General features: G+C 47.1%; 1 protein-coding gene across 1 annotated transcript; it reads right to left on the minus strand.

Moving 5' to 3' along the window:
* Positions 1-3182: 3182 nt before the first annotated feature.
* Positions 3183-37958, minus strand: LOC137374273 (lysozyme C, milk isozyme-like). Its single transcript, XM_068040069.1, has 4 exons — positions 37829-37958; positions 35194-35376; positions 4623-4698; positions 3183-3249 (listed from the first exon to the last, which is right to left on the minus strand). Exons 1-4 carry the CDS (start codon positions 37956-37958, stop codon positions 3183-3185), a joined length of 456 nt encoding a protein of 151 aa, XP_067896170.1.
* Between the last annotated feature and the right edge of the window lie 33443 nt (positions 37959-71401).

Consider the following 71401-nt stretch of genomic DNA (forward strand, 5'->3'; position numbering starts at 1 on the left):
AAACCGGTGGAGACAAACTACTCAAACCTTGCAAGCTTTGAACTCTGTCTACTGACCGTGACCGCCGAAGCATATCACCTGCTGCAGACTTAGTGTTCAGTGGTTTAATTGATTTGTGTTTAATTGTGTTAGCTTGTTCACCAATTGATGCTCACTGTGCTTAATTACTTAAGCCTGAGGGTGCAGCTAGGGAGTTTTGAAAAGGTTCTGGAAAGAACAGATAGAGACGCCCTTGAGGGAAATCTGCGGCATTTCTGTCTCCTGGAGAACCACCGAATCAGCCATCCACATCTTCAAACCAGAAGCCAAAGAACCACTGAAACAGTCATCCACATCTTCAAATTGGAAGCGTCAGGACCCACCAAAGGAAAGTCGTGTGACCACAAATTGAGACTGAAGCCAGTCAAGTCACCAACCTCCACAGACAGTACATCCCTCTCATTTCTCTGGACTCTAATGCGACCAATCTATCCTTCCCCACTCTGTAACCTATTTGTGTATGTGTGTGTGTGTGTGTGTGTGTATGTATGTTAGAGCATATTTTATAATTTTACTTAGATATGTTTAAATAGAATAAAGCTAACCTGTTCCTTTGTTAAACTGAAGAAAACATGTCCAATTGGTTCTTTTTATGATCACAGTGCATAAACAGTTAAACATTCACTGAATTGGCAAGTATATCCATTTCAAAAAAAACCTGTTGAGGTCAAACAAGGAGAGGGAAAAGTGAGGAGCCCTTTAACCCCTCTTCACTTGATCGTAACAAAAACATTACTTCTCCCAGGTACTGTCAAAAATAAATTAATTCCTTTTTCTGCTCTTTTCTCCTTTGTTGTGGTAAATATTACTGCTCCCTCTATAGTCAATTGATGAATATTGTCCCCGTGGGTCTTTGGCTGGAGCAGTGGGCATAAAAATATTCTAAGAAAATAGGGTTGTCAACCCTGATTGTAGATTTTGTTAAATGACATCCCGTCTCCAACCACCTGCCTGTTTTGTGCCCTTTATCTCCAATATTTTTATAAGTAAGAAATGAAAATAGTTAAAGTGGAAACAAAGCACACACAAAAAAAAAATTCTCAATATTTTTCTAGAATTGCTCGATGCAGTATCCGAGAGATTAATCTTTAATTGCTGGAGACTCTAGGATTATCCTCAAGGATTGGCAACACTACAAGAAATCCATTTGAAGTCTGGGGGAGTTATCCTGATGCCCTGGTCAACGTTGAACAGGCTGGGGCTCGTTTCGGCAGAAAAGAGGAGGCTGAGAGAAGGACCTGATAGAGGTCTTTAAAATATTGAAAGTGTTTGATAGAGAGGATGGAGAGAAAATATTTCCATTTGCAGGGGAGATGAAAACTGGAGGCCAGAGCACAATATAGCCACTAATTAGGGCAATTAGGGATGGGCAATAAATGGGCCGAGCCAGCGACACTGCCCATGAACAAATAAAAAAAAGTCCAAAAGCGTATTTGGGAAAAACATCTTTGCTGAGACAATGATCAGAATTTGGAGCTTGCTATCACAAGGAGTAGTTGAGAAGGCTAGCCTGAATGTACTTAGGAGAAAGTTCAATAAGCACAGGAGGGACAAAGGAATCGAAGGGTTTATTGATGGGGCTAGATGAATAAAGGTGGGAGGAGGCTCATGTGGAGCAAGAATACCCTCAGAGACCAGTTGAGTTGAATGACCTGTTTCATTACTGTAAATACTATGTATGATGTAATACTGTGTAAGTTATCCCTGAACTGACGGCAATAAAATGCGGCCAATTTTCTCATTGATGTTTGTAAGATTATCAGTGACTGGGAGAATAGAATAATTAGGAATGCATGTGAAGTAGGAATGAAAAACTCAAGACCTGATATTTGCTGCCTTTGTTTATTAATTGTGTACGGCTGTAAAATAATTGCCCAGAGGCTGTTGTTTAAATTGCAGCTAGAAGCATTTCAGAGCAGAAATTATTCTTGGATTATCAGCAATGGAAGAAATTAGTACAAGACTGGGGAAAGTTAATGGTTACCATGACAGCTTCTCACTATAACAAGATCCAGAGTTAGTTGTCGCCAAATTGAAGGAGATATGGTGTAGGCCTCAGGCCCTGATAGAGTCACACCGCTCAATGTATATTGTTCACGCCCATGAGCATGTACTATATGCTTCGTTAGATTTTGTTCTCCAACCACTGTTAATTGACAAACTTGAAAACAGTTACTAGCAGCAGACGTCCTTGCCCAATGAGCTGATGTCACCACATCAGGGATGCTCTCGCTGACTCTCTGATCCATGCTCTGTTTTAAGTGTCTTGAGAGGACTGAAGTGCACTTTACTGCATCAGGTGGAGATGGATTTATAATTCATAGCCAATGTGAGGCAGTTTCTCTTCCTCCAACAATTTTATCCTTTCCGCTGAAGGTGGTGACTTGAGCTTGTGTCAATTCCACAGGTTCTGGCTGTTTCCAATCTGAGGGGACAAGTGACCATTCTTCCTGCTTAATCACTGCAATTTGGCAGGATATTCGACTGTGAGAAACCTCATCCAATCCTCAGCTAGGCTAGAAATTCCCAAAGTGTTTCTCTTGGCCTTTGACAGAATATTGCACGACTTTTTGTTTACATAGTTTATCCAGGGTTTCGGCCAAAGAATGGCAGCCAAACCGGTGCACCCAAGGAAATTCCACATGCTAACGTAAACATATCAAGTTTCGTAGAAGTGATCACTGGATGGTGAACAGGGGTGAAAAGTGTGGTTAATTGTCAGACTCTTTAAATCAGCAAGACTGAAGTACTACCACTTACCCACACATGCAAGACAGTTAACACAGCACGTTTGGAAGGACTGAAGCTCAGACTTACTGACCAGAATCTCACATTTTCACGGGCAATACATATCTCCAAACTGACATGGTTCACCTGTAGATCATGTCTACAACAGAGAACAACATTATCTGTTACTGAGCTAAACCAATTTCTTCAAGATAGGTCGTGGGTTCCAATCATTCGCTAATCAAATGCACAGAAAATGATTATATTACTTTCCGTATTTAATATCTCCAGAAAATGCAGGTTAGCCTATCATACCTTTACAGGAACTTTTAGCAATGTCAAGCTAACTACTAAATGCAACACATGCTATGAGTTGGGAACACCGAGCAAGTCCAATAAATGGGCTCTTTCACCCTTTACATATTACAGTCATCCAAAAAATTGCCAAGATTTCTGTTCTTGCATTTTTTCTTCCAGCCATACCTGCAAAGGAAAAGAGCATCAGACATGAGGGAACTACAGCAATGACCAATGCATGTCCCAGAAAACATTCATATTTCTTAATGGGTATCAGGGCTAAGGGCATTTTCCTGTCCAAGTTCTGTCCCTCCTCTCCTGATGGGATTGAACCAGGAATGGGGTACAGTTCTAATGATGCTGCCAAGGTGGAGAGTGCGAAAGGCCATTTCACAATGAGTCGATCACCTGCTCATGCTGGGTATGAGGATATAATACTAAACACTCCAGCAATGACTGGTGAAGAATTCACCATCGACAGACTGGTTTGCACCAGACATTTGAGAGCCGGTAATAAACTGAGAAAGCAAATCGGCTGAGCAACATTGACTGTGCATGGATTACTCCAATGCTCTCCTTCCATCTTGCAGCCCACATAAACTTTATCCCATTCAAAGCTCTGCTGCTAATATCCTGTACCATACCAAGTCCCACTCTCATATCACATCTGTTCTACATTGGCCTCCAGTCCCCCAACACCTCAAATTTAAAATTGTTGTCCAGGATGTCACCCGTCACTATCTCTATATGCATCTTAAGTGCAACATCAGCACTCCATCTGAACTCTCCATTTCAGTGACTGCGCAACCTTCATCCCATTATTGCTGGATGTGCCTTCAACCAATTTGACCAGACATCCAGAATTCCCTATCTATATCCCATCCACCTCGCCATTTTCTATTCCTCCTTGAAGGCTCTGCATCGTAACCATTTCTTTAGCAAACATTGTGGTCACCCCTCCATATATCTCCTTCTTTATTTCAAAGTTCACTTTTTTCTCATGCCTCTGTGGTACGTTGCTCTACATTTAAGATGGTATATTGTTGTTTGTCGTTCACAATGACCGACTAATAATCCAACTTCCTGCGCCCTTTGTGGTGAAATCTTATTGGTCCTACCTCATGAAGAGTCGAATGTGGCGAGCCCCTATTTTGGAATTTTCAGGCAATGCCCATTGATGGCCTATCCAGGTTTCATACTTTTGCATTTATTTTTATTTCTCACATGACATAATTGTTCACTGCAAGAAGTAGAACACTCAAATACCGGCTAAGAACTGAAAGCACTCATAGCAAGCCATGGTGTCACGTTTAGATACCAAGCCATTGATCAGTGAATGAGCCAATCAAGATTGGCTGCACTCCAACAGTGTTTTCAGGATGTCCAATGGAGAAAGGTGGGTGATTGTTCTAATGCATTGTCGCTGTGGCTCTTATTGACATTTTTTAAATCAAGGCTGCAGTTTTTGCAGACACCACCCTACAGGGCTTTATTGCTGCCAAATGCAAATGGTATTTAGAGGCAGCTAGAAGCAAGAAAGTAAATAAGATTTAACATACCAGGCATTCATTCCTTGGGGTGTCACTACCCTTTTCGCACACTGAATGTCATCTGTGATGTTATCGTTGATAAAATCTACAACGAAAAATACAATGTAGTATTTAAAGCAATTAGTTGAATGCTCATGTGTGAAAAGTGTGCTGACGATTGGGCTATGGTTTTTGATTTGGCAAAGATGGTTCTGTCTTTAAAAAAAATGCGGCTGGGCTCCAGATCCCCCAGAGTACACTAAATGCTTAATTTCTGCAAATATTTGTTTTCTCCGCTCTATTTCACAGTTGTGCAACATGATTGCTGAGATATAAAACCGCTCAGACAGAATTAGGTTCAGTTGAGGGAGTCGCTCGCAGTGGCATCAGTATTTACGAGAACCGCTGTGATTCAAGGTAGCTTCGTCCCAAATTGTACGAAACAGGTAAGAGAATCAGAATTTATTTGAACAGTTTTCTTCTTGCGGTTAGAAATTTAATGATATTCCCTCAATATTGTCCATTCTAAATATAAATTGAATGAATAGAATCATGCAGCACGGAAGGCTATCATATTCAGACGATCATGCCTGTGCCAGATAGAACTATCCAATTAATCCCACTTCCCATCTCTTTCCCCATAGCCCAAAAAATGGTTTCCTTTCAAATGTTTATCCAGTTCCTTCTTGAAAGTTACTATTGAACCAACTTCCACCACCCTTTCAGACAGCACATTGCAGATTGTAGCAAACTGCTGCCTCTCCCAAAATTCATTTTTCAATCCTTGTTGTGTTTGTCTTTTTCCCAATATTCTGTTGTAAATAACCAAGTGCAACTATATTACTGGTGTTGGTGATTACTAATTGATATTGAAATTCAGGAGCAGAAGGAGTCAGGAATTGGTACTTGGGAGAAACTGGGCACCGTCACAACCATTCTCCGCTGAAAATGGAGGTTAAAATGACCCATTTTCCAGGGCTACGTCCTGCACATGAGGGAACAGTTAAAACACAATGTCATATTGGAATGCAGTGGTTAAAGAAGAAGGCTCGGCGCTACTTTCTCAAGAATAATTAAGTAAGAGGGCCTTGCCAGCAACGCCCACATCCCGAGAATTAAATTACATTTTATTCCAAGCGGCAATTTCAGGTGACACTGCCTTTACCAAATGGGAGTGACCCATCCCCCATACTAGCTCCATAAAGTACCCTGATCAGAGGCAAAGGCAAACCGCTAGATGAGATGCCCACTTAAGATCCACTGCCACCATGTTAAAGAGGGTACTCCAGGCACAGTAATTCATGGTGGCAACAGATGAACTTGAAAAGAACTGTCTAAAACATTGCTGCCAGCAGACAGTGAGAGAGATGATTTTTGACTGGTACCTGGAAGAGAATTAATTTACATTTCTCTCATGCACTGCGACAGTATTAACCAATCCAGATGTAAATATTGAATCGTTTTCAATTCCCAGCATCCACCTGCAATGCTAAAACATAGGCCCCATGAATTTGGCAGTGGAACCAGTACCTGTGTGTAGAATAGGCACAGGCCAACCCACTGATACATAAGAAACTAGGAAATAAGAGCTGGAGTAGACCTTATAGCTCCTTGTGTCTGTTCATTATTCAAGAGGATTATGGCTGATCTGCTACATTAACTCCACTTGTCCATACTATCCCCATTTGCACTGATTCCCTTAGAGCCCAAAATTCTGACAATCACAATCCTGAATGTGCTCAACAACTGAGCATCAAGAGCCATCTGAGATAGAGCATTCCAAAGATTCACAACCCTCTGAGTGAAGAAATTTCTCCTCACCACAGTCCTCCATTTGACTGCTTTGCACCTGACGTACTTGCTAAGTTTGGGCACAACACCTGTCATTTTCTACAGCGTTATTTACATGATGTTGAGCAGATCAGTCAGTGGTAATCAATGCCACTTTGCCGTATTTTCTTATCACATATTGTTAAATCAATGCAAAGTTTTGTTTTCTCGGCCCCGTCTTACAAAATCGGTTTCTCTTTTTTTGTTCCAGAATTTTATTGCAGGAGCTTTGCCAAAAAGGAGAAACACGAGCCATATTTCCAGATTCGAGCAGACTTGTTTAAAGTCTACTTTGTGTGATTACCAACAAGATGAAGACTTTTATCATTCTCAGTGCCCTGTTCACGGTGCCAATATGTCCGTGGCCAAACACAAAATGCGAAATGGCCTCTATTTTAAAAAAGCTTGGGTTTGAGGGCTATAGGGGCTACTCTCTGTCCGACTGTAAGTCTCATATTCTCTGCACTTGTAGATTATAGCTGAATGTCCTCTCCTCACCAATCTTTAACCACTCTTTCCTTTTGTACTGCTTTCTTTACATCTTATTCAGTTTTAGTGACACAATTTGTAATTTTTCTTGATGATTTTAGTTGTTAAGCATACTGCTTGGTGTAAAGATGAGGCACACTGACCAGAAGGCTTTAGTCTCAGCACAGGGCTGTGCTCAACTGATCTCAGCTAATGGTGCACTAGAATTGGCCTCAGCATGCTGGGCGATAGAGGGAGAAACAGAGTAAGCATGAGCTACCAGTGACCTCTTGCTAGAGCTGCAAACATCCAGAGGGGAAAATGCCCATCCTTCAAATGACCTAGCAATTGCCTTCCTTCTAAAAGCCACTCTTTAATATGCCTAATCTACTTTCCCAAACTAGCTCAGAAAATAGCAGCAAGCACTGTCTTGCAAAGATTTCCCTGAAGGTCCTGCTTTTTAATCTAAGAACAAACTCTTTCACCGCTCTGCTCAAGCCCAATCTTCTTGTGATTGGTTCAAGCATGATCCAGGAATTCGAATTGACTGGGTTGCACACTCTTCCTTTCTAGAAATGTCTCCAATGTGCTGTTGTCACCTCCATCCTTCATTTATGTGTTTTTCAGTTATATTTAAATTGATGCATCCTTCTTTATTTATTCATTCATGGGATGTGGGCATCGCTGGCTCGGCCAGCATTTATTACCCATCCTTAATTGCCCTTGAGAAGGTGGTGGTGAGCTGCCTTCTTGAACTGCTACAGTCCTTAAGGTGTAGGTACATCAAAGTGCAGTTATGAAGGGAGTTCCGGGATCTTGACCCAGCGACAGTGAAGGAACAGCAATATAATTCCATCAGGATGGTGTGTAGCTTGGAGGGGAACTTGCAGGTGGTGATGTTCCCATGCATCTGTTGCTCTTGTCCTTCTAGGTGGTATAGGCTCATAAGGTGCTGTTGAAGGAGCCTTGGTGAATTGCTGCAGTACATCTTGTAGATGGTACACACTGCTGCCACTATGCATTGGTTTGTCATTTTTACACCCGCAGAGAGAATGCAATGGAAGTATACAGAGCAGGCAGAAGGTGACATCAATTAGCATGCAATGCTGCTTTGTCACACTAGTGCTGCCATTTGGAGCTCAAAGCTCCAACTAATACCCTCCTTATCATTCCTATTCCACAAAAGCAACAGCCAGTAATCCATCTGCAAAATCTAGATGAAGAGGAACAAGCCCAAACCGAACAGAATACTACAACCCATAGAAACGGAAAACCAAGCCAACAACCCAGACTTCCTCCGAAGACTACTGATCATCCCAGATAGATTACAACCAGAGCACGGACAGTTGTCGAACGTCTGATGAGTCTGAATCCGTAAAGTCGTAGACTTGCTGAGAGAGAGTGGTAGAGAAGTCATACATGTATATATGTTTGGAAAACTGTTGGATAAAGACTTGGGGGAAGATGTAGTATAAGGATGTAAAGGGTTAATACTGCAGACAGTGAGACGCCCCTCCAACTGTACGAGCAATGATGTAACAGTAACATGAGATCGGCTTGAGAAGAAGAAGGTATAGCAGCATGAAGGATGCTAGCTTAGGTGGCTTGTGGAGAGTGTATATAGTAACTGTAAATAATAGTTGTTAGTTAACCTTTACCCGAGTCTAGACTTTCTCTAGAACACCCTACAATTCTACTAATACAAAAATAACTAAACCCAACAGATTAGGCCATTCAGCCCCTTGATTCTGCTCCCAGCATTCAGTTAAATCATGGGTGATCTGTATCTTCACTTCATTTACTCACCTATCCCTTAATACCCTTACCTAACAAAAATCAATCTCAGTTCCAGAATTTTCCACTGACCTGCAAGCTTTACAGCTTTATGGGGGAGAGAGAGTTTTAGTTTGCATTTTTTGTCAGAACACCCACAACATGCAAGTTTCACCACACACTAGGTTTCATTATTATAATAAACGAACCCTTCTCAAAACCAAGTGGTTTCTGAACTCAGCACTGCCCCTCAATTGCAAATGGCACTGACAGAAATTGAACGGGTCCTCAGCCTAGGAGTGCGTGGGGAGAGTGGCAGAAGAGAAAAAGGGACAGAAAGTGGCTAAGCTACTGCAGACGAACTCCAATGGAGCTTGTCAGGAGGTGCAATGTGAATGGCATTTTCACGATAACACACAAACATGTTTTTGCCTCCCTAGGGGTGTGTACTGTTATGTATTCACCGGAGCATACGAAAAGAGAACTTGGGGGCAAGCTGGGAAGTAAAAGGACTGCGGCTTCACGCTACAGGATTTTTCAGACCATCATAGACTGGTGGAATGGGCGTGAGAGAGGTTGTAATGGTGAGTGATTCAATACATCATTGAACAAAAGATGAAGTTTCACTTCTCTCCTAGGATCCAGTTTATTAACTGTTTTCATGCTGCCAATGTTAGCTTGAAAAGGTGGTGATGGACTTTCTCTTTACATTGCTGTAGTTCTTGGGTGGATGGAAGTCCCACAATAGAGGAAGAGAGACTTTCATTTATACAGCACCATTCACGACCTCAGGTAATCCCAAAGATCTCTGCAGCCAGTAAAATACATGTTGAATTGTGGTCACTGTTGGAATGTAGGAAATTCAGGGAGCTGATTTGCAGACAGGGTATGGTAACATAAGTGGGTATGTTACTGGACTAGTAATCCAGGGACCCAGATTGATGCTTGGGAGTCATGGATTCAAATCTCACCACAGCAACTGGTGAATTAAAGGTTAGTTAATAAATAATTCTCGAATAAAGTGCTGGGGCAGTATCTTACCACCTTAGTTTTTGTCGAAGCCTCAGGACTGTTTTCAGGTCCCAATGAGCAAAGCAAAGAAAACCAATTCAGACCCTGCCTCCAGGCTCCCTGACCAATTAGGGCGAGTGGGCAGGATGACACGCCCATTCTGTCAAAGCAAAGATTTCTTTTAAAGGTACAAGGCATGTTTCAGAAAAGCTCACCAGCACTTGAATTTTTGAGGCTGCTCCCCATGTCTCTCACTCTTACTGGTGGGGTCTGAGGGCTACAGTGAGGTGAGCTCTCCCAAGGATGTGAAGACGAGGACAACCTCTCCAACTAATCAGGCAAGGAAGGAAGTGGATGAGGAAGTCAGTAGCAAAGGTGTGAGCCCTCCAAGCTGGAGAGAGTGCACCAAGAGAATCCAGGACCTCAGGAGGGCATGACAGGTGAATGGCATTACACTATCTGGTGCTAAGCCCCATACTTTGACTTGCCCAGCATTCTCCAGCACAGCACTCTGTGCTTGCTGCTCCACTCATTTCTCTCTCTCTGGGCGCTTCACAGCCCCATCTGACCAGACAACACTCGTACATACCCTCAGCCTATTGCTCTCGCGTACCCATGCCTCACAGTCACCCTCCACAAATGTTGTCCTTCTCACCTCTCCACACAAGCTATTGCAATCACTCACAAATCCTTGAATTCTGTCCTTGCAGGAGGAGACCACACAACTTGGCGAGAGGAAGAGGTGCAGCATGGTGAGAAGGTGGGTGGGGGCTGGCCCTCAGTATCAGGCATCTTGTCAGGCATTGGAAAGGCATGCCCCTGCTCCACTGTTCCAGGAGGACACAGATGTCAGCAATAGACCTGTTGTGAGAGCCTGAGGCGCTGGTGCTCAGACTGGTTCAGAGAGCTGGTCCTCTGCCTATAGACGCTGTGTTGGGGGCATCACCTCCTTCAGGTGTCCATCCCCTCTGCCTTGCGGAGGGGCATGTGAATGAGGAGAAGACAGTTTTTTTGTTCTGGGATGTGAGTGTCACTGGCAAGGCCAGCATTTATTGCCGATCTTTAATTGCCCTTGAGAAGGTGATGGCAAGCCAGCTTCTTGAACTGCTGCAGTCCACATACACTTGCTACACCCACTGTAGCGGTTTCATGCAACTGAGTGGCTTGCTAAGCCATTTCAGAGGGCAGTTGAGAGTCAACCTCATTGCTCTGGGTCTGGAGTCACATGTCGGCCAGACCAGGTAAGGATGGCAGATTTTCTCCCCTATAGACCCCCCAATAGCAGCAGAGACATGGAGGAACAGATTGGGAGGCAGATTTTGGAAAGGTGCAGAAGTAACAGGGTTGTTGTCATGGGTGACTTCAAGTTCCCTACTATTGATTGGAACCTCCTTAGTGCAAATAGTTTGGATGGAGCAGTTTTTGTCAGGTGTGTCCAGGAAGGTTTCCTGACTCAATATGTAGATAGGCCAACGAGAGGGGAGACTATGTCGGACTTGGTGCTTGGCAACGAACCAGGCCAGGTGGCAGATCGCTCGGTGGGAGAGCATTTCGGTGATAGTGATCACAACTCTCTGACCTTTACTATAGTCATGGAGAGGGACAGGAGCAGACGGGATGGGAAAATATTTAATTGGGGGAGGGGGAATTACAATGCTATTCGGCAGGAACTGGGGAGCATAAATTGGGAACAGATGTCACGACAGAAATGTGGAGGTTGTTTAGGGAGCACATGCTGCGACTGCTGGATAGGTTTGTCCCGATGAGGCAAGGAAGGGATGGTAGGGTGAAGGAACCTTGGATGACAAGAAATGTGGAACAGCTAGTCAAGAGGAAGAAGGAAGCTTACTTAAGGTTGAGGAAGCAAGGATCAGACAGGGCTCTAGAGGGTTACAAGGTAGCCAGGAAGGAACTGAAGAATGGACTTAGGAGAGCTAGAAGGGGACATGAAATAGTCTTGGCGGTTAGGATTAAGGAAAATCCCAAGGCGTTCTACACTTCTGTGAGGAACAAGAGGATGGCCAGAGTGAGGGTAGGGCCGATCAGGGATAGTGGAGGGAACTTGTGCCTGGAGTCGGAGGAGGTAGGGGAGGTCCTAAATGAATACTTTGCTTCAGTATTCACTAGTGAGAGGGACCTGGTCGTTTGTGAGGACAGCGTGGAACAGGCTGATATGCTCGAACAGGTTGAGGTTAAGAGGGAGGATGTGCTGGAAATTTTGAATGATATGAGGACAGATAAGTCCCCGGGGCCAGACAGGATATACCCAAGGATATTACAGGAAGCGAGGGAAGAGATTGCTGCGCCTTTGGCGATGATCTTTGTGTCTTCACTGTCCACTGGAATAGTACCGGATGATTGGAGGGTGGCAAATGTTGGTCCCTTGTTCAAGAAAGGGAATAGGGATAACCCTGGGAATTATAGACCAGTCAGTCTTACGTCGGTTCTGGGAAAATTATTGGAGAGGATTCTGAGAGACAGGATTTATGATTATTTGGAAAAGCATGGTTTGATTAGAGACAGTCAGCATGGCTTTGTGAGGGGCAGGTCATGCCTCACAAGCCTTATTGAATTCTTTGAAGATGTGACAAAACACATTGATGAAGGAAGAGCAGTGGATGTGGTGTATATGGATTTTAGCAAGGCGTTTGATAAGGTTCCCCATGGTAGGCTCATTCAGAAACTAAGGAGGCATGGGATACAGAGAAAGTTGGCTGTCTGGATACAAAATTGGCTGGAAGTCAGAGGGTGGTAGTAGATGGAAAGTATTCAGCATGGAGCTCGGTGACCAGTGGTGTTCCACAAGGATCTGTTCTGGGATCTCTGCTCTTTGTGATTTTTATAAATGACTTGGATGAGGAAGTGGAAGGCTGGGTTAGCATGTTTGCCGATGACACGAAGGTTGCTGGAGTTGTGGATAGTGTGGAAGGCTGTTGTAGGTTGCAACGGGACATTGACAGGATGCAGAGCTGGGCTGAGAAGTGGCAGATGGAGTTCAACCTGGAAAAGTGTGAAGTGATTCATTTTGGAAGGTCGAATTTGAATGCAGAATACAGGCTTAAAGACAGGATTCATGGTAGTGTGGAGGAACAGAGGGATCTTGGGGTCCATGTCCATAGATCGCTCAAAGTTGCCACCCAAGTTGATCGGGTTGTTAAGAAGGCGTATGGCGTGTTGGCTTTCATTAACAGGGGGATTGAGTTTAAGAGCCGCGAGGTTATGCTGCAGCTCTATAAGGCCCTGTTCGACCACACTTGGAATATTGTGTTCAGTTCTGGTTGCCTCATTATAGGAAGGATGTGGAAGCTTTAGAGAGGGTGCAGAGGAGATTTACCAGGATGCTGCCTGGACTGGAGGACATGTCTTACGAAGAAAGATTGAGGGAGCTAGGGCTTTTCTCATTGGAGCGAAGAAGGATGAGAGGTGACTTGATAGAGGTGTACAAGATGATGAGAGGCATAGATAGAGTGGATAGTCAGAGACTTTTTCCCAGGGTGGAAAGGGCTATCACCAGGGGGCATAATTTTAAGGTGATTGGAGGAAGGTTTCGGGAGATGTCAGAGGTAGGTTCTTTACACAGAGAGTGGTGGGTGCGTGGAATGCGCTGCCAGCGGTGGTCGTAGAAGCAGATACATTAGGGGCATTTAAGCGACTCCTGGATAGGTACATGGATGATAGTAGAATGAAGGGTAGGTAGTTAGTTTGATCTTGGAGTAGGTTAAATGTTCGGCACAACATCGTGGGCCGAAGGGCCTGTACTGTACTGTTCTATGTTCTATGTTCTATGTTCTATGAAGGACATTAATGAACTAGCTGTGTGTTATGATAATCTGGTGGTTTCATGATCATTAATAACATAACTAGCATTTTATTCCAGATCTATTAATCGAATTTAAAACTAGCCCAGCAGGAACTGAACTTACTCACCACAGTATTAGTCCAGACCTCTGGATTACTAGACCAGTAAATCTACCACTCTGTTACCATTCCCCTGTTGCTGCTGTTTGGTGTTCCTGCTGCTACTGGTGCATTTATCAGTGATAAGCCCTCTGCACTTTAGGGAAGGAAACCTGTCGTCCTTACCTGGTCTGGCCGATATGCAACTCCAGACCCAGAACAATGTGGTCGACTCTTAACTGTCCTTTGAAATGGCCAGCAAGCCACTCAATTTATCAAAACTGCTATAAGAGCAATTAGGACTGGCCAACCAATACTGACCTTGCCAGCAACAAACACATCTTGTGAATGATTGAAAATAATCCCACGAACAGCAATGTGATAATGACCACATAATCTGTATTTTGTGCTGATAGGTTAAAGGACCGGGACATGGGGGAGCTCTTTGTCAAAATAGTGCCGTGAGATCTTTTACATCCACCTGAGAAGGAAGATACAGCTTTGGTTTAACCTTTCATTTGCAAAACACCTCCCTCAGTATTGCACTACAGTGTTCTCCTGGATTATGGGTTCAAGCTCCCTAACAACGAATCTTGTGACTCAGAGCTGACAGTGCGACTACTGAGCTACAGTTGACACCTATGATGTTCAAAAAGAAACAGGAGAGTATATAATTAAACCCAACCCCGACAAAGACATGTTTTTAGTGCATCCAATGGCACATCATCTGGGATTACTATCCTAGGACTTTCTAACTGTATCAGAATACATCTCAAATGTGGACATCCAATATTTGAGGACTGCTTCAAGTATAAACATTGTTGAGCCCCTCGCTCCCATACTGTGAAGGTCTCCTGGAAGTGGAATGGAACAGTCAATAATTAAAGACTACCTCTTTAAATAAATTAGTGTTGCACAGCCAGTGAGTGACCACTTGGCCTTATTATCTTAGGGCTTTCTAACTCCATCAGCATACGTTTTATCCACATGCATTCAACTGATTGACTTTAATATCACATTGCATCTTTCTTTGTAGATTTTATCTGTAAGGATATTGGAGATACCATTCTGCGATCGAAAAGGGCGATGGCATCCCAAGATATGTATTCCAAGTACGTTTAACATTTTTTACATTTCTGCCTTTAGTTGTCTCTAAATATAATTTGCATTTTGGGGGTAACGGAGCCCAATTGGTCAGTGTCTGCAAACACTCCAACTTTGCAGAAAGAACCACAGATCTATAGAAAAATTACAGCACAGAAAGAGGCCATGCAGCCCATCGTGTCTGTGCTGGCCGAAGAAAATAGCCGCCCAATCTAATTCCACCTTCCAGCACCTGGTCCATGGCCTTGCAGGTTACAACACTTCAGGTGCATATCCAGGCACTTTTTAAAAGAATTGAGGGTTTCTGCCTCCACCAATATTCCTGGCAGTGAATTCCAGACACCCATCACCCTCTGGGTGAAAACATTTCTCCTCATGTCCCCTCTAATCCTTCTACCAATCACCTTAAATCTGTGCCCCCTGGTAATTGACCTCACTGCTAGGGGAAACAGGTCCTTCCTATCTACTCTTTCTAGGCCCTTCATAATTTTGTACACCTGAATTAAGACACCCCTCAGCTTCCTCTGTTCTAAGGAAAACAACCCTAGCCTATCCAATCTTTCCTCATAGCTGAAACTTTCCAGCCTGGCAACATTCTTGTAAATCTCCTCTGTACTCTTTCCAGAGCAACCACGTCCTTCCTGTAATGTGGCGACCAGAACTGTAAGCAATACTCCAACTGTGGCCGAACCAGCGTTTTATACAGATCCCTGCTTTTGAATTCTATACCTCGGCCAATAAAGGAAAACATTCCATATGCCGTCTTCACCACTTTATCTACCTGTCCTGCCACCTTTAGGGACCTGTGGACATGCACTGCAAGTTCGCTCACTTCTTCTACCCCTCTCAATATCCTCCCGTTTGTTGTGTATTCCCTCACTTTATTTGTTCTCCCCAAATGCATTACCTCACACTTCTCCAGATTGAATTCCATTTGCCACTTTTACGCCCATTCAACCAAACCAGTGATATCATTCTGGAGTCTACAGCTATCCTCTTCACTATCAGCTACAAGGCCAATTTTTGTGTCATCAGCAAATTTCCCAATCATGCCTCCCACGTTTAAGTCCAAATCATTAATATATACCACAAAAAGCAGGGGACCCCACACTGAGCCCTGTGGATCGCCACTGGAAACAGCTTTCCATTTTACAAAAACATCCATTGACTACTACCCTTTGCTTCCTGTCACTGAGCCAATTTTGGATCCAACCTGCCACATTCCCCTGTATCCCATGGACTTTCATTTTACTGACCAGTCTGCCATGCAGGACCTTGTCAAATGCCTTACTAAAATCCATGTAGACAACATCCACTGCACTACCCTCATCAATCCTCCTTGTTACTTCCTCAAAGAATTCAAGCAAGTTAGTAAGACATGACCTTCCCTTAACAAATCCAAGCTGACTGTCCCTGATCAATTCGTGTCTTTCTAAGTGGCAGTTTATCCTGTCCCTCAGAATTGATTCTAATAATTTACCCACCACCAAGGTCAGGCTGTCTGGCCTATAATTATTTGGCCTATCCCTTGCACCCGTTTTAAACAATGGTATAACTTTTGCAGACCTCCAATCCTCTGATACCTCACCTGTATCCAGTAAGGATTTGAAGATGATCCTCAGAGCATCTGCTATTTCCTCCCTGGCTTCCTTTAGCAGCCTGGGATGCAATCCATCTGGCCCTGGTGATTTATCCACTTTCAAGGATGTCAGACCCTCGAGTACTTCCTCTCTCCTTATGCTAATCGTATCTAATATTTCACACTCCTCTTTAACTACAATGTCTGCATCATCCCTTTCATTTGTGAAGACAGAGGCAAAAAACTTATTAAGAACCCTGCCCACATCATCTGCATCCATGTGTAAGTTCCCTTGTATGTCTCTGATCTTAGTAATCCTCTTGCTCTTAATGTAATGATAAAACATCTTTGGATTTTCCTTGATTTTACCTGCAAATATTTTTTCACGTCCTCGCTTTGCCTTTCTAATTTTGTTTTTTACTTCACCGCTGCACTTTCTATACTCCTCTGGGCTTTCTAAAGTATTAAGTTTTTTGTGATCGTCATAAGATTTCTTTTTCAGCTTCAACTTACCCTGTAAGCCTCTAGATAACCAAGGGGCTCTAGATTTGGCAGTATCACCCATTATCTTTGTGGGGACATGGCTACACTGTGCCTGTAGAATCTCACGTTTGAATGCCTCCCACTGGTTTGCACTGATTTTCCTTCCAGTAACTGTATCCAGTCCACTTTCACCAGATCGCCTCTCCGTTTCGTAAAATTTGCTTTCCCCCAATTTAGAACTTTAACTCCTGTTTTATCTTTGTCCTTTTCCATGATTATGCTAAAACTAACTGTATTATGATTGCTATCTCCAAAATGGTCACCCACTGCTACTTGTCCAGCTTCATTACTAAAGACTAATTCTAGAATTGTGTCCCCTCTCGTTGGCCTTGTCATGTACTGGCTAAAAAAGTTCTCTTGAATGCAGTTCAAGAATTTTGTGTCCTCTGTGCCCTTCATACTGTTTGTTTCCCAGTTGATATTCGGGTAGTTGAAATCTCCAACTATTATTGCCCTTTTTTTTACACTCAGAAATTTGCCTACATATTTGTTCCTCTATCTCCCTCCCACTATTTGGGAGTCTATAGTACACTCCTGGTAGTGTGGCTGCCCCTTTTTTATTTCTGATCTCCACCCATATGGCCTCATTTGATGATTCATTTAACATATTATCCCTCCTCAAAGCTGTTATTGATTCCTTAACTAATAATGCTACACCCCCTACTTTTTTATCCCCCTCTCTAATCCGCCTGAAAACTCTATATCCAGCTTCTCTGTATTTACCCTGTCCCTTTATCCTTTTAAATTCCTTGATTAAACCGCCCCTCAACTTTCTAAACTCAGGGGAATACAAGCCAAGCTTGTGCAAGGAAATGGAGAGGCAAAAAGATTTCCAGATGTGATACCAAGATGGTGAAGTGTATGTCCACCAATAGTTGAAACTGGGGTAATAGTAATGGATTAGATTAGACAGATAGAAAGGGCCATACAAATCGCAGAATTTAAATACAAGGATAAGAATCTTAAATTTGAGGCATTGACAAACTGGAAGCCAGTGTAGGTCAACAATGATGGGTGTTATGGGTGAGTGGGACAGGCTTGGTATGTTATAAGGTGTTGGCAGCAAAGTTTTGGATGAGATAAAGTTTATCTCAGGTAGAAGATGAGAGGAAAGCATTGTGCTAATCCTTGTTGCTCAGCCTATTTGCTTTCCCAGTCCAGCGCTGGCTGTCAAATGTCTGATGCAAACCAGTCTGTTGATGGTGAACTCTTCACCAGTAGCTACTGGAGTGTTTCGCGTTGTATCCGCACACCCAGCATGAGCAAGTGATCGACTCATTGTGAAATGACCTTTCACACTCGCTGTCTTGGTTCACACATGGTGAACGACTGCTTCAATGAACTGCTGGTCACCTGACAGCATCATTAGAACTGTACCCAATTCCTGGTTCGATCCCACCAGGAGGGACAAAACTTGGACAACAAAATGCCCTTATCCCCCAGTACCCATAAAGAAATATGAATGTTTGCCGGGACACATGTTGATCATTGCTACAGTTCCTTCATATCTGATGCTCTTTTCCTTTTCAGGCGTGGCTGGGTGTTTGAGTGTGAGACGCTGGATCTGACCCATTTTCTCGATGAGTGTAATATGCAAGAAGGTTGACCCGCGGTTCGATAGATCTTTCCAAGTTTCTCGATGAGTGTCAGTTCAATGACGAAAACATTTGATTGGACCCGCTTGCTGCACCCAACTCATTGCATGTGTTGCATTTACTGGTTTGCTTGATATTGCCAATTGTTCAGTAAAGGTGTGATAAGCTAAGCTGCATTTCTGAACATATTAAATATATAAAATTATATAATCACTTTCTGTGCATTTGAATATTGAATAATTGGATCCCACTGTCATCTATTCACCGTCGTGAAGGATCTGATTTATTTCATTAAGAGAAACGCTGTTCTCTGTTGTGGATGTCATGCAGGGCCCCACCCACCAAGAATGAGGCACATTAATTTTGCCACATAAACATTGATTTTTAAACTGTTACTGGAGTAAAGAAATAAGTTGCTTTTTAAAAGAAAGCAACACAAGACCCTTGACTGGAAAGACATTTTCATATTTACAGACAGTGTTTAAAAGGGACAAAAGACCATTACCTGATACATTCAATCTACAAAGGACTTTTGATTACCAGACGTTGAAGGTGGGCAAGCTAGCATTCCAAGTTGACTGCCAAGATGGCCGAATACACAAACAGACGTGGTCAGACCAGTTTAGTCACATGACTAACTGGCTGTTGGAGGTTTTTTTAAAACTTGCCACAGAGAATTTGAACTCAGAAAGCTGTTTGCTCCTGGACAGAAAATACCTCTCATGGCTGGCTTGCCACAGCCTCTCCTCTCTGCTTTCATCTCATTCTCACCAGCTTTGGAATCCATTGAAGACATATGAACCCCGAGAGAGAAAGGTCTCCGACAGTGAACAACGTTTAAGAAGAATACTGGGCCCCAATGGAAAGCAAGAATTACCTTCAAGTAAGAACTGCCTACAAAAGGACTACAGCGAGCTCAAAGTCCAGTAACAAAAAACCCTCTTCAGAGATTGCCTCAAATCTCTCCACTATTTTTCTTCTGCTCTTTTCTGTCTCTATTTGCATGCGCGTATCGCGTAAGCATGCTAGCGTGGGGCGCGACGTGTATCCATAGGCATTAACCAAATTAGAGTTTAAGTTTAAGTTTTAATAAATTTCACTTTTACTTGTCCATAGATCACTGAAGGCAGCAGCATAGGTAGATAAGGTGGTTGGGAAGGCATATGGAATACTTGCCTTTATTAGCTAAGGCATGGAATATAAGAGCAGGGAGGTTGTGATGGAGCTGTATAAAATGCTAGTTAGGCCACAGCTGGAGTACTGTATACAGTTCTGGGCACCACACTATAGGAAGGATGTGATTGTACTGGAGAGGGTGCAGAGGAGATTCACCAGGATGTTGCCTGGGCTGGAGCATTTCAGCTATGAAGACAGACTGAAAAGGCTAGGGTTATTTTCCTTAGAACAGAGAAGGCTGAGGGGGGACCTGATAGAGGTATACAAAATTATGATGGGCATTGATAGGTTAGATAGGAAGAGACCTTTTCCCTTAGCGGAGGGGTCAATAACCAGGGGACTAGGGTAAGGGGCAGGAGGTTTGGAGGGGATTTGAGGAAAAAAAATTTCACCCAGAGGGTGATTGGAATCTGGAATACACTGCCTGAAGAGGTGGTCGAGGCAGGAACCCTCACATCCTTAAAGAAGTATTTAGATGAGCACTTGAAACGCCATAGCATACAAGCCTATGGGCCAAGTGCTGAAAAATGGGATTAGAATAGTTAGGGCTTGATGGCCGGCACAGACACGATGGGCCGAAGGGCCTGTTTCTGTGCTGTATGACTCTATGACTCTATGACTTTTCTTCTTTAAAACTAAGAAGGCCTGTTTGTACTCATTTCTTTGCCTTATATTTGGAAAGCGATGAACAAGTATTCACCAAGGGAGAGCTCAAAACACAGTGTGTTTAAAAATTAAATCCTGTTACAATAATACCAGGTGAAGGCTGAGAAAGACCCCTAGACACCTTTCTCACCTGGTCGTAACATAGACATAATATACCCATGATACCATGTCAGTGTGGAGATGTAGTCTCAGATTTTATCTGGGCGATGGGTGTCTAGACCTGTGGCAAAAGCACCAGTGAGAACCCTGTGTTGCCCCTCCTGTGTGAGGCCCGCCAAATCAAATGCTAAGTAGGCACTTACTTGGACAGTGGTGGGCCTTCCACATTTTTAACTGAACAGCACTGGTGGAGCATCTGCTCCAGCCCTAGGAGCAGCACTGGATCCAGGCCACAGGTAAATCAGGGCGGGGGAGGTTTCGCATGGGTTGGGGTCATGGGGGAGGGGGTGTAAGGGTGTCAGCAGCAAAGGTGTTAGTTCTCAGCGCGCCCCCTCTTCCTGTTGCTGGGACCCTCGTTCAGGCACTGTGTCTTTTAACGAGGGACCCCCCCCCGCACTCCCCTGTGTAGCCCTCAAGCAAACCCCCACGGTTTTTCATTTCGTGCTCCCCATGCGGCAACAGGCCCGTCTGCTGCTCTGCTAATTGTGGTGGCGGCAAGATGAGGCGCTTAATTGGGCATTAATTGTCCATTTAATGGCCTGAATTGGTGGCAGGGCACGACGGTCATTCAGAGGCCTTCCCGCCCCAGAATTGATTTCGGCGGAGGTGGGAAGATGGCGGGGTCCCCCCCCCCCACCCGATTACATGCTTTCCCCACCTCCAAACTCGATGCAGGGAGAGCATAAAATACCCCTTGTATTGTATTGGATTGAGAGAAACAGGTCTGTAAGGTCCAGTCTTTCCAAATGTGCTACATTAACTGTGTTGCTTCAGGCACTGTGGGTGGTACTAATATTAATAATGGTAGTACTTCAGTCTCGCTGAACTAGAATCTAACAATTAGCCACACTTTCCAGCCCTGTTCAGCATCCAGTGATCACTGCTTCAAAACTCGATATGTGCATATCAGCACAGGAAGTTTCCTTGAGGGTTCTCCTGATTGGTTGCCATAAATTTGGCATAAACTCCAGATAAACTATGTAAACAGAACTTCTGCCAATCTTCTGCCAAATTAGCCATGGATGATCGAGAGAAGCCCTGATGAAATTTCCAGCCTAGCTGAGGATCGGTTGAGGTTTAACACAGTTGAATATCCTGCCAACATCCAGTGATTATGATCAAGCAGGAAGAATAATCCTGAGTCCTCTCACACAAAGGAAAAAACCAGAATCTGTGGAATTGTCACAAGCTCAAGTCACCACCTCCAAAGCAAGGAAGGGATAAGCGTTTTGGGGGGGAGATGAAACTGCCTCATGTTGGGTATCAATTGTAAATCCATCTTCATCAGCGCATTGTAGAATTAGTTTCATTTCTCACGAGCAATCAGATCTTTCCATCTGATGTAGTAAAGTGCACTTCATTCCTATTGAGACACTTAACAACAGGTCACAGAGCAGAGAGTCAGCGAGGGCAACATGAATTGGTGTGATGATATCATTGGCAAAGACATCGGCTACTACTAATTATTTCCAAATTTGTCAACTAACAGTTGACGCAAAGAAAAAGAACGAACTGAACATCTGTGGAATAGCAGGTAGAGTGAATGAGACCTGTTGGACAGTGTGACTAGGGCCTGAGGCCTACTTACAACCTTCTTCAAGATAGTGTCATTAATACTGGATCTTGTTACAATGAGAGGCTGCCATGGTAACCGTTAAGCTCCAGCCTTGTCCTGATTCCTTTCATTGCTTGTAATCCATTTTATTGTGTATGGCACAGTGATGCCAAGAACAAATACTGCTTTTTAACACTTCTGGCTGTGATTTTACAGCTGTGTGCTACCAATAGACAAAGGCAGCAAATATCATGCCTCCAGTGTTTAATTCCCTACACATTTCACACACGTTTCTAACCTTTACATTCTTACAGTCACTAAAGCCCGAAGGGTAAGTGGATGGAACATCTAAAAGCTCAGAGGAGGTAGAACCATGGGGCTGATTTTCTGATCACCGGGGCTGGTGATTTAGATGATTGAAGGATGTTGAATTTGACCATTACACTCGTTTCCATTTCTGGCCGACCACCAGTGCTGATAGTTCTCACACACAATGTGCAAGGGGTTTATTTGAATATCTAATTTTATCTTAATTATATACAAATAGGACCTTGTTGCAATTTTCACCTTAACTTACCTGAATTCAGATCTGGGAAAAGTGCTCGCTTCTGTGGAGTGGCTGCCTTATTTAAATGGCAACATTAGATTAGATTAGATTAGAGATACAGCACTGAAACAGGCCCTTCGGCCCACCGAGTCTGTGCCGAACATCAACCACCCATTTATACTAATCCTACACTAATCCCATATTCCTACCAAACATCCCCACCTGTCCCTATATTGCCCTACCACCTACCTATACTAGTGACAATTTATAATGGCCAATTTACCTATCAACCTGCAAGTCTTTTGGCTTGTGGGAGGAAACCGGAGCACCCGGAGAAAACCCACGCAGACACAGGGAGAACTTGCAAACTCCACACAGGCAGTACCCGGAATCGAACCCGGGTCCCTGGAGCTGTGAGGCTGCGGTGCTAACCACTGCGCCACTGTGCCACTGGGTCATCTAACCCCCTATCCTAGATGGTCGGGGGTGTGTGGGGGGGTAGATTGGGGGTGTGGGGGTAAATTCTTAAAGAAGTTGGAAGCCCAGCTGACAGCAAACGAGCTTTCTTCTGGTGTAACTGGGGCAGTTTGGGGCTGTTCACATAGCCAACTCTGGAGAAACGGGTCACGAATTATAATATTAAAATGAAGCTGTGTTCCTCAGACTTTAGCAGCCATTTAGATTTAACAGCTAGGCTGTTAAATCCAGGACTTGGGAATCCTGGCTGCTGGAAAGAGGAGAGACTGGCTGGATCCAGCAAGATATTGTCTTCCCAGTGCTGCATGTGGTAAGGTCATCGACCTGAAACATTAACTCTGCTTCTCTCTCCACAGATGCTGCCTGACCAGCTGAGTATTTCCAGCATTTCCTGCTTTTACTTCCTCCCAATCTGGCTGACTGCCAGGCAGGGAATGGAGTAAAGAAAATTCATCTGTGAAGTGCATGGTGACCGAGATAGAAAGCACCATAGTCAGCCCCTGTTGTGAGTCACTTGGTACACAACGCTAATCTCTTGGAAGGGACAGAGTTTAATTATCGACTGTCCCCTTCAGTTTCCAGGAGAGCTTTGCATGAATGGGCCTTTGAAGAAACCCAGATACATAGCCCATCTTTATGATGAGTGATTTGTGATGAATCAGAGAGTCATTGACTGTGCATAGCTACAGACTGCTGTCAAGATAGGTTTCAAGATGGCAGGCCATGCACAGCGGAATGGAATTTCACCTCAGATATATGAACATTTGTAGACTCTGGGATGCTAAGAATGTGACACCTAAAATAACTTATCTATGATGTAGAACACAGAAACAGACTATTGTGCCCAACTGGCTAACAGTGCTGCTCATGCAACCCTCCTCCCACCTTACTTCAGCTCACCCGATTAGCATATCCCTCTATTCCTTTCTCCCTCTTGCGTTTATCAATTGCCTTTAAGTGCATCTGTACTCAACTCAGACTGGAAAGAAGAGATACAGGTAAGTTTAAGTTCTTCCTATCTTCTTGCTTGAAAGTTGGCCTTTCTGTGAGGATAGCATGTGGGGTGGAGTGGGGGGGTGGTGTGGGGGGAGTTATTTTGAGGGAAGGGTAAAAACAGGTGCTAAGTGGGTGCAGTGCTAATAAGACACACCTTTTTGAAAGCCTGGATTTAGCTGGCGACTTTGGGGCTAATTACTGATTACCATGATTTAAACATGCCCAGGGGTGGGGGTACTAAACTGGTGACATGGACAGTCAGCACTCGGGTGCTGATCAGGAAGAATCATGAAGCAGTACATGTAGCCTCTGTGCACGCACTGCCACTGAAGGTGTAGAGTGCGCTGTCTGACACACACAGCAGCACACTGGAGTGTAGCTCAGCAACAGAGTGAAATTCATAGAGTCATAGAGAGATACAGCACCAAAACAGGCCCTTCGGCCCACCGAGTCCGCGCCGACCATCAACCACCCATTTACACTAATCCTACATTAATCCCATGTTTCCCCTCTCACATCCCCACCTTCCCTCAATTCTCCTACCACCTATCTACACTAGGAGCAATTTATTTACAATGGCCAATTTACCTATCAACCCGCAAGTCTTTAGCATGTGGGAGGAAACCGGAGCACCCGGAGGAAACACACGCGGTCACAGGGAGAACTTGCAAACTCCACACAGGCAGTACCCAGAGCCGAACCCGGGTCGCTGGAGCTGTGAGGCTGCAGTGTGAGCATGTGCAGTTTCTTGGATGTGGCACTGGACGTCCTGGTGGAAAGAAAGAAAAACTTGCATTTATATAGCGCCTTTAATGACCTCACAACAACACAAAGCACTTTACAGCCAATCAAGTACTTTTGAAGTGTAGTCACTGTTGTAATGTAGGAAACACGGCAGCTAATTTCACACAGTAAGATCCCAAGCGCAGTAATTTGACAATGACCAGATAATCTGATTTTTGTGTGATGTTGATTGAGGGATAAGTATTGGCAAGGACACCAAGAGAACACACCTGCTTTTCTTCAAAATAGTGTGATGGGGTTTTGTACCCCTACCTGACAGGGCAGATAGGGCCTCAGTTTAAACATCTCACCCAAAAGACGGCACCTCCAACAATGCAGCACTCCCTCAGTACTGTGTCAGCCTTGATTTATGCATTCAAGTTCTGGAGTGGGACTTGAACCCACAACCTTTCTAACTCAGAGGTGAGAGTGAGCCACAGAGGCAACTAATGTAGCAGGTGTGGGAGGAGACTGCCCAGGAGGTCCCAGCCAGGAGCATTGCCCCAGGACATAGCTCCAGTGCTGCAGAAATTTAATGATTTGACATGACTGATCAAGATAAAATCCCCGCTCACAAACACGCCACTAAATAACCTCAGCACACTTCATCCACCATCAGCAAATTATGCACCTATATTCATACACTATTGCATCCTTCTCAGGTAGAACTTATGCCCCATCTAGTACCTCTTCTCATGTGGGGCATCGCACACACACAACACACCTGCCAAAACACTCATTCACAATCCCCACTTGTTCTCTTCCAGGCCAAGGTAGCACATAACAGGCAGCAGCAGAACCTGACTGGGGAAGAGAAAGCACAGTTTGAGAGTATTCCCCTTGAGAAGGCAGTGCTGACTGTGAACAGGAGGGGAGTGGCAGACCCCATAGGCTGGGGGCAAAGCAGGGTGAAATCTCACCTGGAGATATGTGGCCACTGCAGCTTCCTTGCCAGATGAACAACAATTCCTGATCCCTCACCATCCAAACCCATTGCAGGCTCTCAGGAAGAAGATCCACTTCACTCTGTGGAGCAAGTTGAAAAGGAGTAGCAGTCACCTCACTCCCGAAGGAAAAGGAGGTGAAGGAGGAAGAGGTTGAGGAAGAATACACATGTCAGTGGCTATCGCTGCTCCAGACACTAGCTCAGAGATTGGCACAATGTGTAACTTAAAGGCTAGCTTTGAAATGTGATCATCACAGTGGGTGCACTGGACTCCAGTGGGCAACAGCCACAATTTGCAGAAGAGGCATCACAGGTTCCCCGAGCCGGGGGCAAGGTTCCATACTAGTTCTGCAGTCAAGGAGTTGGTTGGCAACCTTGCAGGGTTAAACTTCAGAAGAAGGTTGATGGTTGACACTCAGTGTGATAGACAGCCTGCCTGAAAGCTTCCAGATCATGGTTTGGGCATGGAGGATTCCTTCTCCAGCTTGGCCTGTGGCTGGGTGCAGAGCCTGGAACCCATCCTCTACAGCATGGAGAGGCTGGTCAATTCCATCCAGCAACCTGTAGAGCTTGATATCATGCAGCATCCGATGACTGAGGGCTCAGCTTCCACTGCAGTCAATGCAACTTCCATGGAACGGCAAACTGCTGCAATGGAGGCTCAGGCAGCTGCCACGGTGGCTCTAGGCTGGAAGGGGATTTCAGACTGTCTCCGATGCCCAAAGACCATGTCCCCCAGCAGACCACAGGGCTGGCTGGACAGACGCCCCGAAACAGCGGCGTGGGAATCATGAACAGGAATGTACTGACCTCTCTCCAAATGGCAGCATTGTTGTCCCTCCCCCTGCCACTTCACAATTGCCCTTGCAGTTGCCTGTCAGCCAGGTGACCTAACCTGCTGAAGACAATGCTGAGATGGTGCAGCCTGGGCAAAACCATCACAGCCCACAGCCTTTTGAGGGCATCCCAGGAGGACATCGGAACTACCCTCCAGATTCTCAGATTGATGGCATAGTGGCAATGTCACTGGACTAGTAACATAGAGGGGCAGGCTAATGTCCTGCGGTCACAGGTTCAAATCCCACTGTGACAGCTGGTGGCATTTAAATTCAATTAATTAATTAAAATCTGGAATTAAAAGCTAGTCTCAGCAATGGTGCCATGAAAACTTTCATTTATTTTCATGAAAATCCATCTGGTTCACTAACTCACTTGAGGGAAGGAAATCTGCCGTCCTTGCTTGGTCTGGCCTACATGTGACTCCAGACCCACAGCAATGTAGTTAACTCTTAACTGCCCTCTGAAGTGCCGAGCAAGCCATTCAGTTCAAGGGCAATTTGGGATGGGCAACAAATGCTACCAATGCCCACATTTCAGGATTTTGTTTTTAAAGCAGCCACCCACCTAACCTGCTGATGTCACTTGTGTAGCCTATCGTAGAAACACTAGAACAGTGAAGAGCATTTATAAATAACCATTAAAGGTTAGCATCAGGTAAATATAGGTGCTGTTGGTTGTGCATTGTGTTTATTGTTTATTTTTGCTGCAGATAAATAGCAATTATGGTAATTGGGCAGTGGTGAAATTTGTGTGTTTTGCTTTATTTGGTCTTCACGGGAAAGGGTCTGAAAGGAGTAAGTGCAGGTCGTAAACTTCCTGATAGATCCTCAGTCTTGAAAAGTAAGGCATGTGACAACAATGCTCCAAAATCTTATGGTGAAGGATGTGTTTGAAAAGTGTTCTTCAATTAGATGGCAGCAAGCGTCCCTCCCAGGTGTGGGCCATATACTTGGAACCTTCTGGTGCTCCCCCTGCTCCCCCTCACCATCATCCTCCTCTTCTTACCCTGGTGACTCCTCGGACATAAGAACATCAGAAATAGGAGCAGGAGTAGAGCATTCAGCCGCTCGAGCCTGCTCCACCATTTAATATGATCTTGACTAATGTTCAACTTCAACCATCTTACCTGCTCCCCACATTGAAAATCCTCAATGATGGAGTATTCACAATCCTCCAGGATTCCAAGGATTCACAACCCTCTGAGTGAAGAAATTTCTCCTCATCTCAGTCCTAAATGATCGGCCTCTTATCCTGAGACTGTGCCCCATGTTCTAGATTCCCCAGCCAGGGGAAATAACCTCTCAGTATCTACCCTGTCATGCCCCGTCAGAATCTTGCATGTTTCAATGAGATCACCTCTCATTCTTCTGAACTCCAGAGAGCAAAGCCCATTTGACTCAGCCTCTCATCATAGGACAACCCCCTCATCCCAGGAACCAATCCAGTGACTCTCCTTTGTACCGCCTCCAAGGCAAGTATATCCTTCCTCAAATGTGGAGACAAAAACTACACACAAAAGCTCTCATCATAGCCCTATACAATTGTAGCATTTCCTTATTCTTGTACTCCAATCCCCTTGCAACAAGGGCCAACATGCCATTGACCTTCATAATTAAGTCTGACCCTCTAGCACAATTGCTGGTGGATCTCTGGCCTCTCATGATCACTGGATTGTACAACATGCAGAAAGTCAGCACAAATTTGGAGCCCATCTTGTCCTCATACCTCCCTCCTCCAGCAGATGGGCTTTGCACTAAAGGTGCACCAAACTAGGATTGCTCAAGACCCCATCTTGGCCACTCTTTAGCATCTGAAGTATCTGGGGAAAATAGCCCAGGAAAAGGTACCAAAAATCTCCTATTGACAAGAACCAATGATGGTCTTGCACTTACCCTTGCATTATACCAGTTAAAATGCTCTCGATTGACACATTCCAAGTTTGGAAAGACGGAGACTATAATTACACTGTAAAACAAATACCGCAGATGTCAGGGAAATCTGACTAAAAACAGAACATTCTGGAAAGATTTGACAGGTCAATGATTGGAAGATTTTTCTTCCAATGGACTGAGATTCAGTGGTGTGGGTATCAGTTGACTGCAATGGGTCATAAGGTAGCCTTCACCTCTCACACAGATAGTTGATTATACCAAGCTTACTCGGAGTTTCCCCACTAAAAGTAAGGGTCCTTCACACAAAGAAGGAGGAGGGAAGACTCCCCTTCCTCGAGACCCTCTTAATGCTTTACTGAAAGCGGAAGAGTAGATCCTGGTTATTCACTGTGCTCATTGTTAGGAAACGTTTACACGGCTAGACAGGTTACCACCTTGACTCTGTGGCCTGCCCACTAAGGAAAAGAAGGAAAGAAAGAACTTGCATTTATATAGCAACTTTCATGACTTCAAGACATCCCAAAGCGCTTTACAGCCAATGAAGTACTTTTTGAAGTGTAGTCCCTGTTGCAATGTAAGAAACGCAGCAGTCAATTTGCGCACAGCAAGCTCCCACAAACAGTAATGTAATCATGATCAGATAATCTGTTTTTGTGTTGTTGGTTGAGGGATAAATATTGGCCCAAAACACGAGGGATAACTCCCCTGCTCTTCTTAAAAATAGCACCATGGGATCTTTTACATCCACCTAAGAAAACAAACAGGGCCTTAGTTTAACTTCTCATCCAAAAGATGACACCTCTGATAGCGCAGCACTGGATTTTTGCATCTCTGGATGGAAACTTGAACATAGAACCTTCTGACACAGAGGCAACAGTGCTACCTATTGCACTACCAGTGATACAGCAATGACATACGACCACCATCAGTTCCAGTTTCCCTTCAACGTCACGCAGCATTCTGACTTGGGTGTAATTTGCTGTCCCTTTGTCATTGTTGGGTTAAAATCATAGGATTCCCTACCCTGGGCCTGATGACCTGCATCCTAGGGTCTAAAAAGTGGCTGCAGAGATAGTGGATGCGTTGTTTGTAATCTTCCAAAATTCCTTAGTTCTGAAAAGGTCCCAGCGGATTGAAAAACCACAAATATTACGCCCCTATTCAAAAAATGAGGGAGACAGAAATAAAGAAACTATAGGCCAGTTAGCCTAACAATTGTCATTGGGAAAATGCTGGAATCTATTATTAAGGAAGTAGTAACAGGACATCTAGAAAATTGTAATACAATTAAGCAGAGTCAACATGGTTTAATGAAATGGAAATCATGGTTGACGAAATTCATTAGAGTTCTTTGAGGATGTAGCAAGCAGTGTGGATAAAGGGGAACGGTTAGATGCAGGGCGTTTGGATTTCCAAAAGGCATTTTGGGGAGGTGGTGGCATAGTGCTAATATCACTGGGCTAGTAATCCAGAGGCTCAGGCTAGTGCTCTGAGGACATGGGTTTGAATCCTACAAGGGCAGATGGTGAAATTTCAATTTCATTAATAAATCTGGAATTAGAAAGCTAGTCTACTGGTGACCATGAAACCATTGTTGTAAAAGCCTATCTGCTCACTAATGTTCTTTTGGGAAAGAAATCTGCCGTCCTTACCTGATCTGGCCTACATGTGACTCCAAACCTACAGCAACGTGGTTAACACTTTGAAATGGCCTAGCAAACCATTCAGTTCAAGGACAATTAGGGATGGCAATAACAGCGATGCCCACATCCCACAAACAATTTAAAAAAAAATTTGGTTAGGTGCCACATAAAAGATTACTGCACAAGATAAGAGCTCATGGTTTTGGGGTAATATATTAGCGTGGATAGAGGATTGGCTAACTAACAGGAAACGGAGAGTTGGGATAAATGGGGCATTTACAGGTTGGCAAACTGTAACTAGTGGAGTGCCATAGGGATCTCTGCTGGGACCTCAGCTATTTACAATCGAGAATAATAGGAACATAGGAGCAGGACATTCAGCCCATTGAGCCTGCTCTGCCATTCAATACGATCATGGCTGATCATCCACTTCAAAGCCTTTTTCCCACGCTATCCTCATATCCCCTTATGTTATTTGTATTTAGAAATCTGTGAATAGAGTCATAGAGTGATACAGCACTGAAACAGGCCCTTTGGCCCACTGAGTCTGTGCTGACCAATAATCCCATTTATACTAATCCTACGTCAATCCCATATTCCCTACCACATCCTCACCAATCTCCTACACTAGGGGCAATTTACAATGGCCAATTTATCAATCAACCTGCAAGTCTTTGGTTGTGGGAGGAAACCAGAGCACCTGGCAAAAACCCACACGGTCACAGGGAGAACTTGCAAACTCCGCACAGACAGTACCCAGAACCGAACCTGGGTCGCTGGAGCTGTGAGGCTGTGGTGCTAACCACTGCGCCACTCCATCTATGCGTTGAACTCATTGATATATATTATGAACAGCTGGGGCCCAAGTACTGATCCTTGCGGTGCCCCACTAGTCACAACCTGCCAACGCGTGAATGACCTGTTTATTCCGACTCTCTGTTTTCTGCTTGTTAACCAATCCTTAATCCATGCCTGTATATACCATGTGCTTTAATTTTGCTAACCAACCTCCTGTGGGGGACCTTATCAAAATCCTTTAGAAAATCCAAGTATATTATGTCCCTTTTATCAATTCTGTTAGTAACATCCTCAAAAAACTTCAAGAAGTTCATCAAACATGATTTCCCATTCATAAATCCATGTTGACTATGCCCAATCAGATAATTATTATCCAAGTATCCATTTATCTCATCCTTTAGAATAGATTCTAGCATTTTCCCAACGACTGATGTAAGGCTAACAGGTCTGTAATTCCCTGTTTTTCTCTCCCTCCCTTTTTAAATAGTGGGGTAACATTTGCAACCTTCCAATCTGCAGGAACCGCTCCAGAATCTATAGAATTTTGGAAGATGATCACCAATGCATCCACTATATCCATAGTTACCTCTTTCAACACTCTGGGATGTAGAATATCAGGTCCTGGGGACTTATCATCCTTCAGCCCCATTAATGTCTCCAATATAACTGGGCGGCACAGTGGCGCAGTGGTTAGCACCGCAGCCTCACAGCTCCAGCGACCCGGGTTCAATTCTGGGTACTGCCTGTGTGGAGTTTGCAAGTTCTCCCTGTGTCTGCGTGGGTTTCCTCCGGGTGCTCCGGTTTCCTCCCACATGCCAAAAGACTTGCAGGTTGATAGGTAAATTGGCCATTATAAATTGCCCCTAGTATAGGTAGGTGGTAGGGAAATATAGCGACAGGTGTGGATGTGGTAGGAATATGGGATTAGTGTAGGATTAGTATAATATGGGTGGTTGATGGTCGGCACAGACTCGGTGGGCCGAAGGGCCTGTTTCAGTGCTGTATCTCTAAAAAAAAAAACCTTCTTACTAATACGAATTTCCTTCAATTCCTCATTCCCCCTAATTCTTTGGATCTCTAATTCTAGGAGATTTCTTGTATCTTCCTCAGTGAAGACAGACACAAAGTAATCATTTCGCTTCTCTGTCATTTCTCTATTCCCATTATAAATTCTCCTGACTCTGCCTGTAATGGACAAACACTTGTCTTAGCCAAACATTTCCTTTTTACATACCTATAGAAGCTTTTACAGTCTGTTTTTATATTTCATCCTCCTTTGCTGTATTCTAAAATCCTCCCAATCCTTAGGTTTACTACTATTTCTGGCAACTTGATGGGCCTTTTCTTTTAATCTTATACTATCCTTAACTTTCTAGGTTATCCATTGTTGACTGCCTTTACTTTTGGGGTTTTTGTGCCTTGAAGGAATGTATAGTTGCTGTAAACTATGTAATATTTCTTTAAAGACTATCCATTGCCTATGTACTTTCATACTTTTTAATGTATTTTCCCGATCCACCTCAGCCAATTTGGCCCTCATACCTTCATAATTTCATTTGTTTGAATTTAACACTCTGGCTTCAGATTGAACTAGCTCACTTTCAACCATAATGTAACATTCTATCATATTCTGGTCACTCATCCCTAAAGGTTCTTTTACAACAAGATTACTAATTAGCCCTTTCTCATTGCGTAATATTAGATCTAAAATAGCCAGTTCTCTAGTCGGTTCCTCAGCATACTGCTCTAGAAAACCATCCCTAACACATTCCAGAGCCTCGTCCTCCACAGCATTTGTGCTCATTAGGTTTACCCAGTCTATATGCAGATTGAAATCACCCATGATTACTGTATTACCCATGCTATATGCTTCTCTAATAACCTGATTAATGCCATGCCCCACACTACCACTGCTGTTTGGTGGCCTATAAACAACTCCTACCAATGTTTGCTGCCCTTTGCTGTTTCTTAGCTCCACCCAAACACATTCCACATTTTGTTCTTCCGATCTGAGATCCTCCCTTACTAATGTATTGACATAATAATGGCTTGGATGAAGGAGTCGAGTGTTTTGTTGCCACATTTGCTGATAATACAAAGATTAGTGGGAAAGCCAGTTGTGAGGAGGAAACAAACTGTCTGCAGAGGGATAATAGATAGTTTAAGCGAGTGGGCAAAAATTTGGCAGATAGAGCGTAATGTGGGAAAATATGATGCTTTCACTTTGGTGGGAAGACTAGAAAATCAGAATATTATTTACATAGAGACTACAGAATGCTGCATTACAGAGGCAACTGGGTGTCCTCGTACATGAATCACAAAAAGTTAGTACACTGTTACAACCAGGTGAGAAAGATGTCTAGGGGTCTTTTACTGTCTTCACCTGGTCTTATTATAACAGGGTTTAATTTTAAACACACTGTGTTTTGAGCTCTGCCTTGGTGAATCCTGGTTCACCACTTTCCAATTATAAGGCAAATAAATTAGCATAAATAGGCTTTCTTAGGTTTAAAAAAGAAAAGTGAACTTTATTAAAACTTAAACTTAAACTCTAATTCAGTTAACGCCCACGGATACACGCTACACCCCATGCTAGCATGCATACGCTAAATGCACATGCAAATAGGGACAGAAAAGAGCAGAAGAAAATAAAATGGAGAGGTCTGAGGCAATATCAGAACAGTGTTGTTTACTGTGCTTCAAGCTCACTGTAGTCCTTTTATAAGTAGAATTTATTTTCTTTGGGGTCCAGTATTTTTCTTAAACCTTGTTCACTGTAGGAGACTTTTCTCTCTTGTGGTTCACATGTCTTCAATGGTTTCTGAAGCTGGTGAGAGTGAGATGAGAGCAGACAGGAGAGAGGTCTTTTCAGTCCAGGAGCTAACAGCCTTCTCATTTTTAATCCTGTGACCCTTTCAAATTCAAAAAACACCAGCAGCCAGTCAGTCATGTGACTAAACTGGTCTGACCATGTCTGTTTGTGTATTCGGCCATCTTAGTAGCTAACCTGGAATGCTTCAATATCTGGTAATCAAAAGTCCATTGTGGATTAAATTGGAGAAGGGAATAGCCCCATTGTCCTTTGAAGTATTGTCTGTTGATATGCTAATGTCTCTCTCCAGCCAAAGTCTCCAATTGTTTTTTAAAGCAAGTTCTTTCATCACCAACAACAGTCCAAAATCAATGCTCATGTGGCAAAATTAATTTTCCTCATTCTTGGCAGGTAGGGGCTTGCCTGGCAATACATACAGCAGGTAATTAGGAAGGCAGATTTTATTGCAAGGTGGATAGAGTATAAAAGTAGGGAGGTCTTGCTACAACTGTACAGGGCATTGGTGAGACCACACCGAGAGTACTGTGTACAGTTTTTGGTCTCCTTATTTAAGTAGGGACATATTTGCATTGGAGGCAGTTCAGAGAAGGTGCACTAGATTGATTCCTGGGTGGAAGGTGTTGCCTTATGAGGAAACGTTGAGCAAGCTGGGCCTATACTCATTGGAGTTTAGAAGAATGCGAGGTGATCTTATGGAAACATATAAGATTCTGAGAGGGTTTGACAGGGTAGATGCTGAGAGGATGTTTCCCCTCATGAGGGAATCTAGAACTAGGGGGCATAGTTTGAAAATGAGGGATCTCCCATTTAAAACGGAGATAGGGAGGAATTTCTTCACTCAGAGGGTTGTTAATCTTTGGAATTCTTTACCCTAGAGAGCAACAGAGGCTGGGTCATTGAATATATTCAAGGCTGAGTTGGACAGATTTTTGACTTACACTAGAGTCAAAAGTTATAGGGAACAGGTATGGCAGTGGAGTTGAGGCCATGATCAGATCTGCCATATTGAAAGGTGGAACAGACATGAGGGGCCAAATGGCCTACTCCTGCTCCTATTTCTTAGGTTCTTATGTTCTAACCCCATCTTAGGAACACAAGTATGTAACAGTTTAAGGCGAGAGTCCCTCACCTCCTCCCCCAGGCAAGTAAGGATGTGAATAAATACGGCCTGAGAACAGCTAATATAAGCGATCCTTGGAAAGATTGGAAACTAACCCAGGGTTACAAAATTGACTGGCAAAGAGCAGCTGGGCCATTAAGCCTGCCCAACACTCAAGATGGCCTGAGTGACATGATTAAACACTTGCTTCCTCCTTACCCCTTCCCTTGCCCCCCTTTCTGTGTTATTTCCTTGGAGAGACAAAACTGCAGGATTAAATAAGGAAAAGAAAACACTGGGAAAATTCATATCTGACCCCACCCCACTCAGGAGATCAGAACTGGCCCTGGAGATCATGTGGAGAGTTTTAATGATGTGTTGAATTTCTTACCAGTACAGCTCTTCCCACATCCATTCTTTAACTTCTTTGTGTTCTGAGTCCGACCATCATCACACCACATGATGCTGTTGATCTGAAAGATCCCGTAGTCTGATGACATAGTCCTTCCACCTCTCCTGTTGCGTCCAACTACTCCTGTGTTATAGTTGCTTTCATATTGAACCAAACACAACCCTAAAATGAAGGCAAAATTGTGCCCTTGTGTTACAGATTTCCTCTGACGTCCCCTCTCCCCCACTTCTCAAACCTCACCACCCTGCCTCACTTACAACCCTGTGATGAGGCTCCATTCAGTCTTGGTCAGCTCCATTTACAATTACAATCAGTCTTCTTTTAAACCTGAGAAATTTTGATGAAGGGGCAGGGCTGGATTGGAAATAATCCATTCCACAGCAATGGAAACCAAAAACTGTGTGGGATTTGCAGGCTCTTGGATCTCCAACAAACCATACCTCACATCCAGAATTCCAGATGTCCAGCTTCCAGTTCCAAGCTTGGGAAACAGTTGGAGATAAGGGTTGCCTTACAGAGCCATGTTCGATGGCCCGACAGAGGTATTTGTCCTTTCAGACCAAAGCCTTTCCCTCAGAATCTCTGAATGCAAGCACCTCTGTCAGAAACAGTCAGAAACAGGGGAATTTATTATGGGGAATAAAGAAATGGCTGACCAACTAAATGCATACTTTGGTTCTGTCTTCACAAAGGAGGACACAAATATCATACCAGAAATGTTGGGGAACACAGGGTTTAGTGGGAGAAAGGAACTGAAAGAAATCAGTATAAGTAGAGAAATGGTGTTGGGGAAGTTGATGGGATTGAAGGCCGATAAATCCCCAGGGCCTGACGGTATGCATCCCAGAGTACTTAAGGAAGTGGCCAAGAAATGGTGGATGCATTGGTGGTCATCTTTCAAGATTCTATAGACTCTGGAACAGTTCCTACAGATTGGAGGGTAGCTAATGTAATCCCACTATTTAAAAAGGGAGGTAAAGAGAAAGCAGGGAATTATAGACCAGTCAGCCTGACGTCGGTAGTGGGGAAAATTCTAGAGTCCATTATCAAAGATTTTATAGCAGAGCACTGAGAGAACAGTGGTAGAATCGGGCAGAGTCAGCATGGACTTACAAAAGGGAAATCATGCTTGACAAATCTACTAGAATTCTTCGAGGATGTAACTAGTAGAGTTGATGAAGGGGAGCCAGTGGATGTGGTTTATTTGAACTTTCAGAAGGCTTTCGACAAAGTCCCATATAAGAGATTAGCATATAAAATTAAAGCGCATGGGATTGGGGGTAGTGTATTGCGATGGATAGAAAATTGATTGGTAGACAGGAAACAAAGAGTAGGGATAAATGGGTCTTTTTCCGAATGGCAGGCAGTGACTAGTGGGGTACCGCAGGGATCGGTGCTAGGACCCCAGCTATTCACAATATATATTAATGATTTAGATGAGGGAACTAAATGTAATATCTCCAAATTTGCAGATGACACAAAACTTGGTGGGAGGGTGAGTTGTGAGGAGGATGCAGAGAGGCTTCAGGGTGATTTGGACAAGTTGAATGAGTGGGCAAATGCATCGCTGTAAACTGAGAGAGGGGAATATGCAGCGAGACCTGGGTGTTCTCGTACACCAGTCACTGAAGGTAAGCATGCAGGTGCAACAGGCGGTAAAAAAGGCAAATGGTATGTTGGCCTTCATAGCAAGAGGATTCGAGTACAGCAGCAGGGATGTCTTGCTGCAATTATACAGGGCCTTGGTGAGGCCACACCTGGAATATTGTGTGCAGTTTTGGTCTCCTTATCTGAGGAACGATGTTCTTGCTATAGAGGGAGTGCAGCGAAGGTTTACCAGACTGATTCCTGGGATGGCAGGACTGATGTATGAGGAGAGATTGAGTCAGTTAGGATTATATTCTCTGAAGTTCAGAAGAGTGAGGGGGGATCTCATAGAAACCTATAAAATTCTAACAGGACTTGACAGGGTAGATGCAGGAAGGATGTTCCCGATGGTGGGGGAGTCCCAAACCAGGGGTCATAGTCTAAGGATACGGCGTAAACCTTTCAGGACTGAGATGAGGAGAGATTTCTTCGCCCAGAGAGTGGTGAGCCTGTGGAATTCGACACCACAGAAAGCAGTTGAGGCCAAAACACTATGTTTTCAAGAAGGAGTTAGATATAGCTCTTGGGTCTAAAGGGATACAAGGGTATGGGGCAAAAGCAGAAACAGGATACTGAGTTGGATGATCAGCCATGATCATAATGAATGGCGGAGCAGGCTCGAAGGGCCGAGTGGCCTACTCCTGCTCCTATTTTCTATGATTCTATGTTTCTATGAGGTCACTGGTAGCCATCACATCTGCTTACTCCATTCCTCCCTCTCTCCCCCAGGGGTGCTGAGGCTAATTATGGTGCACCATCAGCTGAGACTAGTTCGGCACTGCCCTGTGCTGAGACTAGTGCCTCAACTGTATACCAATAAGTGAGTTTAACAACTAAAACCATCAATAAAAACTACAAACTGCATTTTAGACTGAATAAGACATAAAGAAATCAGTACAAAATGAAAACATGGTTAGAGGCAAGAATCTTCAGCTACAATCTATTGTGTAGAGAACGTGAAACTCACAGTTTGCCAGACTGTATCCACGATACCCGTTCAATCCATTCTCGCGTAAAAGACGGGCAAGCTCGCATTTCTGATAGACGTAAGGACTCGTGACTGTGAGCAGGGCACTGAGAATGAAGAAGGGCTTCATCTTCCTGGTCACTGTATGAGATGCAGTCTTTAAACTGGAAATAGGTTTTGGGTTTATCCCTTTTGCCATTGGGTCAGGAGTCTGGGCCCCACCCCCCCAAATTATCTCACACATCAAAAAACCGTATAAAAACACATACCAATCTGCATTTGGCTCCAATTTGTCAAGAGATTGAGATTTCCAGGAACATTTCTTTTTTTTCTCTCCCTGTCCTGCCAGGGAGATCTACCATCTTCCTTTCTCTGAAAATGACTGTTTAGTTATCAGAAGATAGCAAAGGTTATTGGTCCATGGAAATTCAAAACTCTAATTCCCCTTATACTTTTTAAAATTCTTTCATGGGATGTGGGCGTCGCTAGCTAGGCCAGCATTTATTGTCATCCCTAATTGCCCTTAAACCGAGTGACTTGCTAGGCCATTTCAGAGGACAGTTAAGAGTCAACTACATTGCTGGAGTCACATGTAGGCCAGACCAGGTAAGGACGGCAGATTTCCTTCCCTAAAGGACATGAGTGAACCAGATGGGTTTTTACAATGATCGACAATGGTTTCATGGTCACCATTAGACTTATTCCAAATGTATTTCTTTAGATTACATCCAACTGAGCTGGGAGCAAGTCCAGTGTTTCTCTTCTAGGCAAATTGACAACAGAAACAACTTACAATTATTTAACTCCTTTCACCTGGTATAACATTTTATTTTATTTTATTTTATTTAGAGATACAGCACTGAAACAGGCCCTTCAGCCCACCGAGTCTGTGCCGACCAGCAACCACCCATTTATACTAACCCTACAGTAATCCCATATTCCCTACCACCTACCTACACTAGGGGCAATTTACAACAGCCAATTTACCTATCACCTGCAAGTCTTTGGCTGTGGGAGGAAACCGGAGCACCCGGCGAAAACCCACGCGGTCACAGGGAGAACTTGCAAACTCCGCACAGGCAGTACCCAGAATTGAACCCGGGTCCCTGGAGCTGTGAGGCTGCGGTGCTAACCACTGCGCCCTTCCTCAGGCCTTTAACAATAATTGACACTGAGCCAAAGCAGGACACATTAGGACAGGTGACCAAAAGCTTGGTCATAGAGGTAGGTGTTTAAGAAGCATTTTAAAGGAAGGGAGAAAGAGAGAGGCAGAGAGGTTTAGGGCCTAGGCAGCTGAAGGCATAGACACTAATGGTGTACTGAGTCAAGTGGAAGATGCACAAAAGGCCAGAATTAGAGGAACTGGAGTTCTTGGCAGGACGTAGGGCTGGAGGAGGTTACAGTGATAAGGAAGGGGTGAAACTAAAAGAGATAAGGATTCGACCTCTACCACTTAGAAGAACATGGACAGCAGGTGGTGAGGGAACAAACAAGAGGGAAAAACCTACTTGACCTCACTGTCACCAATTTACCTTTTACAGATGCATCTGTCTATGACAGTATTGGTAGGAGTGACCATCGCATTGTCCTTGTGGAGATAAAGTTCTGTCTTCACACTGAGCCTACTGTCCAACGTGTTGTGTGGCACTGCCACTATGCTAAATGGGATAGATTCAGAACAGATCTAGCAGCTCAAAAATAGGCATCCATGAGGCTCTGTGGACCATCAGCAGCAGCAGAACTGTATCCAACCACAATCTGTAACGTCATGATCCGGCATATCCTCCACTCTACCATTACCATCAAGCTGGGGGATCAACCTTGGTTCAATGAGGGGAGCAAGAGAGCATGCCAGGAGCAGCACCAGACATATCTAAAAATGAGGTATCAACCTGATGAAGCCATAACACAGGACAACATGCGTGCAAAACAGCAGAAGCAACATATGATAGGCAGAGCTAAGTGATCCCACAACCAACAGAGCAGATCTAAACTCTGCAGTCCTGCCACATCCAGTAATGAGCAGTGGTGGACAATTGAACAACTAACCAGAGGAGGAGGCTCCACAAAAATCCCTATCCTCAATGATGGGGGTGCCCAGCACATCAGTACAAAAGACAAGGTTGAAACATTTGCAACCATCTTCAGCCAGAAGTGCCAAGTGCATGATCCATCTTGGCCTCCACCTAGGGTCCCCAGCATCACAGATGCCAATTTTCAGCCAATTCGAGTCATTCCACATGATATCAAGAAACAGCTGAAGGCGCTGGATACTGCCAAGGCATGCAGGCCTTGATAACATCCCAGCTGTGGTACTGAAGACTTGTGTTCCAGAACAAGCTGCACCCTTCACCAAACTGTTCCAGTACAGCTTTTTATTACATTCTTTCGTGGGATGTGGGCATCGCTGGCTCGACCAGCATTTGTTGCCCATCCCTAATTGCCCCTGAAAACTGAGTGGCCTGCTGGACTAGTTCAGAGGGAAGTTAAAAGTCAATCACTTTGCTGTGGGTCTGAATTCGCACCAGGTAAACACAGCAAGAGCAAACCACATAGATTTTCACAACAATCAATGAGAGTTTCATGGCACCATTACTGAAACTAGCTTGCAATTCCAGATGTTTATTTGTTAATTGAATTTAAATTTCATCAGCTGCTATGGTGGGATTTGAACTCCAATAGCAAGAACATCAACCCAGGCTTCGAGATTACTCGCTCAGTGATACTACCAATATGCCACTGGCATCTATACAACAACATGGAAAATTGCCCACTTATGTCCTGTCCATTAAAAGCAGGACAAATCCAATGTGCCAATTATCACCCCAACAGTCCACTCTCGGTCATCAGCAAGGCAATTGAAGGTGTCATCGACAGTGCTTCAAGCAGCACTTGTTCAGCAATAACCTGCTCATTGACGTTGTTTGGGTTCTGCCAGGGCTACTCAGCTCCAGACCTCATTACAACCTTGGTCCAAACATGGACAAAAGAGCTGGATGCCAGAGGTGAAGTGAGAGTGACTGCCCTTGACATCAAGGCAGCATTTGACCAAGTATGGCATCAAGGAGCCCTCGCAAAACTGAAGTCAATGGGAATCAGGGAAAAACTCTCCGCTGGTTGGGGTCGTACCTAGCGCAAAGGAAGATGGTTGTGGTTGTTGGACGTCAAATATCTCAGCTCCAGGACATCACTGCAGGAGTTCTTCAGAGTAGTGTCCTAGGCCCAACCATCTTCAAATGACCTTCCTTCAATCATAAGATCAGAAGTGGGGATGTTCGCTAATGATTGTTCAGCACCATTTGCAACTCCTCAGAGACTGAAGCAATCCTTGCCCACATGTAGCAAGACCTGGACAACATTAAGGATTGGGCTGATAAGTGGCAAGTCACATTCGCACCTCACAAGTGCCAGGCAATGACCATCTCCAACAAGAGAGAATTTCCCCTTGACATTTAACAGCATTCCAATTGCTGAATCCCCCACCATCAACATCCTGGGGGTTAGCATTGACCAGAAACTTAACTGAACAAGCCACATAATTACCGTGTCTACAAGAGCAAGTCAGAGTCTGGGACTTCTATGGTGTGTAACTCACCTCCTGTCTCCCCAGTGCCTGTCCACCATCTACAAGGCACAAGTTAGGAGTGCGATGGAATACTCTCCACTTGCTTGGATGAGAGCAGCTTCAACAACACTCAAGAAGCTCAACAGCATCCAGGACAAAGCAGCCCGCTTGATTGTCACCCCATACACAAACATTCACTCCCTCCACCACCGACGCACAGTGGCAGCAGTGTGTACCATCTACAAGATGCACTGCAGCAATTCTCCAAGCCTCCTTCAACAGCAGCTTCCAAACCCGTAACCTCTACCACCTAGAAGAACAAGGGCAGCAGATGTGTGGGAACACCACCACATGCAAGCTCCCCTTCAAGTCACACACCATCCTGACTTGAAACTATATCGCCGCTCCTTCACTGTTGGTGGGTCAAAATCCTGGAATTCTCTTCCTAGCAGCAGTGTTGCTGTACCTACACCAGATGGACTGCAGCAGTTCAAGAAGGCAGCTCACCACCACCTTCTCAAGGGCAATTAGGGATGGGCAATAAATGCTGGCCTAGCCATCAATGCTCACATCCCATGAAAGAATTTTTAAAAAGGCACATGCCATCTGCAAGTTTCCCTCTAGTTCATTCACCATTCTGACTTGCAAATATATTCTTGTTCGTTCACTGATGCTGGGTCAAAATCCTGGAACTCTCTCCTTACCAGCACTGTGTATGTACCTACACCTCATGGACTGCAACAATTCAAGAAGGCAGTTCAATGATAAGAGATCTTATTGAAACATGGAAGATTCTCAGGGGGCTTGACAGGGTAGATGCTGAGATGATGTTTCCCCTCGTGGGGGAATCTAGAACTAGGGGGCACAGTTTGAAAATAAGGGGTCTCCCAATTAAGACAGAGATGAGGAGGAATTTCTTCTCTCCATGGGTCATTAATCTTTGGAATTCTCTTCCACAGAGGACAGTGGAGGTTGGGTCATTGAATATATTCAAGGCTGAGTTAGACAGACTTTTGATCTACAAGGGAGTGAAGGGTTTTGGGGACTGGGCAGGAAAGTGGAGTTGAGGCCACAATCAGATCAGTCATGATCTTACTGAATGGCAAAGGAGGCTTGAGGGTCCAAATGGCCTACCCTGCTCTAATTTCTTACAATCTTATGACCACCACCTTCTCAAGGGCAATTCAGGATGGGCAATAAATGCTGGCTTTGACAGCGATGCCTACATGAATAAATAAAAAAAAAGTCTTAGGTTTAACCCTTTTGCAAAGCTTCTCAACTGAACCAAGGACATGGAGACTTGCCAAGCCAACTCAACACCAATGCCTACTGCTAAAATAAATTATAAAGAAACACAATGGTCTCAAATTTTTTCAAATGCTTTTTCTTGGTTTGTTTTCTCTGTATTTAACTTCCATAGTAGTTTTCTGGAGTGCCATTGAGAACAAGTTATTCCTAAGAAATGGTGTTCTCTCTTCTCAAGGGCACTTACCATCCCTTTGTTCTTGGAAAGAACATATGATGACTCCTTAGCTATCGGAAGATAAGGAAAGAAACATCGGAACAGAAGGCTATCTATTCTGTTGAAACACAAGTCCCTAACTCTCCCAACACAGCACACAATTGAACTTTGAATGGATCCAGTGTTTCTCTACCCAGCAGATTGTTCCAAACACTCATTCACTCCTTCACACTATCTATTTATCTGCTTACTTTTAAATAGTTCCATTTATGTCCCCAAGTTCTAATTTTCCTCCTTTTATTGGAGTAATAGAACTTGCCATGTCTGCAGTTGCCAGCCAAATATTTTAAAATAAAAAGAGGTCTGGGGAAGTGTCTGTGTGAGGAAATCACTGGTGGTCAAATCCAGCCTCATCCCTCCAAAGTGTGCCTTCCTTAAATTTAAAACCTTGGTTTGTGACTCACTCTTCTCCTTTAGAAACCTATTGAATTCTATCATATTATGGTAACTATCAGCGAGGTGTTCTCTCACTGTCAGATTGTTGAGTAATTCAGGCTCATTCCTAAATCTAAGGTGGTCAGTTGTCTTGGTGGTTCAAGACATATTGGGCTAGATTTTAAGAGCCCGCCCCGGACCTTAGCAGCGAACTAGCCGCCACAATCTCAAGGATGGCGACTCATTTAAATAGTGGCCCCCCCACACCACCTTCCCCCACCCCCCCCACATCCAATCACATGGACAGGGTGGGCTGTCAGACCCTGGCAATGGCATCGGCTGCCTGTGCGCAGGCACTGGCGCAATTTTTAAAGGGCAGCCAGCCCTGCCGCCCAATTTAAATTTTTAAAGATCCACCCCCCAAAATTATATAAATAAATTTATAATGCCCCTTTCCCACCCCCCTCATAACAATTGCAATAACTATTTGCCCTTCCTCTCCAAAACACTTACCTTTGACATCTCACCTTTCCCCTGCAAACTGCACAAAGTTTAAGGTTCAACCCTTCCCACCATTCCCTACATCCATTATGTATATTTGACCCCACTCCCAACACACGCCCCCCCAACAGCCCCACACTAACCAATTTACCTCCTCCCCCCTCCCCACCAGTGTGGTGACGCGTTTCCCCGGACGGGGATCTGAAGATGTGGGAGTGCCGGCTGCCACGCTGAAGATCATGGTGGGCCCTCATGATTCCGGGTAAGTCTATGTAATTTTATTCATTTGAATATTTAAATTGTGGTCCTGCCACCCAGCGATACAGGGCCACAATGGGGTCTCGCCGCCACTGGGTGGATCGGGCTGGGCCCTCCCAGTGTCGTGGCCCATGGTTGGCCTTGTCCAGAGCCATCTTCAGGCACCCTCACCCCCCTCCGGCATGGAAGCCAACTCCTGGGTGAGAACAAAATCCAGCCCATTGTTCCAGAAGGCTGCCTTGAATGCACTCAAGACATTCCCTGCCCTTGGGACTTGAGTTGTTCTGCTTCCCCTACTCTAGGTGAAAACTAACGTCTCCAATTCAAATTACTCTGTTTTTGCACCAAGCTTCTCTGATCTCTGTGATTATGTATTCTGCGACTTTATCTACTATCTGGAGGTCTAGAAATAATTCCCACCAAAGTCTTGCATCCTTTTCTGTTTCTCAATTCAACCCAGAGTGTTTCTGCTGCTGTTCACCTTTCATGAGATTTTCATTTTTTAATGTTGTAATAGTGTTCCTCATCAATACTGCTATTCCTCCTGCTTTTCCCATTTTTCTGTCCTTCCTAAACACTTTATAACCTGGAATATTTATCTCCCAGTTATGTTCAGTTTGTAGTCTGGTTTCAGTGACACTATGTCAAACCCTTTAAGCTGAATTTGCACTCCTAATTCACCTGTCGCATTTCTTGCGTGACCTACATTTGTATTTGGAACTTTTAATTGGGAAACAGACCCTGCCTTCTCCTTTGGCCCCAGTACTGTTCCTCACTTGTGTTTTAACTTACCACACTCCTTGTTATTCCTTACGCCTGTTGTATTTTTATCAGTTAGTTTATTTTTATTTCCTTTATTTTTTCTGGACCTGAAGTATTTTTATCACCTTGAACACAATTATGATCTGGACTTTGCTCTCATCCCTCTCAATGGGAGGTAGCAAATGATAAATTTTCCTCTGGACTTCCAGCTGTGTATTGAGGAGGGATTGCCATGGACCCATAACTCAGGGAGCTCAGGTACAAGTAGAGGACTCGCGTGTTTGCAGATTCTGTACGCAACAGTACCTGATGTACTTCAATAGGTCAGAGATCCCTAGTGTAAATGTTGGAGATATTTCTGTACAGTACAGAGAATGGCCCTGTTTTATTAATGGGGAGGTCTCTCTCACTGGTTAGTAACACGTTGTACTATTGTAATGTTTAAACATCAAGCTGTTAGAACTGGGACATGATATTCCCTTCTGAGCAGGATACTGAGTTAATGATAAGATGTAGAACATCTAGGACTTGGACAGAATGTTGCATCCTGTGCTTTGAAGCAATGTTGCACGGTGTGCACCTTTGGAGCAGGTCTCCAGCACATTAACCCACCGTGTCTCTCCCCACCACATTTCCGCCCCCACCACCCCTGACCTCTCCCCACATGAAGGGAAGAGTTGCCAACTCCAGAGCTCAGGCAGTGAAAGCGTCCCATTGGCTTATGCTGGCAGGGGAGGAGGAAGGTGCTGTTTGGAGTTGTGAGGGGTGTGGGATTGAAGGTGGAGAGGGAGGGAGGGGGCAGCAATCCCTTTACAGGAATGAAGAAAGGGACATTACAACCCCTCCCATTGGTATTAAGGTGGCGATATCTGACAATCTTTCCCACGAAAGCAAGTCTGAGGTACAGCCTGTTAACTAAGCCTGCTTCCTTCAAGCACACGGTGAGTCAGTACAATTATCCTTATCTGTACCTGGGCTGCAGTTTGGTTAAGGAAATCCCCATCTCGATGCACCTTGACTGGTCATTTTAAAGGAGGCCACAAATAACTGTGTTAATTGCTTGCATGATCTGAATTTAGAACCTTGTGTGAAGCTGACTCCAACTCTATCCTTATCAAGTGAATTGTTGTCTCTTAACCTGTAAAGGTACACTTGCAGAGTGACTGCATAGCTAGACAGGTTCAAGTTCTCCAGCTCAGTGGGTAGCATCCTCACTTCTCAGCCAGAAAGTCTTTAGTTCAATCCCCACTCCAGGGTCTTGAGCACCAGATGCAGGCTGTCACACCTGGTGTAGTATTGAAGATGTAGTCTTTCGGATGAAATGTTAAACTGAGGCCTCCACTGCCCTCTAAGGTGGAAGTAAATGATCTCAGAACACTCAAAGAAACAGACTGGTAAGCTCGAGGAAGTGCTCGTTAGGAGGGAAGATGTGTTGGGGTTTTTGAATAACTTGAAGATAGACAAGTCTCCCGGGCCTGACGGGGTATATCCAAGGATGTTATGGGAAGCAAGGGATGAAATTGCAGAGCCGCTGGCAATGATCTTTTCATCTTCTCTGTTGACGGGGGTGGTACCAGGTGATTGGAGGGTGGCAAATGTTGTGCCCCTGTTCAAGAAAGGGAATAGGAACAACCCTGGGAATTACAGGCCAGTTAGTCTTACTTCGGTGGTAGGCAAGTTGATGGAAAAGGTGCTGAGGGATAGGATTTCTGAGCATCTGGAAAGACACTGCTTGATTCGGGACAGTCAGCACGGTTTTGTGAGGGGTAGGTCTTGCCTCACAAGCCTGATTGAATTCTTTGAGCAGGTGACCAAGCAAGTGGATGAGGGTAAACCAGTGGATGTGGTGTACATGGATTTTAGTAAGGCATTTGATAAGGTCCCCCATGGTAGACTTATGGAGAAAGTCAGGAGGCATGGGATAGTGGGGAATGTGGCCAGTTGGATTAAGAATTGGCTAACTGATAGAAGGCAGAGAGTGGTCTTAGATGGTAAATACTCAGCCTGGAGCCCAGTTACCAGTGGCGTGCCACAGGGATCAGTTCTGGGTCCTCTCCTGTTTGTGATTTTTATTAACGACTTGGATGAGGAAGTCGAAGGGTGGGTCAGTAAATTTGCAGATGATACAAAGGTTGGTGGTGTTGTGGATACCGAGGAGGGCTATTGTCGTCTGCAAAGGGACTTGGATAGGTTGCAGTGCTGGGCTGAAAAGTGGCAGATGGAGTTTAACCCTGAAAAGTGTGAGGTCGTCCATTTTGGAAGGACAAACACGAATGCAAAATACTGGGTTAACGGTAGGGTTCTTGGGCATGTGGAGGAGCAGAGAGACCTTGGGGTCTATGTGCATAGATCGTTGAAAGTTGCAACTCAAGTGGATAGGGCTGTGAAGAAGGCATATGGGGTGTTAGCGTTCATTAGCAGAGGGATTGAATTTAAGAGCCGTGAGGTGATGATGCAGCTGTACAGGACCTTGGTAAGGCCTCATTTGGAGTACTGTGTGCAGTTCTGGTCGCCTCATTTTAGGAAGGATGTGGAAGCCTTGGAGAGGGTGCAGAGGAGATTTACCAGGATGTTGCCTGGAATGGAGAATAAGTCTTACGAGGAAAGGCTGAACATTCTAGGCCTCTTCTCATTAGAACGGAGAAGGATGAGGGGTGACATGATAGAGGTTTATAAGATGATCAGGGGAATAGATAGGGTAGACAGTCAGAAACTTTTTCCCCGGGTGGAGCAAAGCGTTACAAGGGGTCATAAATTTAAGGTGAAGGGTGGGAGATATAAGGGGGATGTCAGGGGAAGGTTCTTTACCCAGAGAGTGGTCGGGGCATGGAATGCCTTGCCTGGGGAAGTTGTTGAGTCAGAAACTTTAGGGACTTTCAAACGGCTTTTAGATAGGTATATGGATAAAGGAGAATGATGGGGTATAGATTAAATTGTCCTTGACAGAGGACAAAGGATCGGCACAACATCGTGGGCCGAAGGGCCTGTTCTGTGCTGTATTTTCTATGTTCTATGTTCTATAAGAGCAGGGAAGTTCTCCCTGGTAACCTGGCCAAAAACTTAAATCAAATTATCTGGTCATTATCACATTGCTGTTTGTGGCAGCTTACTGCGCATAAATTGACGGCCTTATTTCCTACATTACAACAGTAACGATACTTTATTGACTGTAAAGCGTTGTGGGGCATTATAAAAGGGTCGATATAAGTGTTTTCTTTTCCTTTAATACCTGATGGAGCATCTGAAGACAGTTGGGCCAGTGACAATTCCTTGAGATACTCCAGCAGCAATGTCCTAGTGCTGCAATAAACAGCCTCTACAAACATGACCATCACCCAGGAGACAGACAGTGTTTATTCCAGAGTGCTAAAATATTTGTGAGGCATTAGCAATCATTATAGGGATTCAGTGCAAAGGCACCAGCAGACTAGAAACAGGGCAATACAGTGCACATGTCCAAAGATAATGACAAATCAGACACAGGCAACTTCAGGATAAAGAAGGCGAAGACAGAGCAGGTGGCCGAGGATTGTGGAAAGCCAGGATGAGAGGGATTGTGGAAAGGCAGGATGAGAGGGGATTGTGGAAAGGCAGGGTGAGAGGGATTGTGGAAAGGCAGGATGAGAGGGATTGTGGAAAGGAAGGATGAGAGGGATTGTGGAAAGGCAGAATGAGAGGGATTGTGGAAAGGCAGGGTGAGAGGGATTGTGGAAAGGCAGGATGAGAGGGGATTGTGGAAAGGCAGGGTGAGAGGGATTGTGGAAAGGCAGGATGAGAGGGATTGTGGAAAGGCAGGGTGAGAGGGATTGTGGAAAGGCAGGATGAGAGGGGATGTGGAAAGGCAGGATGAGAGGGATTGTGGAAAGGCAGGATGAGAGGGATTGTGGAAAGGCAGGAGAAGAGGGATTGTGGAAAGGTAGGATGAGAAGGATTGTGGAAAGGCAGGATGAGAGGGGATTGTGGAAAGGCAGGATGAGAGGGGATTGTGGAAAGGCAAGGTGAGAGGGAATGTGGAAAGGCAGGATGAGAGGGGATGTGGAAAGGCAGGTGAGAGGGATTGTGGAAAGGCAGGATGAGAGGGATTGTGGAAAGGCAGGATGAGAGGGATTGTGGAAAGGTAGGATGAGAGGGATTGTGGAAAGGCAGGTGAGAGGGATTGTGGAAAGGCAGGATGAGAGGGGATGTGGAAAGGCTGGGATTGTGGAAAGGCAGGATGAGAGGGATTGTGGAAAGGCAGGAGAAGAGGGATTGTGGAAAGGTAGGATGAGAGGGATTGTGGAAAGGCAAGTGAGAGGGATTGTGGAAAGGCAGGATGAGAGGGATTGTGGAAAGGCAGGTGAGAGGGATTGTGGAAAGGCAGGTAAGAGGGATTGTGGAAAGGCAGGTGAGAGGGATGGTGAAAAGGCAGGATGAGAGGGATTGTGGAAAGGCAGAATGAGAGGGGATTGTGGAAAGGCAGGGTGAGAGGGATTGTGGAAAGGCAGGTGAGAGGGATTGTGGAAAGGCAGAATGAGAGGGATTGTGGAAAGGCAGGGTGAGAGGGATTGTGGAAAGGCAGGGTGAGAGGGATTGTGGAAAGGCAGGATGAGAGGGGATTGTGGAAAGGCAGGATGAGAGGGATTGTGGAAAGGCAGGATGAGAGGGGATTGTGGAAAGGCAGGGTGAGAGGGAATGTGGAAAGGCAGGATGAGAGGGGATGTGGAAAGGCAGGTGAGAGGGATTGTGGAAAGGCAGGATGAGAGGGATTGTGGAAAGGCAGGATGAGAGGGATTGTGGAAAGGCAGGATGAGAGGGATTGTGGAAAGGCAGGAGAAGAGGGATTGTGGAAAGGTAGGATGAGAGAGATTGTGGAAAGGCAGGTGAGAGGGATTGTGGAAAGGCAGGATGAGAGGGGATGTGGAAAGGCAGGGATTGTGGAAAGGCAGGATGAGAGGGATTGTGGAAAGGCAAGTGAGAGGGATTGTGGAAAGGCAGGATGAGAGGGATTGTGGAAAGGCAGGTGAGAGGGATTGTGGAAAGGCAGGTGAGAGGGATTGTGGAAAGGCAGGTGAGAGGGATGGTAAAAAGGCAGGATGAGAGGGATTGTGGAAAGGCAGGATGAGAGGGGATTGTGGAAAGGCAGGGTGAGAGGGATTGTGGAAAGGCAGGTGAGAGGGATTGTGGAAAGGCAGGATGACAGGGATTGTGGAAAGGCAGGATGAGAGGGATTGTGGAAAGGCAGGTGAGAGGGATTGTGGAAAGGCAGGATGAGAGGGATTGTGGAAAGGCAGGATGAGAGGGGATTGTGGAAAGGCAGGTGAGAGGGATTGTGGAAATGCAGGTGAGAGGGATTGTGGAAAGGCAGGATGAGAGGGAATTGTGGAAAGGAAGGTGAGAGGGAATGTGGAAAGGCAGAATGAGGGGGGATTGTGGAAAGGCAGGATGAGAGGGATTGTGGAAAGGCAGGTGAGAGGGATTGTGGAAAGGCAGGATGAGAGGGGATTGTGGAAAGGAAGGTGAGAGGGATTGTGGAAAGGCAGGATGAGAGGGATTGTGGAAAGGCAGGTGAGAGGGATTGTGGAAAGACAGGATGAGAGGGAATTGTGGAAAGGAAGGTGAGAGGGAATGTGGAAAGGCAGAATGAGGGGGGATTGTGGAAAGGCAGGATGAGAGGGATTGTGGAAAGGCAGGTGAGTGGGATTGTGGAAAGGCAGGGTGAGAGGGATTGTGGAAGGGCAGGATAAGGGGGGATTGAGGAAAGGCAGGGTGGGAGGGGATTGTGGAAAGGCAGATGAGAGGGATTGTGGAAAGGCAGGATGAGAGGGATTGTGGAAAGGCAGGTGAGAGGGATTGTGGAAAGGCAGGGTGAGAGGGATTGTGGAAGGGCAGGATAAGGGGGGATTGAGGAAAGGCAGGGTGAGAGGGATTGTGGAAAGGCAGATGAGAGGGATTGTGGAAAGGCAGGATGTGAGGGATTGTGGAAAGGCAGGTGAGAGGGATTGTGGAAAAGCAGGATGAGAGGGATTGTGGAAAGGCAGGATGAGAGGGATTGTGGAAAGGCAGGGTGAGATGGGATTGTGGAAAGGCAGGTGAGAGGGATTGTCGAAAGGCAGGATGAGAGGGATTGTGGAAAGGCAGGTTAGTGGGATTGTGGAAAAGCAGGATGAGAGGGATTGTGGAAAGGCAGGATGAGAGGGATTGTGGAAAGGCAGGTGAGAGGGATGGTGAAAAGGCAGGATGAGAGGGATTGTGGAAAGGCAGAATGAGAGGGGATTGTGGAAAGGCAGGGTGAGAGGGATTGTGGAAAGGCAGGTGAGAGGGATTGTGGAAAGGCAGAATGAGAGGGATTGTGGAAAGGCAGGGTGAGGGATTGTGGAAAGGCAGGATAAGAGGGGATTGTGGAAAGGCAGGATGAGAGGGATTGTGGAAAGGCAGGGTGAGAGGGATTGTGGAAAGGCAGGATGAGAGGGAATGTGGAAAGGCAGGATGAGAGGGATTGTGGAAAGGCAGGATGAGAGGGATTGTGGAAAGGCAGGAGAAGAGGGATTGTGGAAAGGTAGGATGAGAGGGATTGTGGAAAGGCAGGATGAGAGGGGATTGTGGAAAGGCAGGATGAGAGGGGATTGTGGAAAGGCAGGGTGAGAGGGAATGTGGAAAGGCAGGATGAGAGGGGATGTGGAAAGGCAGGTGAGAGGGATTGTGGAAAGGCAGGATGAGAGGGATTGTGGAAAGGCAGGATGAGAGGGATTGTGGAAAGGCAGGAGAAGAGGGATTCTGGAAAGGTAGGATGAGAGGGATTGTGGAAAGGCAGGTGAGAGGGATTGTGGAAAGGCAGGATGAGAGGGGATGTGGAAAGGCAGGGATTGTGGAAATGCAGGATGAGAGGGATTGTGGAAAGGTAGGATGAGAGGGATTGTGGAAAGGCAAGTGAGAGGGATTGTGGAAAGGCAGGATGAGAGGGATTGTGGAAAGGCAGGTGAGAGGGATTGTGGAAAGGCAGGTGAGAGGGATTGTGGAAAGGCAGGTGAGAGGGATGGTAAAAAGGCAGGATGAGAGGGATTGTGGAAAGGCAGGATGAGAGGGGATTGTGGAAAGGCAGGGTGAGAGGGATTGTGGAAAGGCAGGTGAGAGGGATTGTGGAAAGGCAGGATGACAGGGATTGTGGAAAGGCAGGATGAGAGGGATTGTGGAAAGGCAGGTGAGAGGGATTGTGGAAAGGCAGGATGAGAGGGATTGTGGAAAGGCAGGATGAGAGGGGATTGTGGAAAGGCAGGTGAGAGGGATTGTGGAAATGCAGGTGAGAGGGATTGTGGAAAGGCAGGATGAGAGGGAATTGTGGAAAGGAAGGTGAGAGGGAATGTGGAAAGGCAGAATGAGGGGGGATTGTGGAAAGGCAGGATGAGAGGGATTGTGGAAAGGCAGGTGAGAGGGATTGTGGAAAGGCAGGGTGAGAGGGGATTGTGGAAAGGCAGAATGAGGGGGGATTGTGGAAAGGCAGGATGAGAGGGATTGTGGAAAGGCAGGTGAGAGGGATTGTGGAAAGGCAGGATGAGAGGGAATTGTGGAAAGGAAGGTGAGAGGGAATGTGGAAAGGCAGAATGAGGGGGGATTGTGGAAAGGCAGGATGAGAGGGATTGTGGAAAGGCAGGTGAGAGGGATTGTGGAAAGGCAGGGTGAGAGGGATTGTGGAAGGGCAGGATAAGGGGGGATTGAGGAAAGGCAGGGTGGGAGGGGATTGTGGAAAGGCAGATGAGAGGGATTGTGGAAAGGCAGGATGAGAGGGATTGTGGAAAGGCAGGTGAGAGGGATTGTGGAAAGGCAGGGTGAGAGGGATTGTGGAAAGGCAGGGTGAGAGGGATTGTGGAAGGGCAGGATAAGGGGGGATTGAGGAAAGGCAGGGTGAGAGGGATTGTGGAAAGGCAGATGAGAGGGATTGTGGAAAGGCAGGATGTGAGGGATTGTGGAAAGGCAGGTGAGAGGGATTGTGGAAAAGCAGGATGAGAGGGATTGTGGAAAGGCAGGATGAGAGGGATTGTGGAAAGGCAGGGTGAGATGGGATTGTGGAAAGGCAGGTGAGAGGGATTGTCGAAAGGCAGGATGAGAGGGATTGTGGAAAGGCAGGTGAGAGGGATTGTGGAAATGCAGGATCAGAGGGATTGTGGAAAGGCAGGTGAGAGGGATTGTGGAAAGGCAGGATGAGAGGGATTGTGGAAAGGCACGATGAAAGGGATTGTGGAAAGGCAGGTTGGAGGGATTGTGGAAAAGCAGGATGAGAGGGATTGTGGAAAGGCAGGATGAGAGGGATTGTGGAAAGGCAGGGTGAGAGGGATTGTGGAAGGGCAGGATAAGGGGGGATTGAGGAAAGGCAGGGTGGGAGGGGATTGTGGAAAGGCAGATGAGAGGGATTGTGGAAAGGCAGGATGAGAGGGATTGTGGAAAGGCAGGTGAGAGGGATTGTGGAAAGGCAGGGTGAGAGGGATTGTGGAAGGGCAGGATAAGGGGGGATTGAGGAAAGGCAGGGTGAGAGGGATTGGGGAAAGGCAGATGAGAGGGATTGTGGAAAGGCAGGATGTGAGGGATTGTGGAAAGGCAGGTGAGAGGGATTGTGGAAAAGCAGGATGAGAGGGATTGTGGAAAGGCAGGATGAGAGGGATTGTGGAAAGGCAGGGTGAGATGGGATTGTGGAAAGGCAGGTGAGAGGGATTGTCGAAAGGCAGGATGAGAGGGATTGTGGAAAGGCAGGTGAGAGGGATTGTGGAAATGCAGGATCAGAGGGATTGTGGAAAGGCAGGTGAGAGGGATTGTGGAAAGGCAGGATGAGAGGGATTGTGGAAAGGCACGATGAAAGGGATTGTGGAAAGGCAGGTTGGAGGGATTGTGGAAAAGCAGGATGAGAGGGATTGTGGAAAGGCAGGATGAGAGGGATTGTAGAAAGGCAGGTGAGAGGAATTGTGGAAAGGCAGGATGAGAGGGATTGTGGAAAAGCAGGATGAGAGCGATTGTGGAAAGGCAGATGAGAAAGGCAGGGTGAGAGGGATTGTGGAAAGGCAGGTGAGAGGGATTGTGGAAAGGCAGAATGAGAGGGATTGTGGAAAGGCAGGGTGAGAGGGATTGTGGAAAGGCAGGATGAGAGGGGATTGTGGAAAGGCAGGATGAGAGGGATTGTGGAAAGGCAGGGTGAGAGGGATTGTGGAAAGGCAGGATGAGAGGGGATGTGGAAAGGCAGGATGAGAGGGATTGTGGAAAGGCAGGATGAGAGGGGATTGTGGAAAGGCAGGGTGAGAGGGAATGTGGAAAGGCAGGATGAGAGGGGATGTGGAAAGGCAGGTGAGAGGGATTGTGGAAAGGCAGGATGAGAGGGATTGTGGAAAGGCAGGATGAGAGGGATTGTGGAAAGGTAGGATGAGAGGGATTGTGGAAAGGCAGGTGAGAGGGATTGTGGAAAGGCAGGATGAGAGGGGATGTGGAAAGGCTGGGATTGTGGAAAGGCAGGATGAGAGGGATTGTGGAAAGGCAGGAGAAGAGGGATTGTGGAAAGGTAGGATGAGAGGGATTGTGGAAAGGCAAGTGAGAGGGATTGTGGAAAGGCAGGATGAGAGGGATTGTGGAAAGGCAGGTGAGAGGGATTGTGGAAAGGCAGGTAAGAGGGATTGTGGAAAGGCAGGTGAGAGGGATGGTGAAAAGGCAGGATGAGAGGGATTGTGGAAAGGCAGAATGAGAGGGGATTGTGGAAAGGCAGGGTGAGAGGGATTGTGGAAAGGCAGGTGAGAGGGATTGTGGAAAGGCAGAATGAGAGGGATTGTGGAAAGGCAGGGTGAGAGGGATTGTGGAAAGGCAGGGTGAGAGGGATTGTGGAAAGGCAGGATGAGAGGGGATTGTGGAAAGGCAGGATGAGAGGGATTGTGGAAAGGCAGGATGAGAGGGGATTGTGGAAAGGCAGGGTGAGAGGGAATGTGGAAAGGCAGGATGAGAGGGGATGTGGAAAGGCAGGTGAGAGGGATTGTGGAAAGGCAGGATGAGAGGGATTGTGGAAAGGCAGGATGAGAGGGATTGTGGAAAGGCAGGAGAAGAGGGATTGTGGAAAGGTAGGATGAGAGAGATTGTGGAAAGGCAGGTGAGAGGGATTGTGGAAAGGCAGGATGAGAGGGGATGTGGAAAGGCAGGGATTGTGGAAAGGCAGGATGAGAGGGATTGTGGAAAGGCAAGTGAGAGGGATTGTGGAAAGGCAGGATGAGAGGGATTGTGGAAAGGCAGGTGAGAGGGATTGTGGAAAGGCAGGTGAGAGGGATTGTGGAAAGGCAGGTGAGAGGGATGGTAAAAAGGCAGGATGAGAGGGATTGTGGAAAGGCAGGATGAGAGGGGATTGTGGAAAGGCAGGGTGAGAGGGATTGTGGAAAGGCAGGTGAGAGGGATTGTGGAAAGGCAGGATGACAGGGATTGTGGAAAGGCAGGATGAGAGGGATTGTGGAAAGGCAGGTGAGAGGGATTGTGGAAAGGCAGGATGAGAGGGATTGTGGAAAGGCAGGATGAGAGGGGATTGTGGAAAGGCAGGTGAGAGGGATTGTGGAAATGCAGGTGAGAGGGATTGTGGAAAGGCAGGATGAGAGGGAATTGTGGAAAGGAAGGTGAGAGGGAATGTGGAAAGGCAGAATGAGGGGGGATTGTGGAAAGGCAGGATGAGAGGGATTGTGGAAAGGCAGGTGAGAGGGATTGTGGAAAGGCAGGATGAGAGGGGATTGTGGAAAGGAAGGTGAGAGGGAATGTGGAAAGGCAGAATGAGGGGGGATTGTGGAAAGGCAGGATGAGAGGGATTGTGGAAAGGCAGGTGAGAGGGATTGTGGAAAGACAGGATGAGAGGGAATTGTGGAAAGGAAGGTGAGAGGGAATGTGGAAAGGCAGAATGAGGGGGGATTGTGGAAAGGCAGGATGAGAGGGATTGTGGAAAGGCAGGTGAGAGGGATTGTGGAAAGGCAGGGTGAGAGGGATTGTGGAAGGGCAGGATAAGGGGGGATTGAGGAAAGGCAGGGTGGGAGGGGATTGTGGAAAGGCAGATGAGAGGGATTGTGGAAAGGCAGGATGAGAGGGATTGTGGAAAGGCAGGTGAGAGGGATTGTGGAAAGGCAGGGTGAGAGGGATTGTGGAAGGGCAGGATAAGGGGGGATTGAGGAAAGGCAGGGTGAGAGGGATTGTGGAAAGGCAGATGAGAGGGATTGTGGAAAGGCAGGATGTGAGGGATTGTGGAAAGGCAGGTGAGAGGGATTGTGGAAAAGCAGGATGAGAGAGATTGTGGAAAGGCAGGATGAGAGGGATTGTGGAAAGGCAGGGTGAGATGGGATTGTGGAAAGGCAGGTGAGAGGGATTGTCGAAAGGCAGGATGAGAGGGATTGTGGAAAGGCAGGTTAGTGGGATTGTGGAAAAGCAGGATGAGAGGGATTGTGGAAAGGCAGGATGAGAGTGATTGTGGAAAGGCAGGATGAGAGGGGATTGTGGAAAGGCAGGATGAGAGGGATTGTGGAAAGGCAGGGTGAGAGGGATTGTGGAAAGGCAGGATGAGAGGGAATGTGGAAAGGCAGGATGAGAGGGATTGTGGAAAGGCAGGATGAGAGGGATTGTGGAAAGGCAGGAGAAGAGGGATTGTGGAAAGGTAGGATGAGAGGGATTGTGGAAAGGCAGGATGAGAGGGGATTGTGGAAAGGCAGGATGAGAGGGGATTGTGGAAAGGCAGGGTGAGAGGGAATGTGGAAAGGCAGGATGAGAGGGGATGTGGAAAGGCAGGTGAGAGGGATTGTGGAAAGGCAGGATGAGAGGGATTGTGGAAAGGCAGGATGAGAGGGATTGTGGAAAGGCAGGAGAAGAGGGATTGTGGAAAGGTAGGATGAGAGGGATTGTGGAAAGGCAGGTGAGAGGAATTGTGGAAAGGCAGGATGAGAGGGGATGTGGAAAGGCAGGGATTGTGGAAAGGCAGGATGAGAGGGATTGTGGAAAGGTAGGATGAGAGGGATTGTGGAAAGGCAAGTGAGAGGGATTGTGGAAAGGCAGGATGAGAGGGATTGTGGAAAGGCAGGTGAGAGGGATTGTGGAAAGGCAGGTGAGAGGGATTGTGGAAAGGCAGGTGAGAGGGATGGTAAAAAGGCAGGCTGAGAGGGATTGTGGAAAGGCAGGATGAGAGGGGATTGTGGAAAGGCAGGGTGAGAGGGATTGTGGAAAGGCAGGTGAGAGGGATTGTGGAAAGGCAGGATGACAGGGATTGTGGAAAGGCAGGATGAGAGGGATTGTGGAAAGGCAGGTGAGAGGGATTGTGGAAAGGCAGGATGAGAGGGATTGTGGAAAGGCAGGATGAGAGGGGATTGTGGAAAGGCAGGTGAGAGGGATTGTGGAAATGCAGGTGAGAGGGATTGTGGAAAGGCAGGATGAGAGGGAATTGTGGAAAGGAAGGTGAGAGGGAATGTGGAAAGGCAGAATGAGGGGGGATTGTGGAAAGGCAGGATGAGAGGGATTGTGGAAAGGCAGGTGAGAGGGATTGTGGAAAGGCAGGGTGAGAGGGGATTGTGGAAAGGAAGGTGAGAGGGAATGTGGAAAGGCAGAATGAGGGGGGATTGTGGAAAGGCAGGATGAGAGGGATTGTGGAAAGGCAGGTGAGAGGGATTGTGGAAAGGCAGGATGAGAGGGAATTGTGGAAAGGAAGGTGAGAGGGAATGTGGAAAGGCAGAATGAGGGGGGATTGTGGAAAGGCAGGATGAGAGGGATTGTGGAAAGGCAGGTGAGAGGGATTGTGGAAAGGCAGGGTGAGAGGGATTGTGGAAGGGCAGGATAAGGGGGGATTGAGGAAAGGCAGGGTGGGAGGGGATTGTGGAAAGGCAGATGAGAGGGATTGTGGAAAGGCAGGATGAGAGGGATTGTGGAAAGGCAGGTGAGAGGGATTGTGGAAAGGCAGGGTGAGAGGGATTGTGGAAGGGCAGGATAAGGGGGGATTGAGGAAAGGCAGGGTGAGAGGGATTGTGGAAAGGCAGATGAGAGGGATTGTGGAAAGGCAGGATGTGAGGGATTGTGGAAAGGCAGGTGAGAGGGATTGTGGAAAAGCAGGATGAGAGGGATTGTGGAAAGGCAGGATGAGAGGGATTGTGGAAAGGCAGGGTGAGATGGGATTGTGGAAAGGCAGGTGAGAGGGATTGTCGAAAGGCAGGATGAGAGGGATTGTGGAAAGGCAGGTGAGAGGGATTGTGGAAAGGCAGGTGAGAGGGATTGTGGAAAGGCAGGGTGAGAGGGATTGTGGAAGGGCAGGATAAGGGGGGATTGAGGAAAGGCAGGGTGGGAGGGGATTGTGGAAAGGCAGATGAGAGGGATTGTGGAAAGGCAGGATGAGAGGGATTGTGGAAAGGCAGGTGAGAGGGATTGTGGAAAGGCAGGGTGAGAGGGATTGTGGAAGGGCAGGATAAGGGGGGATTGAGGAAAGGCAGGGTGAGAGGGATTGTGGAAAGGCAGATGAGAGGGATTGTGGAAAGGCAGGATGTGAGGGATTGTGGAAAGGCAGGTGAGAGGGATTGTGGAAAAGCAGGATGAGAGAGATTGTGGAAAGGCAGGATGAGAGGGATTGTGGAAAGGCAGGGTGAGATGGGATTGTGGAAAGGCAGGTGAGAGGGATTGTCGAAAGGCAGGATGAGAGGGATTGTGGAAAGGCAGGTTAGTGGGATTGTGGAAAAGCAGGATGAGAGGGATTGTGGAAAGGCAGGATGAGAGTGATTGTGGAAAGGCAGGATGAGAGGGGATTGTGGAAAGGCAGGATGAGAGGGATTGTGGAAAGGCAGGGTGAGAGGGATTGTGGAAAGGCAGGATGAGAGGGAATGTGGAAAGGCAGGATGAGAGGGATTGTGGAAAGGCAGGATGAGAGGGATTGTGGAAAGGCAGGAGAAGAGGGATTGTGGAAAGGTAGGATGAGAGGGATTGTGGAAAGGCAGGATGAGAGGGGATTGTGGAAAGGCAGGATGAGAGGGGATTGTGGAAAGGCAGGGTGAGAGGGAATGTGGAAAGGCAGGATGAGAGGGGATGTGGAAAGGCAGGTGAGAGGGATTGTGGAAAGGCAGGATGAGAGGGATTGTGGAAAGGCAGGATGAGAGGGATTGTGGAAAGGCAGGAGAAGAGGGATTGTGGAAAGGTAGGATGAGAGGGATTGTGGAAAGGCAGGTGAGAGGGATTGTGGAAAGGCAGGATGAGAGGGGATGTGGAAAGGCAGGGATTGTGGAAAGGCAGGATGAGAGGGATTGTGGAAAGGTAGGATGAGAGGGATTGTGGAAAGGCAAGTGAGAGGGATTGTGGAAAGGCAGGATGAGAGGGATTGTGGAAAGGCAGGTGAGAGGGATTGTGGAAAGGCAGGTGAGAGGGATTGTGGAAAGGCAGGATGAGAGGGGATTGTGGAAAGGAAGGTGAGAGGGAATGTGGAAAGGCAGAATGAGGGGGGATTGTGGAAAGGCAGGATGAGAGGGATTGTGGAAAGGCAGGTGAGAGGGATTGTGGAAAGACAGGATGAGAGGGAATTGTGGAAAGGAAGGTGAGAGGGAATGTGGAAAGGCAGAATGAGGGGGGATTGTGGAAAGGCAGGATGAGAGGGATTGTGGAAAGGCAGGTGAGAGGGATTGTGGAAAGGCAGGGTGAGAGGGATTGTGGAAGGGCAGGATAAGGGGGGATTGAGGAAAGGCAGGGTGGGAGGGGATTGTGGAAAGGCAGATGAGAGGGATTGTGGAAAGGCAGGATGAGAGGGATTGTGGAAAGGCAGGTGAGAGGGATTGTGGAAAGGCAGGGTGAGAGGGATTGTGGAAGGGCAGGATAAGGGGGGATTGAGGAAAGGCAGGGTGAGAGGGATTGTGGAAAGGCAGATGAGAGGGATTGTGGAAAGGCAGGATGTGAGGGATTGTGGAAAGGCAGGTGAGAGGGATTGTGGAAAAGCAGGATGAGAGAGATTGTGGAAAGGCAGGATGAGAGGGATTGTGGAAAGGCAGGGTGAGATGGGATTGTGGAAAGGCAGGTGAGAGGGATTGTCGAAAGGCAGGATGAGAGGGATTGTGGAAAGGCAGGTTAGTGGGATTGTGGAAAAGCAGGATGAGAGGGATTGTGGAAAGGCAGGATGAGAGTGATTGTGGAAAGGCAGGATGAGAGGGGATTGTGGAAAGGCAGGATGAGAGGGATTGTGGAAAGGCAGGGTGAGAGGGATTGTGGAAAGGCAGGATGAGAGGGAATGTGGAAAGGCAGGATGAGAGGGATTGTGGAAAGGCAGGATGAGAGGGATTGTGGAAAGGCAGGAGAAGAGGGATTGTGGAAAGGTAGGATGAGAGGGATTGTGGAAAGGCAGGATGAGAGGGGATTGTGGAAAGGCAGGATGAGAGGGGATTGTGGAAAGGCAGGGTGAGAGGGAATGTGGAAAGGCAGGATGAGAGGGGATGTGGAAAGGCAGGTGAGAGGGATTGTGGAAAGGCAGGATGAGAGGGATTGTGGAAAGGCAGGATGAGAGGGATTGTGGAAAGGCAGGAGAAGAGGGATTGTGGAAAGGTAGGATGAGAGGGATTGTGGAAAGGCAGGTGAGAGGGATTGTGGAAAGGCAGGATGAGAGGGGATGTGGAAAGGCAGGGATTGTGGAAAGGCAGGATGAGAGGGATTGTGGAAAGGTAGGATGAGAGGGATTGTGGAAAGGCAAGTGAGAGGGATTGTGGAAAGGCAGGATGAGAGGGATTGTGGAAAGGCAGGTGAGAGGGATTGTGGAAAGGCAGGTGAGAGGGATTGTGGAAAGGCAGGTGAGAGGGATGGTAAAAAGGCAGGCTGAGAGGGATTGTGGAAAGGCAGGATGAGAGGGGATTGTGGAAAGGCAGGGTGAGAGGGATTGTGGAAAGGCAGGTGAGAGGGATTGTGGAAAGGCAGGATGACAGGGATTGTGGAAAGGCAGGATGAGAGGGATTGTGGAAAGGCAGGTGAGAGGGATTGTGGAAAGGCAGGATGAGAGGGATTGTGGAAAGGCAGGATGAGAGGGGATTGTGGAAAGGCAGGTGAGAGGGATTGTGGAAATGCAGGTGAGAGGGATTGTGGAAAGGCAGGATGAGAGGGAATTGTGGAAAGGAAGGTGAGAGGGAATGTGGAAAGGCAGAATGAGGGGGGATTGTGGAAAGGCAGGATGAGAGGGATTGTGGAAAGGCAGGTGAGAGGGATTGTGGAAAGGCAGGGTGAGAGGGGATTGTGGAAAGGAAGGTGAGAGGGAATGTGGAAAGGCAGAATGAGGGGGGATTGTGGAAAGGCAGGATGAGAGGGATTGTGGAAAGGCAGGTGAGAGGGATTGTGGAAAGGCAGGATGAGAGGGAATTGTGGAAAGGAAGGTGAGAGGGAATGTGGAAAGGCAGAATGAGGGGGGATTGTGGAAAGGCAGGATGAGAGGGATTGTGGAAAGGCAGGTGAGAGGGATTGTGGAAAGGCAGGGTGAGAGGGATTGTGGAAGGGCAGGATAAGGGGGGATTGAGGAAAGGCAGGGTGGGAGGGGATTGTGGAAAGGCAGATGAGAGGGATTGTGGAAAGGCAGGATGAGAGGGATTGTGGAAAGGCAGGTGAGAGGGATTGTGGAAAGGCAGGGTGAGAGGGATTGTGGAAGGGCAGGATAAGGGGGGATTGAGGAAAGGCAGGGTGAGAGGGATTGTGGAAAGGCAGATGAGAGGGATTGTGGAAAGGCAGGATGTGAGGGATTGTGGAAAGGCAGGTGAGAGGGATTGTGGAAAAGCAGGATGAGAGGGATTGTGGAAAGGCAGGATGAGAGGGATTGTGGAAAGGCAGGGTGAGATGGGATTGTGGAAAGGCAGGTGAGAGGGATTGTCGAAAGGCAGGATGAGAGGGATAGTGGAAAGGCAGGTTAGTGGGATTGTGGAAAAGCAGGATGAGAGGGATTGTGGAAAGGCAGGATGAGAGGGATTGTGGAAAGGCAGGTGAGAGGGATTGTGGAAATGCAGGATCAGAGGGATTGTGGAAAGGCAGGTGAGAGGGATTGTGGAAAGGCAGGATGAGAGGGATTGTGGAAAGGCACGATGAAAGGGATTGTGGATAGGCAGGTTGGAGGGATTGTGGAAAAGCAGGATGAGAGGGATTGTGGAAAGGCATGATGAGAGGGATTGTAGAAAGGCAGGTGAGAGGAATTGTGGAAAGGCAGGATGAGAGGGATTGTGGAAAAGCAGGATGAGAGCGATTGTGGAAAGGCAGATGAGAGGGATTGTGGAAAGGCAGGGTGAGAGGGATTGTGGAAAGGCAGGTGAGAGGGATTGTGGAAAGGCAGAATGAGAGGTATTGTGGAAAGGCAGGGTGAGAGGGATTGTGGAAAGGCAGGATGAGAGGGGATTGTGGAAAGGCAGGATGAGAGGGATTGTGGAAAGGCAGGGTGAGAGGGATTGTGGAAAGGCAGGATGAAAGGGGATGTGGAAAGGCAGGATGAGAGGGATTGTGGAAAGGCAGGATGAGAGGGGATTGTGGAAAGGCAGGGTGAGAGGGAATGTGGAAAGGCAGGATGAGAGGGGATGTGGAAAGGCAGGTGAGAGGGATTGTGGAAAGGCAGGATGAGAGGGATTGTGGAAAGGTAGGATGAGAGAGATTGTGGAAAGGCAGGAGAAGAGGGATTGTGGAAAGGTAGGATGAGAGAGATTGTGGAAAGGCAGGTGAGAGGGATTGTGGAAAGGCAGGATGAGAGGGGATGTGGAAAGGCAGGGATTGTGGAAAGGCAGGATGAGAGGGATTGTGGAAAGGCAAGTGAGAGGGATTGTGGAAAGGCAGGATGAGAGGGATTGTGGAAAGGCAGGTGAGAGGGATTGTGGAAAGGCAGGTGAGAGGGATTGTGGAAAGGCAGGTGAGAGGGATGGTGAAAAGGCAGGATGAGAGGGATTGTGGAAAGGCAGGATGAGAGGGGATTGTGGAAAGGCAGGGTGAGAGGGATTGTGGAAAGGCAGGTGAGAGGGATTGTGGAAAGGCAGGATGACAGGGATTGTGGAAAGGCAGGATGAGAGGGATTGTGGAAAGGCAGGTGAGAGGGATTGTGGAAAGGCAGGATGAGAGGGATTGTGGAAAGGCAGGATGAGAGGGGATTGTGGAAAGGCAGGTGAGAGGGATTGTGGAAATGCAGGTGAGAGGGATTGTGGAAAGGCAGGATGAGAGGGAATTGTGGAAAGGAAGGTGAGAGGGAATGTGGAAAGGCAGAATGAGGGGGGATTGTGGAAAGGCAGGATGAGAGGGATTGTGGAAAGGCAGGTGAGAGGGATTGTGGAAAGGCAGGATGAGAGGGGATTGTGGAAAGGAAGGTGAGAGGGAATGTGGAAAGGCAGAATGAGGGGGGATTGTGGAAAGGCAGGATGAGAGGGATTGTGGAAAGGCAGGTGAGAGGGATTGTGGAAAGACAGGATGAGAGGGAATTGTGGAAAGGAAGGTGAGAGGGAATGTGGAAAGGCAGAATGAGGGGGGATTGTGGAAAGGCAGGATGAGAGGGATTGTGGAAAGGCAGGTGAGAGGGATTGTGGAAAGGCAGGGTGAGAGGGATTGTGGAAGGGCAGGATAAGGGGGGATTGAGGAAAGGCAGGGTGGGAGGGGATTGTGGAAAGGCAGATGAGAGGGATTGTGGAAAGGCAGGATGAGAGGGATTGTGGAAAGGCAGGTGAGAGGGATTGTGGAAAGGCAGGGTGAGAGGGATTGTGGAAGGGCAGGATAAGGGGGTATTGAGGAAAGGCAGGGTGAGAGGGATTGTGGAAAGGCAGATGAGAGGGATTGTGGAAAGGCAGGATGTGAGGGATAGTGGAAAGGCAGGTGAGAGGGATTGTGGAAAAGCAGGATGAGAGGGATTGTGGAAAGGCAGGATGAGAGGGATTGTGGAAAGGCAGGGTGAGATGGGATTGTGGAAAGGCAGGTGAGAGGGATTGTCGAAAGGCAGGATGAGAGGGATTGTGGAAAGGCAGGTTAGTGGGATTGTGGAAAAGCAGGATGAGAGGGATTGTGGAAAGGCAGGATGAGAGGGATTGTGGAAAGGCAGGTGTGAGGGATGGTGAAAAGGCAGGATGAGAGGGATTGTGGAAAGGCAGAATGAGAGGGGATTGTGGAAAGGCAGGGTGAGAGGGATTGTGGAAAGGCAGGTGAGAGGGATTGTGGAAAGGCAGAATGAGAGGGATTGTGGAAAGGCAGGGTGAGAGGGATTGTGGAAAGGCAGGATGAGAGGGGATTGTGGAAAGGCAGGATGATAGGGATTGTGGAAAGGCAGGGTGAGAGGGATTGTGGAAAGGCAGGATGAGAGGGAATGTGGAAAGGCAGGATGAGAGGGATTGTGGAAAGGCAGGATGAGAGGGATTGTGGAATGGCAGGAGAAGAGGGATTGTGGAAAGGTAGGATGAGAGGGATTGTGGAAAGGCAGGATGAGAGGGGATTGTGGAAAGGCAGGATGAGAGGGGATTGTGGAAAGGCAGGGTGAGAGGGAATGTGGAAAGGCAGGATGAGAGGGGATGTGGAAAGGCAGGTGAGAGGGATTGTGGAAAGGCAGGATGAGAGGGATTGTGGAAAGGCAGGATGAGAGGGATTGTGGAAAGGCAGGAGAAGAGGGATTGTGGAAAGGTAGGATGAGAGGGATTGTGGAAAGGCAGGTGAGAGGGATTGTGGAAAGGCAGGATGAGAGGGGATGTGGAAAGGCAGGATGAGAGGGATTGTGGAAAGGCAAGTGAGAGGGATTGTGGAAAGGCAGGATGAGAGGGATTGTGGAAAGGCAGGTGAGAGCGATTGTGGAAAGGCAGGTGAGAGGGATTGTGGAAAGGCAGGTGAGAGCGATGGTGAAAAGGCAGGATGAGAGGGATTGTGGAAAGGCAGGATGAGAGGGGATTGTGGAAAGGCAGGATGAGAGGGATTGTGGAAAGGTAGGATGAGAGGGATTGTGGAAAGGCCAGTGAGAGGGATTGTGGAAAGGCAGGATGAGAGGGATTGTGGAAAGGCAGGTGAGAGCGATTGTGGAAAGGCAGGTGAGAGGGATTGTGGAAAGGCAGGTGAGAGCGATGGTGAAAAGGCAGGATGAGAGGGATTGTGGAAAGGCAGGATGAGAGGGATTGTGGAAAGGCAGGATGAGAGGGATTGTGGAAAGGTAGGATGAGAGGGATTGTGGAAAGGCAAGTGAGAGGGATTGTGGAAAGGCAGGATGAGAGGGATTGTGGAAAGGCAGGTGAGAGCGATTGTTGAAAGGCAGGTGAGAGGGATTGTGGAAAGGCAGGTGAGAGCGATGGTGAAAAGGCAGGATGAGAGGGATTGTGGAAAGGCAGGATGAGAGGGGATTGTGGAAAGGCAGGGTGAGAGGGATTGTGGAAAGGCAGGTGAGAGGGATTGTGGAAAGGCAGGATGACAGGGATTGTGGAAAGGCAGGATGAGAGGGATTGTGGAAAGGCAGGTGAGAGGGATTGTGGAAAGGCAGGATGAGAGGGATTGTGGAAAGGCAGGATGAGAGGGGATTGTGGAAAGGCAGGTGAGAGGGATTGTGGAAATGCAGGTGAGAGGGATTGTGGAAAGGCAGGATGAGAGGGAATTGTGGAAAGGAAGGTGAGAGGGAATGTGGAAAGGCAGAATGAGGGGGGATTGTGGAAAGGCAGGATGAGAGGGATTGTGGAAAGGCAGGTGAGAGGGATTGTGGAAAGGCAGGATGAGAGGGGATTGTGGAAAGGAAGGTGAGAGTGAATGTGGAAAGGCAGAATGAGGGGGGATTGTGGAAAGGCAGGATGAGAGGGATTGTGGAAAGGCAGGTGAGAGGGATTGTGGAAAGGCAGGATGAGAGGGAATTGTGGAAAGGAAGGTGAGAGGGAATGTGGAAAGGCAGAATGAGGGGGGATTGTGGAAAGGCAGGATGAGAGGGATTGTGGAAAGGCAGGTGAGAGGGATTGTGGAAAGGCAGGGTGAGAGGGATTGTGGAAGGGCAGGATAAGGGGGGATTGAGGAAAGGCAGGGTGGGAGGGGATTGTGGAAAGGCAGATGAGAGGGATTGTGGAAAGGCAGGATGAGAGGGATTGTGGAAAGGCAGGTGAGAGGGATTGTGGAAAGGCAGGGTGAGAGGGATTTTGGAAGGGCAGGATAAGGGGGGATTGAGGAAAGGCAGGGTGAGAGGGATTGTGGAAAGGCAGATGAGAGGGATTGTGGAAAGGCAGGATGTGAGGGATTGTGGAAAGGCAGGTGAGAGGGATTGTGGAAAAGCAGGATGAGAGGGATTGCGGAAAGGCAGGATGAGAGGGATTGTGGAAAGGCAGGGTGAGATGGGATTGTGGAAAGGCAGGTGAGAGGGATTGTCGAAAGGCAGGATGAGAGGGATTGTGGAAAGGCAGGTTAGTGGGATTGTGGAAAAGCAGGATGAGAGGGATTGTGGAAAGGCAGGATGAGAGGGATTGTGGAAAGGCAGGTGAGAGGGATTGTGGAAATGCAGGCTCAGAGGGATTGTGGAAAGGCAGGTGAGAGGGATTGTGGAAAGGCAGGATGAGAGGGATTGTGGAAAGGCACGATGAGAGCGATTGTGGAAAGGCAGGTGAGAGGAATTGTGGAAAAGCAGGGTGAGAGGGATTGTGGAAAGGCACGATGAGAGGGATTGTGGAAAGGCGGGTGAGAGGGGATTGTGGAAAGGCAGGTGAGAGGGATTGTGGAAAGGCACGATGAAAGGGATTGTGGAAAGGCAGGTTGGAGGGATTGTGGAAAAGCAGGATGAGAGGGATTGTGGAAAGGCAGGATGAGAGGGATTGTAGAAAGGCAGGTGAGAGGAATTGTGGAAAGGCAGGATGAGAGGGATTGTGGAAAAGCAGGATGAGAGCGATTGTGGAAAGGCAGATGAGAGGGATTGTGGAAAGGCAGGTGAGAGGGATTGTGGAAAGGCAGGTGAGAGGGGATTGTGGAAAAGCAGGGTGAGAGGGATTGTGGAAAGGCAGGATGAGGTTGGATTGTGGAAAGGCAGGATGAGGGTGGATTGTGGAAAGGCAGGGTGAGAGGGATTGTGGAAAAGCAGGATGAGGGTGGATTGTGGAAAGGCAGAGTGAGAGGGATTGTGGAAAGGCAGGACAGGGGGGATAGTGGAAAGGCAGGTGAGAGGGATTGTGGAAAGGCAGGATGAGAGGGATTGTGGAAAGGCAGGATGAGAGGGATTGTGGAAAGGCAGGGTGAGAGGGATTGTGGAAAGGCAGGATAAGGGGGGATTGTGGAAAGGCAGGTGAGAGGGATTGTGGAAAGGCAGGTGAGAGGGGATTGTGGAAAGGCAGGATAAGGGGGGATTGTGGAAAGGCAGGGTGAGAGGGATTGTGGAAAGGCAGGGTGAGAGGGAGTGTGGAAAAACAGGATGAGAGGGGATTGTGGAAAGGCAGGGTGAGAGGGGATTGCGGAAAGACTGGATGAGAGGGGATTGCGAAAGGACAGGGTGAGGGGATTGTGGAAAGGCAGGGTGAGAGGGATTGTGGAAAGGTAGGATGAGAGGGATTGTGGAAAAGCAGGATGAGAGGGATTGTGGAAAAGCAGGATGAGAGGGATTGTGGAAAGGCAGGATGAGAGGGATTGTGGAAAGGCAGGTGAGAGGGATTGAGGAAAGGCAGGATGAGAGGGATTTTGGAATGGCAGGTGAGAGGGATTGTAGAAAGGCAGGTGAGAGGAGATTGTGGAAAGGCAGGATAAGGGGGGATTGTGGAAAGGCAGGTGAGAGGGGATTGTGGAAAGGCAGGTGAGAGGGGATTGTGGAAAGGCAGGATAAGGGGGGATTGTGGAAAGGCAGGGTGAGAGGGATTGTGGAATGGCAGGTGAGAGGGATTGTGGAAAGGCAGGATGAGAGGGATTGTGGAAAAGCAGGATGAGGGATTGTGGAAAAGCAGGATGAGAGGGATTGTGGAAAGGCCGATGAGAGGGATTGTGGAAAGGCAGGATGAGAGGGATTGTGGAAAGGCAGGATGAGAGGGGATTGTGGAAAGGCAGGATGAGAGGGATAGTGGAAAGGCAGGATGAGAGGGGATTGTGGGAAGACAGGGTGAGAGGGATTGTGGAAAGGCAGGGTGAGAGGGATAGTGGAAAGGCAGGATTGGAGGGGATTGTGGGAAGGCAGGATAAGGGGGGATTGTGGAAAGGCAGGATGAGAGGAATTGTGGAAAGGCAGGGTGAGAGGGGATTGTGGAAAGGCAGGATGAGAGTGGATTGTGGAAAGGCAGGGTGAGAGGAATTGTGAAAAGGCAGGTGAGAGGGGATTGTGGAAAGGCAGGATAAGGGGGGATTGTGGAAAGGCAGGATGGGAGGGATTGTGGAAAGGCAGGTGAGAGGGATTGTGGAAAGACAGGGTGAGAGGAATTGTGGAAAGGCAGGTGAGAGGGGATTGTGGAAAGGCAGGATAAGGGGGGATTGTGGAAAGGCAGGGTGAGCGGAATTGTGGAAAGGCAGGTGAGAGGGGATTGTGGAAAGGCAGGATAAGGGGGGATTGTGGAAAGGCAGGTTGAGAGGAATTGTGGAAAGGCAGGTGAGAGGGGATTGTGGAAAGGCAGGATAGGGGGGATTGTGGAAAGGCAGGATGAGAGGGACTGTGGAAAGGCAGGTGAGAGGGATTGTGGAAAGGCAGGTGAGAGGGGATTGTGGAAAGGCAGGATAAGGGGGGATTGTGGAAAGGCAGGATGAGAGGAATTGTGGAAAGGCAGGTGAGAGGGGATTGTGGAAAGGCAGGGTGAGAGGGATTGTGGAAAGGCAGGTGAGAGGGGATTGTGGAAAGGCAGGGTGAGAGGAATTGTGGAAAGGCAGGTGAGAGGGGATTGTGGAAAGGCAGGTGAGAGGGGATTGTGGAAAGACAGGTGAGAGCGGATTGTGGAAAGGCAGGGTGAGAGGGATTGTGGAAAGGCAGGTGAGAGGGGATTGTGGAAAGGCAGGATAAGGGGGGATTGTGGAAAGGCAGGATCAGAGGGCATGTGGAAAGGCAGGTGAGAGGGGATTGTGGAAAGGCAGGGTGAGAGGGATTGTGGAAAGGCAGGTGAGAGGGGATTGTGGAAAGGCAGGTGAGAGGGATTGTGGAAAGGCAGGTGAGAGGGGATTGTGGAAAGGCAGGTGAGAGGGATTGTGGAAAGGCAGGTGAGAGGGGATTGTGGAAAGGCAGGTGAGAGGGGATTGTGGAAAGGCAGGGTGAGAGGAATTGTGGAAAGGCAGGTGAGAGGGGATTGTGGAAAGGCAGGGTGAGAGGGATTGTGGAAAGGCAGGGTGAGAGGGATTGTGGAAAGGCAGGTGAGAGGAATTGTGGAAAGGCAGGTGAGAGGGGATTGTGGAAAGGCAGGGTGAGAGGGATTGTGGAAAGGCAGGGTTTCAGGGATTGTGGAAAGGCAGGTGAGAGGGAATGTGGAAAGGCAGGTGAGAGTGGATTGTGGAAAGGCAGGTGAGAGGGGATTGTGGAAAGGCAGGGTGAGAGTAATTGTGGAAAGGCAGGTGAGAGGGGATTGTGGAAAGGCAGGGTGAGAGGGATTGTGGAACGGCAGGGTGAGAGGGATTGTGGAAAGGCAGGTGAGAGGAATTGTGGAAAGGCAGGTGAGAGGGGATAGTGGAAAGGCAGGGTGAGAGGGATTGTGGAAAGGCAGGGTGAGAGGGATTGTGGAAAGGGAGGTGAGAGGGGATTGTGGAAAGGCAGGTGAGAGTGATTGTGGAAAGGCAGGTGAGAGGGATTGTGGAAAGGCAGGTGAGAGGGGATTGTGGAAAGGCAGGTGAGAGGAATTGTGGAAAGGCAGGTGAGAGGGAATGTGGAAAGGCAGGTGAGAGGTGATTGTGGAAAGGCAGGTGAGAGGAATTGTGGAAAGGCAGGTGAGAGGGATTGTGGAAAGGCAGGTGAGAGGAATTGTGGAAAGGCAGGTCAGAGGGATTGTGGAAAGGCAGGTGAGTGGAATTGTGGAAAGGCAGGTGAGAGGGATTGTGGAAAGGCAGGATGAGAGGGATCGTGGTAAGGCAGGGTGAGAGGGATAGTGGAAAGGCAGGATGAGAGGGGATTGTGGAAAGGCAGGATAAGGGGGGATTGTGGAAAGGCAGGTGAGAGGGGATTTTGGAAAGGCAGGTGAGAGGGGATTGTGGAAAGGCAGGATAAGGGGGGATTGTGGAAAGGCAGGGTGAGAGGGGATTGTGGAAAGGCAGGTGAGAGGGATTGTGGAAAGGCAGGTGAGAGGGGATTGTGGAAAGGCAGGTGAGAGGGATTGTGGAAAGGCAGGTGAGAGGGGATTGTGGAAAGGCAGGTGAGTGGGATTGTGGAAAGGCAGGTGAGAGGGGATTGTGGAATGGCAGGTGAGAGGGATTGTGGAAAGGCAGGATGAGAGGGATTGTGGAAAAGCAGGATGAGAGGGATTGTGGAAAAGCAGGATGAGAGGGAATGTGGAAAGGCCGATGAGAGGGATTGTGGAAAGGCAGGGTGAGAGGGATTGTGGAATGGCAGGTGAGAGGGATTGTGGAAAGGCAGGATGAGAGGGATTGTGGAAAAGCAGGATGAGAGGGATTGTGGAAAAGCAGGATGAGAGGGATTGTGGAAAGGCCGATGAGAGGGATTGTGGAAAGGCAGGATGAGAGGGATTGTGGAAAGGCAGGATAAGGGGGGATTGTGGAAAGGCAGGGTGAGAGGGATTGTGGAATGGCAGGTGAGAGGGATTGTGGAAAGGCAGGATGAGAGGGATTGTGGAAAAGCAGGATGAGAGGGATTGTGGAAAAGCAGGATGAGAGGGATTGTGGAAAGGCCGACGAGAGGGATTGTGGAAAGGCAGGATGAGAGGGATTGTGGAAAGGCAGGATGAGAGGGGATTGTGGAAAGGCAGGATGAGAGATAAGTGGAAAGGCAGGATGAGAGGGGATTGTGGGAAGGCAGGGTGAGAGGGATTGTGGAAAGGCAGGATGAGAGGGGATTGTGGGAAGGCAGGATAAGGGGGGTTGTGGAAAGGCAGGGTGAGAGGAATTGTGGAAAGGCAGGGTGAGAGGGATTGTGGAAAGGCAGGTGAGAGGGGATTGTGGAAAGGCAGGATAAGGGGGGATTGTGGAAAGGCAGGATGAGAGGGATTGTGGAAAGGCAGGTGAGAGGGATTGTGGAAAGGCAGGCGAGAGGGGGTTGTGGAAAGGCAGGATAAGGGGGGATTGTGGAAAGGCAGGATGAGAGGGATTGTGGAAAGGCAGGTGAGAGGGGATTGTGGAAAGGCAGGGTGAGAGGGATTGTGGAAAGGCAGGTGAGAGGGGATTGTGGAAAGGCAGGGTGAGAGGGATTGTGGAAAGGCAGGTGAGAGGGGATTGTGGAAAGGCAGGTGAGAGGGGATTGTGGAAAGGCAGGGTGAGAGGAATTGTGGTAAGGCAGGTGAGAGGGGATTGTGGAAAGGCAGGTGAGAGGGGATTGTGGAAAGACAGGTGAGAGGGGATTGTGGAAAGGCAGGGTGAGAGGGGATTGTGGAAAGGCAGGTGAGAGGAATTGTGGAAAGGCAGGTGAGAGGGGATTGTGGAAAGGCAGGGTGAGAGGGATTGAGGAAAGGCAGGGTGAGAGGGATTGTGGAAAGGCAGGTGAGAGGGGATTGTGGAAAGGCAGGTGAGAGGGGATTGTGGAAAGGCAGGTGAGAGGGGATTGTGGAAAGGCAGGTGAGAGGGG

Source organism: Heterodontus francisci, chromosome 10 (genome assembly GCF_036365525.1).
Source record: "Heterodontus francisci isolate sHetFra1 chromosome 10, sHetFra1.hap1, whole genome shotgun sequence".
Taxonomy (NCBI): domain Eukaryota; kingdom Metazoa; phylum Chordata; class Chondrichthyes; order Heterodontiformes; family Heterodontidae; genus Heterodontus; species Heterodontus francisci.

Bases quoted from the DNA above. Each gene is read 5' to 3' on its own strand.
- LOC137374273 (XM_068040069.1), bottom strand. From the start codon at position 37,958: ATGAAGCCCTTCTTCATTCTCAGTGCCCTGCTCACAGTCACGAGTCCT. The intron at 4,699-35,193 runs GTAAGAAATTCA...TTTTCGTTGTAG, and splicing joins ATGTGGGAAGAGCTGTACTG to ATTTTATCAACGATAACATC. The intron at 3,250-4,622 runs GTATGTTAAATC...TTTCCTTTGCAG, and splicing joins CCCCAAGGAATGAATGCCTG to GTATGGCTGGAAGAAAAAAT.